This window comes from Eubalaena glacialis, chromosome 2 (genome assembly GCF_028564815.1).
Source record: "Eubalaena glacialis isolate mEubGla1 chromosome 2, mEubGla1.1.hap2.+ XY, whole genome shotgun sequence".
NCBI lineage: Eukaryota > Metazoa > Chordata > Mammalia > Artiodactyla > Balaenidae > Eubalaena > Eubalaena glacialis.
This window is the reverse complement of record NC_083717.1, coordinates 48,399,203-48,471,291: the sequence shown is the minus strand read 5'-3', so window position 1 is coordinate 48,471,291 and position 72,089 is coordinate 48,399,203.

Here is a 72,089-nt window from a genome sequence, read left to right as displayed (position 1 = left end):
GCATTAGTACTTCATAGGCCATTGTCCTTATGCCAATCCAACAGTCCAGTTCTAGTCATTGGAAACACCATATGGACTTCTTTCTCTCTGTTTTGGCCAATTATTTCCCAACCACCAGTACAGAGAGGATAATGAGGACCCACTGGATGGACAGAGATTGGAAGGAAGAAGAATGAGAGCAGTAGCAGAGGATATAGCTGGTGTATGAAATGCTGGCTATAGCTTTGAATAATGTCTCAGAGGCACCTGCTCTGTCAGGCATGACTTCTTTAGTTTTAGGTCATGGAGAGTTCTGGTGTTCCTAGTGGGGGGACCAGGGTTGCAGGGGCAAGAGAAATCATTTATTCAAGGAGTAGGTGTATTATACTGACAAACAAAATTTAAAACAATTACAAAAACAAAAATAGAGTCACAGGGCTTCCCTGGTGGCACAGTGGTTAAGAATCCGCCTGCCAATACAGGGGACATGGGTTCGAGCCCTGGTCCGGGAAGATCTCACATGCCGTGGAGCATCTAAGCCCATGTGCCACAACTACTGAAGCCCAAGCACCTAGAGCCCATGATCCACAACAAGAGAAGCCACCACAATGAGAAGCCCATGCACCGCAACGAAGAGTAGCCCCGGCTCACCACAACTAGAGAAAACCTAAGTGCAGCAACAAAGACCCAATGCAACCAAAAATAAATAAAAATAAAATAAATTAAAAAAAAATAGAGTCACAGATGTAGAAAACAAACTTATGGTTACCAAGGGGGAAAGGGGCAGGAGGGATAAATTAGGAGATTGGTATTGACATATGCATACTACTATATATAAAATAGATAACTAATAAGAACCTACTCTAGAGCACAGTGAACTCTACTCAATACTCTGTAATGACCTATATAGGAAAAGAATCTAAAAAAGAGTAGATATATGTATATGTATAACTGATTCACTTTTTGCTGTGCAGCAGAAACTAACACAGCATTGTAAATCAACTATACTCCAATAAAAATTAATTTAAATAAACAAATAAATAAGTAAATAAAACAATATTTTAACAACCAGTGCAGCTGTACTGGTGGCTAACTGTTAAATAACATCCTGGTTTTCTCTCCTTTTGGGGCTCCTTTATCCTCCTGCCATTCTTCAGAATATATTAGATGAATACGTGAATAGAAGTAGCAAGCTAGCAAGCTAGTTACAGGATAATGAAGTCAAACAGGTAGAAAATAGAAAAAACAATAATATTGATGTCAATTGTCAGTCATTGCCTCAACCCACACTATCTTCTCAGAGAATATACCCTATGAACTAGCATTTCCTCCCAGGACCCCAGCTGTCCAAAGAGCCACCTCCCAGGCCAGGTTGAGTCAATCATATATTCCCAGTCAAGAACTGGAGCTAAGAGGAGCCCTCCATTCGTGCAAAGATGGGTGGCTCACCTGTCATTAAACATTTCTTAAACTGAAAAAAAAAAAAAAATTACAGCTAGGAGATACAGAAACTACATGAGCTGAGTAAAAGTGGAAACTTGCCTCTGACAGCCAACCTCTGAAGAGCACTTTCTACATGCCAGGTCTTTGCAGAAATTATTTCATTTAGTCTTAAGAAAGTAGTACTATTTATACCCGTTTTACAAGTTAGCAAAGTGAGGCTTCTAGAATTTAAATGACTTTGCCCAAGGTCACAAATCTATTAAGCGACAGAAGCAAGATCAGAACTCAAACAGGTTGCCTCAAGAACCTGTGTTCTTTTTTTTTCATTTTTATTTTTTTACCTATCAATAATTACTTTCTTTTTTTTAATTGAAGTATATAGTTGCTATACAATATTATATGTTACAAGTGTACAATATAGTGATTCACAATTTTTAAAGTTTATACTGCATTTATAGTTACTATAAAATATTGGCAATATTCCCTGTGCTGGACAATATATCCTTGTAGTTTATTTTATACCTAATAGTTTGTACCTCTTACTCCCCTACCCCTGTATTGCCCCTCCCCCTTCCCTCTCCCCTCTGGTAACCACTAGTTTGTTTTCTATGTCTGTGAGTCTGCATCTTTTTTGTTTTAGTCACTAATTTGTTGTATTTTTAAAATTCCACAAGTAAATGATATCATGCAGTATTTGCCTTTCTCTGTCTGACTTATTTCACCTTGCATAATGCCCTCCAGGTCCATCCAAGTTGCTGCAAATGAAAAGCCTGTGTTCTTAACGATTAAGTCGGACCACAATGAGGAGGCACTTGATTTGCGAAGGTAGGTGTGGTCAACCAAAGCTTCATGCAGAGCACTGTTAGGAGGAACAGAGGAGCCAGTCGATAAAGGGAAGCAAGAGAATGGAGCAGATGCTGGGGAATACAGAACCAAGAGATTCTGCAGCTTCGCAGGAGAGCAAGGCAGGGCCCAGGGCTCCACACTCCAGCCCTCATGAAGCCAACATAGAATTAGAGTCTATTCAGAGATTGGGGAAATCGTGCCCTCTACTTAAGCCAGCAGGATTGGTTATATTTTCAAAGATGATGCTAGCTCCAGGAGCGACAAACCTCAGAAAATGAATTTGAACCCAGATCTGCAGATACTGCCTAAGATGGGTTTTGACAGAAGCCCCATCTCAGCTTTGAGTCTTCTCAGGAAATCTTAAAGAACTTAAGATGCTCCCTGAATGCTGTCAGAGTGCCATCTTTCACAGATGGCTTGAAATAACATGAAAGAGAAGAAGTAAGGAGAGAGGCAGGAGAGAGGGAGAAGGGAGGGGGGAAATGGAGGAGGAAGAAAAAGAAAAAAGAAGGAAGGAAGGAGGGAGGGAGGGAGGGAAGAAAGGAAGGAAGGAAAGGAAGGCACCAGAAATGTTTTATCGACCCTGAATGCCGAATATAAACTGAAAGCAAAAACCATTGTACCAGACGCACATTGCCAGCTTCTGGAGCCTTGTGCGTCTAGTTCCTAGGGAAGCAGAAGGCTGCTGCTGCTTTACAGTGGTGTCCCCTGCTTAATTAGCATTTTTGGATCCACCTCAATTCAGCTGGATGGGCATTCTCTTACAATAGGTAGTCGCCTGGAAGTGGCTTTCACAGCTGGGCCACAGATCCCTCGCCCAGGGAGCCTGGAATGGGGCTGCTCGGCAGCCTTGTTCAGCCATAATGAATTTTTCTGGAACTGCCACTTGGAACCCCTGTCACTGTGCTGCACCAGTGGTGAGCGGGCCGGAAGAGGATTTATTGTTAGAAGGTGAGTGACCCTGCTGTGCAGACCCCAGGCCTGGGTGATAAGAAAGCTCAGAGGCAGTAACCCACCACCACCTATAACGGGAGAGTGATGGAGAGAAGGGAAAGCACAGAAAGGAGAGGTGGGTGTACATAGTCATGCTTTAACTCCTGGCTCTGACAATCCTGGTCTCAGGCTGCTGTGGGCATAAAAATAAGATGGCCACTGGCACTTCCGGCTGAGCTTCCCCTTCCCTCCCCGGCCATATGCACATGCTAAGCACCAGACTTTCCTCTTGTGGGCTGGAGCTCCCAAAGAGAAAATGGAATACTGTACAACGAGAAGGACCTGGCAAAGATTTTGTTCAACACCTTAGACTTACAGAGGAAGAGAACAAGGTCCAGAGACACTCCATGGCTAGAGTTCAGGACAGTGGGTGGTCACACAGACAGAATGGAAGGAGGAGGGTCTCTTAATTTGTAGTTCATCACCTGTTCTTTCACCACAGAAGGCTTAGAATGGGCAAGGAGATGGATGTATATGACAGCTTCTCAGGGACACAGGCCTGGATTGAAATGCCCTCTGTAGCATCTAGGGGTTGTGAAGTCTTTGGAGGAGGAAACCTAATCTCTGTGCATCATTTTTCTCAAGGAGAAACACACACACACACACACACACACATATACACACACACACACCCATATACACACACCCCCCCCCCCAATATGCTCATAATTGGGAGCTGTCATAATTCTTTGCTGGTATTTTATGTGGGTCATTATTGTTACCTCCAATGATTATGAGCTGCATGAACTCAGATGAATTATGGAATCTCTTTGAGTTTCAGTCCCACAATGATAAAACAAATACAAGAGAGTCACCATACTCCCAAAGTTATGGTGAAGTGTGTATAGCATAATATGCTCATAATATGCAAAACCTTATAGCAGTGCCTGAAACAGAGTAAGATTTCAATAAATGTCTTCTGCTTTGTTATCCATATTAATATCATTTCCAAAGCAGAGTTTCCTATAATAAAGCTTTAACTTATGACTTACCTTCAGGTTCAAGTCTAAATTCCTTAAGTAGGCATCTATGGTTCCTCCTGACCTGGCTCTCATGTCCGTTTGCAGTCTTGTATTTTGGCAAGCCTTTGAGGAACTCTCACCCGCTGATTCACCTCCTGCCCTCTTGCCAGTTTCTCTTTCCCTCAGTGCTTTCACATGCAGGGCCCTCTTTCTGAAATTCCTTTCCTCTCTTTTTTTTTCCTCAGTGACCACATAGTTGCCTATTAAAGCTCAGCATGATTGTCACTGACTTCCCCATTGTAGATGTCCCCATGCCCCTCCTAGGCTGTGCCCCAGGATATGACCCTGTCACAGCACTTACAAGCTGATGAGAACCCTGGCTTACCTGCTGATCACCTGCCTAAACTAGGGCCCTTTCAGGACAGGAATGCAACATTTATCTCGGTCTCCCTGGTCCCTTGCACAGCTTAGTGCTCCATAAATATCTGCAGACTGAATAACTCAAATCTCATAATAAGAATACAGCCTAGACACTGAGTACAAAGCCTTGCACATTTTAAAGACTTGACAAACATATATTAAATGAGTAAGTGAATATAAATGAGTGGATAACAAGAGTATATTTCATCTCTATAGAAATGCAACATTTTCATCCCCTACAAGCCAGCATTTCAAATAAAAAAAAAAAAAACCTGCTTAATTAGAGAAGTGGTCAACATTTAAAAATCTTCAACTTTTAGCTCAACAATGTTACAGAGAAAAGTTTGGTGAATCCCTGAGCTACCAAACGATGGTTGACTTAGTTTAGGGAGGGCACTGAATGGTTTGGTACCTCCTAAAAAGGAAATAATATGGAATTTTTACTTTTTTGACTACTTTTGCTAGCAAGTATATTCAATTTATGGCAAAGCAGAGGTTTGGTTAATCCTATGTATGGCAACGACTGACTACAAAGCCTATTTCCCCTTCCTGGGCACAAGTTAACCTACATTTTCCAGACTTCCTTGGGTTAGGTTGAGACCATGTGACAGAGTTCTGGCCAATGAAATGAGACCAGAAGTGATGTTCACCACTTCCAGGTCTGATGTCAACCCACCTGAGATTCTCCATGATAAATTTTTCTCTTCCATGGGTACTTGGAAGCCATGATTTGACAATGGCAAAGTTATAAAATGGAAGGAGGTTTGGGTCTCTGAAAAATTTCATGGAGAAATCGCCCCTTAACCAACCACACTGGACTGACATGAGAAAGCAATCAAAATTTAGTGCTTTAAAATCTATTGAGCCTTCAGGGTTTTTTTGTTTTTGTTTTTGCTTTCTTTTGTTTGTTTTGTTTTGTTTTTTTGGCTTAGTCTATTCTAATATGGAATATGGCACTTTGAACTACAGAACTGCCATATAAAATCTTCAAATTTTATCACCTTGGCTTAGTAGGAAGTTGGTGAAGAAAGGGATATAACTGGATGGGTAGCTGGGATTCCATGTTAGGTAGTGGCAAAATATTTTGTAAAACCCTAGATGCTATAACTTGGAAGGCAGACCGTGCGCTTACTGAGCTTGTGACTCTGATGGAAGAAATTGGAAAACAGGACATCACTGCTCTTTGTTGTTTGTTACTGGCTGCATTTGGCAAGGTATTTGATAAAAGAACTCTACAAAGTATTGACTACTTTGCAAGCAAAAGTGAAAAGGAATAGAGAAAATCCAAATATAGGGAGACTTTCAGGGTGAGAAAGGCCAACAGTTTCTAGACCCTGAAGAGTAGGTTCTGGGATTGAGAAAGACTTACTTACAGGGACAAAGACCTAGTAAGATTTCCCAGGTGACAGTGAGTCAATCTTGGAGGTTAGATCAGATGAAGGATGTGGTCTTCCTAATGAAAGCAGCCATCAGTAAATTCAGAGATACATTTGAGAGCTTACACAAAGAAATAAGACATACATGAGGCACAGTCTAGAAGGAACATTGGGTGTGGTTATTGATGAAAAATAAATACATCAGAACATACTAAGTTTCTGAAGAAACTGTGTTGTCAGAAATCCCCACATGTTTGGTCTAAAAAGACTGGACTTGTTTAACAGAGCTTTCTAACAACTCTTGGACAAAATGTGGTCTACAAAACCATTTTATGGTGCCTAGTACTGACAGATGTCATATCCCTGTATTAAACAGATGAATCCATAAAAATTTTAAAAAAAATGTATGTAGCCTCAAAAGGTGAAATTCCTCAAGGTCCATTTCAGACATGGCCTAGGAGGAAAATAGACAGGGAAAAGTTTTCATAGGACAGAGCAGAAACCACAGAGAATGATGGAAAAAGGAATTCCTCACAGGCAGCAGAGTCAGCCCTGGTCAAGGAAGCCCTTTGCTTCAGGGTAGGGGGTTCTCACAAGGTCTGCCCAGTGGGATTTCAGAGGTGCTCTAGACTAGTGACTGCTTGTTATCTTTTCTCTGCTCTGTATTTTGTAATGTGTGTACAGTTTAAGGGATCAGGTCACTCTTCTTTTTAATTCATGTGTCACTAGACCACCAGAGATATTTCTAGACCTAATGGAGAGGGACTATGCATCACAGGGACATCTTGGTCTTTGAGCAGGAAGCAGAAGTGGGTGAGACTTGGGTTGTATCTCTTGACGTAAGAGTGAGCACAATCTATTTGGGAGGGGACAGTAAAATTTGGTGAACGGAGGATGAATTATGATGGAGATGGGCTAGATGCTTACCAAAAAAATGGTGAGAGAAAGATGTCAAGTCTTCTAGGGTTAACATCCCATCCTTAAGGGTGTTTGGGATTTCTCAGTGATCCACAGGTTAGGATGGTCAGATTGAGGAGCATGAATGTAATCTTCGTGGTCCATCAGAGAGCTGTTTGAGGATGCCATGAAAGTCCACCAGAGATACCCGAGCTAGAACGATTCTCATAAATTACCTAACGTAATTATTTCACTTCATACTCCTTCACTTATTTGTTTGATAAAGATTTATTGAGCATTTCTTGTCAAAGGAGCCAGAGGTACCTATTGGTATACAAGGAACAGTAAAGCCCAATCACTGCTGCCCACACCAATCAGTGCACCAAAGGAATAGGAGCTGCAGTAACCGTCTCCATACACTGTGAAGTCACAAAGAAAAGAACAAATTGTCTCCTTCCTTCCAAGTGTCCCAGAAAGGCTCACAGAGGTCAATTGCATTATCCAATTCCTAGAAGTAGCAGAGGTCAAATCTGAGATATTAGTAGAAAATTATTGATTCATATGACATTTAAGTAATAAAATTAATTATCATAGCATTTTCATACTTCTATGAATATTTTTCCTCATTGTATCTATAATAGTATGACCTGCATGAACTCGCAGAATAAGCTGCAGCCAAACACACAGGTGTAGGTTTTGCTTCATTCATATTTATTTAACACCTACTCGTTTTACTAGGTATACAGAAAAGCAAATGCCATAATCCCTAAATTCTAGATTGCCACAAGTTAATGCCACTCTCCTTTAGAGGTAGCTCTTTGTAACTCAGTTTCTCCTATGGAAAACTAAGAGTAACCATTCATGGAATTTAACGTGAAAGAAATCAGCAATACATGTTCTTTAAAATCATTGGAATGCCCTGTCCCTCTATCCCTCTCGTTTCTTCAACTCATTAACCTCTGTTTAGCTTCTCTTCCTTCCAAGCCCAGCTGGGAACCCATGGCCATCTAAATTATTCATCTGCCAGCCCTTTTTATGGTCTGGCATTTCCAACCTTCAAGCCAACTGCCATCCTAGGGCCATGTTACATTCTGCTCCCATTGCTCCTATAGCCATGTCTGAGCTCCGTGGACAACCATTCAGCCAGTCTCTCAACACTTCCCACCAATTCTTGAACTTCTTTTGGAACCCCTTCTCCATATTGACCAGTACAAACCTTCCCTAGTATCTTCAGTTCCCCTGACCTCACAATGGACAATCATACCTCTTTCATCAGCCATCTCCAATCTTCTGTGCTGCCTACAAACAAACCTATAACCACATCCATCTCTGCCTCCTTTTGCTCTGTCTCAGAGACGGTGACAGCAAACCTCCAATCTGTGCCCTTGACGTCAACCTTTTTTCTCTCTTCCAGGGGCTAAGTCATTTAGAAATTACCTCCTGGCTCCTACTCTTTATCCTAAAGATTTTCTTAAACCTCTGCCTTATTAAAAAATAAATGCATTTGAAAAAAAATCTCCCTGTGCCCTCTGCCCCTTTCCAGCTGCTATTGATTTATTTTACCCCCTTCTCAAATGAACTTCTTTTAAGCTCTCCATTTGCCTACCTCCAGTTACTCATTAATGCCCTGTGACCTGCCTTCCAATACTTAATGACCTCTTTCTTGCCAAAGCCAGTAGACCCACTCTGGTTGTCATCTGACCAGACCTCTGCTGTTCGTCCAGCCATGTCTTGAATCTGGAGCCTCTTTCCAAATCCTTATCATTCCTCACCTAGACTGCTGCCAGAGGTTTTATGGGTCTCCTTCCAGCCTGTACACCTCAAATTCATCCTCCATATACCCCCACCAGAGAGATAGATCTTAAATACAAGTCTCACCACCTCTCTCCATTTATAATCTGGCAGTAATTTATTTTGGGATACAGGATGAAGGGATAAATCCTTTACATGGTATTCAGAGCTCCCCAAAAGGAAACTCTGAGCTGGAGCTAATTCCCCAGCTCTGTTTTCTGTCATTTTCTTCAGCTTATTCTGAAATGTTTGCAATCTCTTCACACTCCATGCTGCTTCTCTACCTGAATGTCTCTGCCTAAACTGTGCCTCAACCTGGGGTAGTTCTCCTCCCCCAACAATCCCCACCCATCTTCCAACTCCCTCCCCAGGTATACAAGGTAATGTACAAGGCATTCTTACAATGGATACTTCTTGCTTAGTCGTACCCTCCACAAGAAAATCCCTGACTTTCTCCAGCTTCTTGCCCTCCACCTCCAGAAGGGTTTTTAAAATTTTTCTGGTCCCATAACACCTTGTGCATTTGTTTGTCATTTTAAGTACCACATGACACTTTCTTTCTCTCTCACCCTCTTTCTTCCCCCACTCTCTTTTCTCTCAATTGGATTGTAGTTCCTTGAGAACAGGGACTGTTCTTTTATCTCTGTACACCTGCCACATAGCAGAGCATCTGCTTAATAAATGTCAGGAGAATGAAATGTTCCCATATTTTTGGATGACAATAAAAAGTGATGTAAAATTGTTTACATAATCTATGCGGTCTCCTCAGTAAAGAGTGTCTCTATGATAGAGTCATTTTTGGGGTTTTAAATTGAATCAACATCCTTCATTCTCTATAACATCACATCTCAGTTTGAATCTGCCACATCTCAGGTGTTCAGTAGCCTTGTGTGTCTAGTGGCTGCTATATTGGACAACACAGCTCCAAATCACAGGGATTATAATACTTACGGCTGTTATCAAAATTATGTGGAACAACGGTATATAGGAAATACTTAGCACAGACACTGTCATATAAAGATGTACTAAACTTTTGCTTATTTCTCACTATCTATGATACTAATATTAAAATGTAATATTCCCCCATGACATTATTTTCCTCTTGGGAAAAATCTATGGAAGAGGAAGATATTTACAGAATTTTTTAAACTGGAGAAAGAGAAAATGTAGAGTTAAGATGTCTATCTGTATGACACTTGTCACCTCTATGAATTAAACCGGTAAGAACAGAATAAAAAGAAATGCAGATAACCAGTATCCCCCCTAAATTCCTGGCGTTGGTTGAGAAGAATAGCTTGTTGAGGATAGAAACAGTATTCTGAACACCTGGGGAGCATCCAGCCTTCAGACCTGATGTGTCTGGCTTCATGGGTGTCTTGCAAACCCACTTCCTTTCATGCTAAACGCATAAGGAAGGTAAAAGTCTCTAAGTAAAATTTAAGCCACATAACAAACGTTTTCTTCCCACAAATCTTGTTTTCCTTGTAGTGAGGAAACAAGGGCTTTAACTTGAACCACAAATGGTAACCCAAGGTGGGGAAAACGTCCATGAAGAAAAGCGGAAGATCTCAAATAGGTTGGAACAAAGAGGGGCCGGCCGGGGATGGGTGGGTGGAGATTAATCTTATTAGGATCCTATATCATGAGGGTGTCAGGTGTGAAAGCAGACGAATGGCCTGTGTTTATCTGAGCTAAACCGTGTGGTTCACCCAAACATTCACTTCCCAGAGCGTTTTTTTTTTTACCCGTAATAAATTGGCCAAGTCTTCTTAGGGCGTTGATAATAAAGTATGTATAGGTGCGGTTAGAGATTTCTTGCCGGGTTTTCGATGTAACCACCCTCTCCCACTCTCTTGCTCTCTCCTTCTCCCTCTCCCTCTCTTTTTTATCACAGCTGATTCGCAAAGCCCTTTGGAAAGATGAAGTAGGTAGAAATCAAAATAAATGGATTCTATTAAAACCGGCAATGCATCAACTGCTTGATAAAGTGATTAATAAACAGCTTAGGATGGTGATTGATTAAACTCTTTAATCAAAGTGCTAAACTGACTTAATATGGAGAGTTTCAACATGTTCAAAGTGTACATTTTCCCTGCCTAAGGTTCACAGTTGTTTATGTAACTTTTCTGAAGTGTATCCCTTAGGTCTAACCTTCCGAGAGCCGGGGCTCTGGAATGTGTAAGGATTATAAAGTATCGCAAACTGCATTAGCTGCTAAAATGTGCTCATGAATTATAGGACCTTTCCACTAGGCAACAAGTCATTTTTCAGAATTTTGGACTCCTTCATCAAGCAGCTTCTTTGCCTGCATCACTTCATAATTCTTTAAACCGTAATGTATAAAGCGAGACAGTGCGCGTTTAAAAAGTCCCTATCGTTCACATTTTATTCTCTCCTTTAAACACTGATTGCTTTATTGAATAAGGTCAAGATTTTGATGGTGAGAGAAGAGGCTTATTTTTACCCTGAGAGTAGTTTTGTGTTCATTAGAAATGCATATATTTCATCCAATATGTGTAATTCTCAGTATCAGTCATCATTTTTGACACAGTCATCTGCTCACCAATTTAATAAGCCATTTGACTCCTAAAAGTTTGTGACACCAAAATAGACTTTTTCAAAACATTTTAAAAGTTTTGAATAAAAACATTTTAAGAGTTGAGCTTGGGGAGAAGTGGAGGGGAGGGAAATATGACCATACGTTAATGAGACAGCATTCATGACCCATGCTGCATCTATGTGATGGAGTCAAGTAAAGGAATTTATTTAATACAAGACACAGTTCTCTGTGTAATGCACTGTACTGGGCTCTGTGTGGCTGGCAAAACCAAAAGTAGCACTGCTCCAGTTCGAGGATCTTATTTTACAAGGAAAGGGATTATACAAGTTGGGGAAATTGTGTATCTGTTTATTTGAATAATTTAGAAAGACAATTATTGCTATGAAGTCTTGACTAAGGCAAAGAAGCTTGTGAAAGATTGGGGGAAAGCATCAACAACGCTACCATTGCAGCTGATTTGGCTTTGAAAGATGAATAGAATTAAGATATGAAGATAGGTACCTAGTAGTGGGGCTCATAGGAGGTGTAAAAATCATTACTCAGAAACAGTAAAGCATTTTTAGGGGCCACTAATTTTCCCAGTTTGTCTAGGGTGCAAGGTTCACTTAAAGGAACAGTAAGACACGAGGTGGGAAGGGTGAGTTAACATCAACTTATAAAGGTTCTTAAAGTATCTACTTATTTGGTGGCGAGAAGGGAGCTACTGAAGGAATTTGAATGAAGAATAGACAGTTGCCAGAACAGAGAGACAGGCTGCTTCATGGTTAGAGCATGATGTGAGAACAAGAATTCTTAGGCTTGGATCCTAGCTCTGTCACTTAGAAGCTGTATGACCTTGAACAAGTACTGAAGCTATACATGCCTCATTTTTAATTGTGGATAACAATATGTGCTTCATGGGGTTGTTGTGTGGTTAGATGATTTAAATCATGTTAAGCTCTTTGATTAGTGCTTAATATCAATAGTAAGAACTCATTATTGTTAGCAAGGACACACATTGCTATTTCCAATGAAAGTCTTCCTAGAATTAGAAGTGCACTTTAGGAAACTTAAAATTAGATTTTTGAAGACTATTTGCGGAGAGTAGATACAGGAAGTAGGCACATCTGTTTGGAAACTACCTCAGGAGCCTCAGAGACATATGAAAAAGACTTTTCTTTAGATGGCAGCAGGAACTGGCAAGAGAGAAACAGATGTGAAAGAAGTTAGGAAACATTGGCAAAGAAGGAAAAGATGAGTCACAGATGACCCCCAAGTTGTTGTTACTGTGTTTTGTATTTGGGGATGTGTTGCTGGAAGGAGAAGCCTCTGGATACATTGAATTCTCCATCACCCAGAGCATCCAGCGGAAGCATTCTGGGCCTCAGTAGACAGACTCGCTACACAAGTTTGGTGGCCACCTGCCTATTTAGCACTAGTGTTCCAAAGCCTGAGGGGAGGAGAAAAGAGAGATCTGAGGAGAAACCCCTGGGGAATGCCCATTCTTAGAATGAAGGAAGAGGATGGAGATGGAGATTCAGCAGTCAGAGAGGAAGTAGAACTCTGAAGGACAGGAAATTTTTGAGACTCAGGAGCAAAGGACAAACAAACATCGAATACCAAACGGAGTTCTAAAAGGGATCATTCTTTGGCCCTCATTCATTCACTTTTCTGTGAAAAGTAACCAAATTCTACGTCTAGTCAGGATGGGTCTAATAAGGTGATTTGATTCTTCCAAAGGCCCACCAAATTCAAGCTTCATGTCTACGACCACTGGGGTAGATGTGGTGGGTAACACAAGAGGTCCTTTCTTTTGATAAATCAAAAATGTGGTCAGATAAAAGAGAAAATAATATAGTCTGCTACCATGTGCTGGTGCCAGGAGTGCTATGAGAATCCAACAATGTATTCATTGAGTGATTCATTCATTCAATAAACAAGTATGCATTAAGTATTGCCGAGCGCCTGCTATGTACCAGATTCTGTGGAAGGCTGTGAGAATACAATGGTGAAGATGGATGTGGTCTCTGCACTCAGGAAACTTGGAGTGCACTAGAAAAGACAGACGTTTTATCCTATTAATTACAATTCTGATGCATTCCATGAAGAAGAAATGCTGGGTGCTCTGAGTGTATGGGGGGGGTGGTGTCTGGAGTCTGTCTGGAGGGTCCAGGACATTCTTCTGAGAAAGAGACATTCAAGCTGAGATTTGAATGATGCAGTGGAGCAACACAAGAAGAACAAGTCAAGGGATAAGAGTCTTGAGACAAAAAGGTCTCTTTCTCCTTTAAAAAATAGAAACAAGGTCAATGCAGCTGAAGCACAGAAAAACAGAGGAAACAGAAAGAGTTGAAGATAGAGGCAAAGCCCAAGGCAGTTTGAGTTTTTATGCCCTTATAAGGATGCAAATATCCCTCTAATAGCAGTGGGGAAACATTGAGAGATTTTAAACATAAATAACTTTTTACTACAGGGTGAATAGTGAATTAGAAAGTTATTAAAATTAGGCTATTGTAATAGTCCAGGCAAGAGATGATGGTTGCTGGAAATATACAAATGTGAGAGATATTTAGGGAGTCAAATCAACAGGAACTGTGATTGGGTAAGGGGATGGGAAAGTGAAGACAGTGACAATGATTCAGATTTCTGGTTTAAAAAGTCAAGTTTCTCCCCTTCTCCGCCTCCCCTTAAATGCCTGCCATCATGCTGGTAATAAAAGCTCAATGCTTTAATGTGGGCCTTCCACTCGCTCTCTCTGCTGGCTCCTGACTCCCTCTACAACTTGAATTTCTATTCTTCTTGTCTACTCTGCACACCCACTACTGTGGCCTCCTTGCTATTCCTGAAGCACATGAGATAAGTTCCCGTCTCTGGGTTTTTGCCCCATTCCTGACTGGTTTCCAGCAACATCTTCTCCTTATACAACCTCTGCCCCCCCACCCTTTCCAACCCCAAACACGAATCTGATCATACATTTGCCTATAGTCAACAGTAATGTTTTGTACACTTAGAAATATTTAAGAGGGTAGATCTCATGTCATTTTGTTACCACAATAAAATGAAAAATTTTAAAAAGAATGAAAAAATATATAGTTAGAAACCATTTGTCAATAACTAACATAGAAACATGGATGAAAATAAAGATATTAAAACTCTTTTTAAAGATCCATCATTGGTGACAAATTGACATAGGATAAAATTTAAGTCCCATAGTAGTGTTTCTCAAATCTGTCCACTAATAAAACCTAGTAGTAGACAGAATTACATGAGTACCTCTAGGGGTTTTGAGAACACACAGAGAGATGCTTGGTACAAATTTCTTCATATTTTCAAGTTTTGTGTTAAAAATTCAACCAAAGTTGGCATTTTATTGTGTAATGTGTCCATATTTATTTAAATATGTAGACTTTAAAAAAAATTTAATAATGGAAAAAAACACATAATGTACCATCTTAACCATCCTTAAGCAGACAGTTCAACAGGGTTAAGTACATTTATACTATCATGCATCCCATCTCCATAACTCTTTCCATCTTGCAAAACTGAAACTCTGTACCTATTTAACAATAACTTCTCACTTCCTGCTTCCCACTCTGCTCTGGCAACCACCAGTCTTCTTTCTGTCTCTATGGATTTGACTATTCTAAGTACCTCATATATATATGGAATCACAAGATAATTGTTTTTTTGTGAGTGGCTTATTTCACTGAGCATAATGTCCTCAAGACTCATCCATGTTGTAGCCTGTGTCAGAATTTTCTTTTTTTTTTAAGACTGAATACATTCCATTTTTGTATAGATCACATTTTGTTTATCTTTTCTTCCATCCATGAATACTTGGGTTGCTTTTATCTTTTGGTCATTGTGAACATTGCTGCTATCAACATGGGTGTATAAATATCTGTTAAAGTCACGGTTTTTAAATCTTTTGAGTATGTACCCAGAAGTGGAATTGCTGGATCATGTGGGAGTTCTATTTTTAATTTTTTGAGAAACTACCATATTGCTTTCCATAGTGGCTGCACAATTTTACAATCTTACCAACAGTGCACAAAGGTTCCAATTTCAGCACATCCTCACCAACTCTTGACTTATTATTTTCTATGACTTTTGTTTGTTTGTTATAGTAACCATCCTAATGGATGTGAGGTGACATCTCATTGTGCCTTCGATTTTCATTTCCCTAATGATAAGTGATGTTGGCCATTTTTTCATGTATGGGGACACTTTTATATTGTCCATCAAATTGACAAGTTAAGAATCACCAGCACACCTCCATTTGCCCAAGCTTGAGAAGTATGATCTAGGCCGGCCTTCAAACTCACCAGCTTTGAAGGCTAACCAACGTGTTTACTTTTGTTGCAGTCTGCTCCCTCACTGGCACCATATTCCCTGGAGCTATCAGGTGGTGTCCTTTCCTTTCTGCATACTCTAAACTCCATCACCTTCTGATTTTTGTACATAGTTTTCTCTGACTTGAATGCCTTTCTCCTCCTTTTCCACTTGCCTAAATCTTACTCTATCTTCAGTGCCAATGACATATCCTCTCCACCCTTATGTTGCTTCCAGTTCAACTTCTTTAGAGAGATAAATCACCCTCACTTCTATTTCCTAGAGCATTTTTATTCTATTCTACTGATGTCAGTGTTGAGTCATTTTCCTCTTGAGACTGTGAGCTCTTTGAAGACTGGCTTCATCATCTTTGCAACCTCAGCAGTGAGTCTTGTGCCTGACGCAGGTTTAGACCTCCAGGAAATGTCTGCTTCATGGATAGAGGGAGAAGTCTTTGCAGACAGGAAGGACATGAGCCAAGGTATGGGGTGAAGAGGAAGACGCAATGTCAGCAAAGTTAACGCCTGTAGAATTTACATTTTCACAAAGTAATGGGGTTTTGTAAAAGTTTAAGAAGCTGCACATAGCTGGGCATTCAAATTCTTCAGAGGCTAGAAATCTCACTAATGGGACCAGGCTTCACATAAGAAATTTTCAATAGCTCGATCAAAGCCAAGAAGTGAAGAGCAGAGGGACGAATGGCTTACAAAAAGAGCTTACAGCTTGCCTAGCAGTGTCTTAGGAGAGTCGATAAAACTTTAAAATCAATATGCTGATGAAGTGCCAGCTAGAAAACATCACAGAATTAGCTGATGCTGTCATAGTGATCTAAGAATACCTGCCCATCACTGTTCCTGTCGTATCACTCATCACAATCCCCAGGTATCTGAATGGCATAAAACCTTTGAAAACTCAGCAGTTCCTTTTGCAAAAGGTAACCAAAATTCTACTTTTACAGATATTATTTAAAGGTGATGGGATAATTATGGGGAAAATTTAGAAAACACATAAAAAGCCTTAGAAATATCAGAAACTACCTAGAGGTTAACACAATGAACAATTAAGTGCCATCCGATTATTTTTCTGCCTATGTGTTTTGGCATAACTGAGACAATTGTCCATATATATTTTGGTATATTTCTTTATTAAGGAAACAACGGTATTGTCTCATGTTGATGAAAATCTCTGTAAAAGTCATTTTGAAAGCTGCATAAGTTCCCTTATAACATAGTTTATTAAACATTCCTCCTATTGCTAGACACTTAAATTGTCTCCAATATTGAACTGAACATCTATGTACATGAAAGTTTTAGAAATGTTTTGTGTTATCACCTTATATACTGTGAAATGAAGGTAATTAATGCCCACCTGTTTTAAGAATTATGAGCTATATGTGAAAAGTACCTACTGTGCCAATTTTAGGCATCCTGAAATCTGAGGATAAGTAATGTAATTTTGTTTTACTACAGACATAAAAAAAAGAATAAAAAAAGGTTACTAATGACAGGATTGAAATCAGGGGACCAAAGTCTAACCAGTATGCATGACTAAATTTTCATGTAACTTGCTTCAGTGAAGTACATTTTTTTCCACAAACATTTTTTTATTCCCTTCTCTTTCTGGAATACTGTAAGGATATTGTAATTCATGAATTATATGCATATGTGTAGATACACATGCACACATCTGTTTTGCTAACTACACAAAACTATACTACCAATATTTCAATTTAAATATCGTTACACCATTCTATAAACCTCAAAATAACATTTTATTAATCATCTGAAAGAACAAACCCAACAAACCCAAATGACAAACAGCTAAGGTTTGTCCAAACACAGAAAAAAACTTAATAATTCAAATACATCTCTTTAGTTAAATTAAAAATGAGTTACCAAAACTGCTTAGATAACTCAATTTAATACATTTAATAAATTTTCCTTAAACCATTAATTTTTACAAGTAATTTTATTATTTTATAAAATCACCTAATTCAAACCTCTCTCTCTCAATTTGGATGTGTCTTCCTGCCAGTGTCTGCAAATAGGGTGTTTTTTGATGATATTTTAACCTTTTATTCATGGTTTGGAGAGCCTACTACATTTTTAACTTTCTTAATTCTTTTTTTTTTTAACATTTTTATTGGAGTATAATTGCTTTACAATGGTGTGCTAGTTTCTGCTTTATAACAAAATGAATCAGTTATACACATACATATATCCCCATATCTCTTCCTTCTTGCATCTCCCTCCCTCCCACCCTCCCTATCCCACCCTTCTGGCTGGTCACAAAGAACCGAGCTGATCTCCCTATGCTATGTAACTGCTTCTCACTAGCTATCTATTTTACATTTGGTAGTGTATACATGTACATGCCGCTCTCTCACTTTGTTGCAGCTTACGCTTCCCCCTCCCCGTATGCTCAAGGCCATTCTTTAGTAGGTCTGCGTCTTTATTCCCATCTTGTCCCTAGATTTTTCATGACCATTTTTTGTTTGATTTTTAGATTCCATATATATGTGTTAGCATATGGTATTTGTTTTTCTCTTTCTGACTTACTTCACTGAGTAAGTAATATTCCATTGTATATATGTGCCACATCTTCTTTATCCATTCATCTGTTGATGGACATTTAGGTTACTTCTATGTCCTGGCTATTGTAAATAGAGCTGCAATGAACATTGTGATACATGACTCTTTTTGAATTATGGTTTTCTGAGGGTATATGCCCAGTACTGGGATTGCTGGGTTGTATGGTAGTTCTATTTTTAGTTTTTTAAGGAACCTCCATACTGTTCTCCATAGTGGCTGTATCAATTTAAATTCCCACCAACAGTGCAAGAGGATTATGTTTTCTCCACACCCTCTCCAGCATTTATTGTTTGTAGATTTTTTGATGATGGCCATTCTGACCAGTGTGAGGTGATACCTCATTGTAGTTTTCATTTGCATTTCTCTAATGAGTAATGATGTTGAGCATTCTTTCAGGTGTTTCTTGGCAATCTGTATTTCTTTAGAGAAATGTCTATTTAGGTCTTCTGCCCATTTTTGGATTGGGTTGTTTGTTTTCGTGTTATTGAGCTGAATGAGCTGCTTGTAAATTTTGGAGATTAATCCTTTGTCAGTTGCTTCATTTGCAAATATTTTCTCCCATTCTGAGAGTTGTCTTTTCATCTTGTTTATGGTTTCCTTTGCTGTGCAAAAGCTTTTAAGTTTCATTAGGTCCCATTTGTTTATTTTTGTTTTTATTTCCATTTCTCTAGGAGGTGGGTCAAAAAGGATCTTGCTGTGATTTATGTCATAGAGTGTTCTGCCTATGTTTTCCTCTAAGAGTTTGAGAGTGTCTGGCCTTACATTTCGGTCTTTAATCCATTTTGAGTTTATTTTTGTGTATGGTGTTAGGGAGTGTTCTAATTTCATTCTTTTACATGTAGCTGTCCAGTTTTCCCAGCACCACTTATTGAAGAGGCTGTCTTTTCTCCATTGTATATTCTTGCCTCTTTTATCAAAGATAAGGTGACCATATGTGCGTGGGTTTATCTCTGGGCTTTCTATCCTGTTCCACTGATCTATATTTCTGTTTTTGTGCCAGTACCATACTGTATTGATTACTGTAGCTTTGTAGTATAGTCTGAATTCAGGTAGCCTGATTCCTCCAGCTCCGTTTTTCTTTCTCAAGATTGCTTTGGCTATTCGGGGCCTTTTGTGTTTCCATACAAATTGTGAAATTTTTTGTTCTAGTTCTGTGAAAAATGCTAGTGGTAGTTTGATAGGGATTGCATTGAATCTGTAGATTGCTTTGGGTAGTAGAGTCCTTTTCACAATGTTGATGCTTCCAATCCAAGAACATGGTATATCTCTCCATCTATTTGTGTCATGTTTAATTTCTTCCATCAGTGTCTTATAATTTTCTGCATACAGGTCTTTTGTCTCCTTAGGTAGGTTTATTCCTAGGTATTTCATTCTTTTTGTTGCAATGGTAAATGGGAGGGTTTTCTTAATTTCACTTTCAGATTTTTCACCATTAATGTATAGGAATGCGAGATATTTCTGTGCATTAATTTTGTATCCTGCTACTTTACCAAATTCATTGATTAGCTCTAGTAGTTTTCTGGTAGCACCTTTAGGATTCTCTATGTATAGTATCATGTCATCTGCAAATAGTGACAGTTTTACTTCTTCTTTTCCGATTTGGATTCCTTTTATTTCTTTTTCTTCTCTGATTTCTGTGGCTAAAACTTCCAAAACTATGTTGAATAATAGTGCTGAGAGTGGGCAACCTTGTCTTGTTCCTGATCTTAGAGGAAATGGTTTCAGTTTTTCACCATTGAGGACGATGTTGACTGTGGGTTTGTCATATATGGCCTTTATTATTTTGAGGTAAGTTCCTTCTATGCCTACTTTCTGGAGGGTTTTTATCATAAATGGTGTTGAATTTTGTTGAAAGCTTTCTCTGCATCTATTGAGATGATCATATGGTTTTTATCCTTCAGTTTGTTAATATGGTGTATCACATTGATTGATTTGCATATACTGAAGAATCCTTGCATTCCTGGGCTAAACCCCACTTGATCATGGTGTATGATCTGTTTAATGTGCTGTTGGATTCTGTTTGCTAGTATTTTGTTGAGGATTTTTGCATCTATGTTCATCAGTGATATTGGTCTGTAGTTTTCTTTTTTTGTGACATCTTTTTCTGGTTTTGGTATCAGGATGATGGCCTCGTAGAATGAGTTTGGGAGTGTTCCTCCCTCTGCTATATTTTGGAAGAGTCTGAGAAGGATAGGTGTTAGCTCTTCTCTAAATGTTTGATAGAATTCGCCTGTGAAGCCATCTGGTCCTGGGGTTTTTTTTGTTGGAAATCACCTAATTCAAACCTTTCTCTCTCAATTTGGATGTGTCTTCCTGCCAGTGTCTGCAAATAGGGTGTTTTCTGATAATATTTTAAACCTTTTATTCATGGTTTGGAGAGCCTACTACATTTTTAACTTTCTTAATTCTTGAGTATATTAATCCATCAGTGTTTTCCTTTGTAGTGCACTGTGGATGGAGCATGGAAATCATCTATTAGGCTGTTATCCCAACAGTGATAGAAATTTTCTAGTAGAAAAGAATATTGTCTGTTTAATAAAATTTAACAGTAACTAAAAACGCAACATCCAAGAGGACCCTTAAAATTCACTGATGATCCCTAAAACTCAGAGGTGAGGGGCAGTTCTGAAAATAAAGAGCTATTCAGAAATTGTTCAGCAGAAGAAAGTGCTTTAAGAGGTTTCTGCTTTTAGACTGAGGTTATCAAAATGGGAATTACCTTTACTGGAAATAAATCATATTGTTTTCTTCACAGGTGGCTCAATTTAGCTGTTTAATCTGAGAGAAATGACAGATTTAAGAGCAAAAATTCTTGGTTCATCAAGTTTGGAAGACATTTTATCTCTGTTTCAATGTTTCCATCTGATAATCAGTTGTGTAAACTGTAATTTCAGAGTAATTTGAAGCATAGGAAATAGAAAGTCTTACAAATCGGTGTGTCTTGGAGTGGCATATAGATGGTAGTGGGCTAAGGTATTTGTTTAGAAAGAATGTGTTTTTTTTTACTGTCAGGTTTAATAACTTGCCCAAAATATATGTGTATATATTTTCTCAGACAGTTTTCCAAAGGAAAAGGTCATGCAGTTTTGATGACTGGCCACATAACATACTCTATTTGGTCAAGATAGAAAACTAGCTGAGGCAGTGAAAAAAACAGTTTAGAAAACCATGCATGCTTTCAACTAAGAATACCTGAAGGTAATACAAATATAAATCTTTATTTTGCTGAACTCTATTACAATTCTATAAACTGTAAATGTAAATAGGACATACACAATTCAAAAAGAAATGTAAGAACTGAAATATATTGAATTTAGTACAGAAAGAGCCACAACGCTTAACAGAGAACAGTGAATCTGCACCCATGATTAGAAAATCTACTAACACATGCTAAAAATATATAATACAAAAAAATTATTATAACCCCCCCCCAGAGTGATATGTTTCAGATGCAGTACTATGATTTGAACTAGCAAAACACCAAAAAGTATGTTGTTTTAACTGGTGTCTATAATTCTGTGGCATAAAGTCTAGGTATTGACATACAGGAAAAGCCTAGTAGCGAAAAATGCACAATGTGAAGAGACTGAACAGCTGGGAAATATCCTGAGAAAACACTACATCCAGGAAACAAAATTACAAAAATAAAAATAAAAGACAAAAGAATAGTAAAAATAAAAAGACTATCTATTAACAATGTTTTTAATCTATGTCATTAAGATAAATCAGCCTTGTATGGATATGAATTAGAACTTCAGGCTGAATGTTCTCAATAGTTCTTTTCCCTATATATTCTGTTTCCACTAATCATATTTAATGGGGCCTGGGGGAAATGATGACCATATTTAGGCCCTCAAACATTCCCAGTGCCTGCCCACCAGTTTCTATACTCTCAGAAAGAGGAGACTATGCTCAGTGTGTATATCTGCTTTCCTCCTCCACTCTCTGTATAAAATAAGCATTCAACAGGCATTCATGCAAGGTGTCCTTGATTTTTGATGGAGGCAGTTCAGGAGGGCTACCAACACCTCCCCGTGGGATCTGGGATAGACTGGGGATGTCTAATACTTTCTGTGCTCCCTGAGGTAGATCTGAGGGAGGCGGGCTGGGATGATAAGCATCCAGCAGAAGAGCAAGGCAGCCTAAAGGGAAAGTATCAACTCCTCCTCTCTTCCACACTCCTCATTCAGGTGTCAACATTTGGAAAAGGGCTGTGCTGACTCCAACACTGTTCCAGGTACTTGGGGATACAGCATAAAACAAAACTTACCAAAAACAAGTGCAGAGGTGGGGGGCTCGTATAAACTTTTAACCCAGTGGAGGGACATTAAACCCAATAAATAAGTAAGTTATGCATATATTTAAAGGGGTTAAGTGCTTTGAAAGTAAGAGGGTTGGGGCTGTATTGATCAACTTGTAACTGAGATATTAGGTGTAAGAAGGTCCAGGTAGAGAGGTATGTTCATGGAATAAGTAGACTGATTTTTCCCTTTACTTACTCAGGTTAAAGGAAAGTGTATTAGTCCTTTGTGGGTTTCTGGTTGTCTCTTTAGCAAAGCAAGCCCTATTGATGTATTTGCTAAAACATATCTAAGTTATTCCTATTCCTTCAAATGAGAATCAAGAAGTGCCCATAATCTGTCCTACACAGATGATGCTGAAATAAAAAAGGAGGCAGGACTCTGCAAGCTGATGGTGCAACAGCCCTACCTGTGGGGATTTTCCATGAAAGAGACTGAAAGCCTGAACAAACCATAAAGGTTAACACTAAAATGGAAGGTTGCAGAGGAACTGTCCTAAAAGAATAGTGGAAGAAAGGTTAAAGCAAAAATATATACTGAGATGCAGAAGGTGAAGTTTATATACATTAGAAAATTTTGCATTTGGTAAAGGCAAATGACATTGTAAGCATTCTGTGGATGACCTTCTTTTCTCTGAACATGGCTTTTATTTTTAATTGTCCCATTTTATGGAAAAATGAAACCAAGGAAAGAATTGAAAAATGGGATGCACTGCTTTATAGGCAGAAGGCATACTTCCCATCCAGTTCTTGTTTTGATCACTTCCCACCCCTTCCTTCAAATATAGATGCATTTTCCCTTTCTAACAGCATTGAGAAAGTAGTGAAAGTGTCAAAAATCCAGAGAAGATGAGACAATCCAAGGATGCTTCTCTGAGGAACATCTCTGCAAGCTGCCATCTTGATCAGGACATGGTGGAATCATTAGAATGCCTCTTCTAAATGATGGAGAACTTGCTGGCTTGCTGACTAGAAGGCATAAAAGCAAGTGACAACATTTCACCAAGTTAATGGATAATAGAATAAAATGGCTTAAGGTGAATTCGTTATTTCAAGGCAGACAAGCATTACAGAAACAAACAAAAAAATAAGACAAAGTCCTTGGCAAGTAATAGAGTTCTGTATTATTCAATGCAATGTTTTTGAAAGTGTTAATAAGTGTTTAATCCATGCCTTTTCATACATGGATGCAGGTTTATGTAAATATATAGCATTCACTAGGCAAGATCATGTTTAGTATGATCCTCCTTTTTCTTCTGCAATAGCAGATAAAATGAGATCTTTTTAAAGAGAGATATTAGCACTCATATAAAATATGGGTACAGAAATGTAGATAATGCATGGGATCGGACTTTGTAAACCTTAAAGCAGTACAGGTTTGAGTTGAGATGATAGGATAGTGCACTGCCCTGGAACATCAACCCCTTGACCCACAAGAAAGCTGATTCAGAAAGTTTCTGAATCTTGTTGAACCAGGTGAGTAAACTCAGGGATACCTATAAGGCCCTCTGTCCTGGATCCCTCAGCAAGTCAGAAGGTCTCCCTAATCTCCAGGGCAATGGACCACACACTATATATCAAAAAAAAGTTAATGTAATTTCTTGACCACCGAAAGGTTTACTCACCTGAATAAAATTATTGGCAGTGATTTTTTTCTCTTTTGTTTTTCCTTCTCCTACCTTCCTCCTTTCCTCCCATTATTCTCTCCTGCTTCCTTCCTTCTTTCCCCTCCCTCCTACTCCTCCTCCTTCTGCAATAGTGGAAAAAAATTAGACCTTTTCCAAGAAAGGTATTAGCACTCACCTAAAATATGTGTACAGAAAAACTCAAACAACCCAACAGAAAAAAATGGGCAAAAAAACTGAACTGAGACTTCACAAAAGCATCTATCCAAATGACCAATACGCTAGATTGGCTCATTGTTAAAAAATATCTATGTCCTTCCCCCACCCCACCTACATGGAGAAGTTTAATCCCCCTTTATTTGAGGTTAGGCTTGGCTATGTGGCTTACTGGCAGGTGGAGAGGGCACTTTCACATCCCTTGCATTTTGACTTGGCCGTGTCACGTGTGTTGGCCGAGAGCTGACTGAGCAGCAGAAAACTGAAGTGTTTCTGGGCAGTTGGACTTGTTGTCTTATGCCTCTGCCACCACCCTGAGGAAAGCATCTGGATGAGCCCTCTTCTCCCAGGAGGAGAGTGAGACCAGGGAATTAAGCTGAACAAAATTCCAAAGAATAGCATATATTAATAAAATGTAGTGCTGCTGCAAAATGTACATATATGTGTGAAGAGAAATGCACAAAAATAGTCATTGTGTTTATTTTGGGATGCTAGGATTCTGTATCAGGTAAAATGTTCATGTGTACTTTTAAATTTTCTGAAAGAAACATTAACACTAATAAAATAAGGTACAATGTAGGATTTCTAAAAAATGTAGTGTAGAACTTGGTTATAAAGTTTCTACATATCCCATACATGACTTTTTTGTTTGTTTGTTTATCTGCAGTTTCTTATTTTTCTGAAGGAATGCGTATTACTTATATGAAAAAATACAAGGAACACAAATTACTCCTTTTTTACTTTGGTACTTTCCTATAAATTTGCACAGTAATCCCAGAAGTGAATCAAGAATTTCTGTTTCATTTTTTCCTGAAATCCATGGAAAAATAGACCTTGCCTTTCCTAAAATGTGGATGTTTTCATAGACTCTCACATTTAGTGTTCCCCCAAATCTTTGATATTGCCAGCGTTTATTACAACAGAGGGAAACATAAGATAAGAGCAATGATGTACTTTTTTTCAGCTAGAGTTTTGGCATTGGCCAATCCAACAAGCTAATTTTTTGTATGTCCATATTCAAATGTCAAAGAGATCCATCCACCAAAATTTGGAGGCATTCTTGTTCCTGAGCTCAAACTCTAAGGTTTGACAAAATTCAAAGACATTAGAAACTCATTTATTTCACCTGAGAATGAATTTGTATGCCTGCAGATACATTAGCTTGCCCAACTCCTGAATCACTAGACTAAATGCACAATTTCCTCTCTAACCAGATCAAAAGGTGATTCAGAGGACATATTAGGTGACCGGTGAAGGTGAATGCTTTTCGACTCACTGTGGTTGATTGGCCCAGTCCAATATAACCACTGCCCTGGTCAACATCATAACCCGAATTCCAGAACAGTCCTCAGTCTTTCCTTAACATTCTTCGAGAAAGAGAAAAGAAACTCTTAGCAACATACAACTTCAGGGAAGATGAAGCAGAATCAACTGTGAATTGAATGATTGCTATGGATAGCTTTTTTTCATTTCAGGTATCTAACAGGGCTTTTACAAATGAAAATGATTAAGGTTCATGATCATGTTATTATCATGTTTAGATTATTAAGAATCATGACAATGGCTTAAGCAAATGCCTTGAAGACAACTCAAAATTATATTTAAACCACCTTATAAAAGGGACGGCTATGCATGAGGATTTTAAAAATACCATCTTTTCTGGGCTAGGTTCTCAAATAATGATTGTAACAATAATAATAAACTTGCATATACTTTAAAGTCTGCAAAGTTCTTTCACAAATGACTTCTCATTGCTAAGCATTTGTTAGAAATTATTGAAAACTGAAAAAATGAATTGAAGATGTAAAAACAGTATATATTTTCACCATGGAAAGTGAAACCAAGGTTTTAAAAAGCTGAAAATTTTGGAAGAATAAATGACAGTAATGGATCAATAGTTTCAGCCTTAGTTTTTCTATTCATCTGCTTTGCTTGGGCTTTAAAGATGAAGTCTTATTGTGTTGTAAATTATTTAATAAGAGAAAATAAAATAACTTTTACAAACCTGAAAGAGTACCAATAACAAGAAAATGGTAGGGAATTTTTTTTCAATTAATAACCCACATTTAAGAGTGCCTTCCATGTACCAGTCACAATACTAAGCACTTTATTCTCATTTATGTTATTTAATCATTACATCAAGCATGCAAGGTAAAATTTTATTCATTGCATATGAGAGGAAACTAAAAATCATTGAGGCTAAACAATTTGCTTAAGATCGGAGACCAGCAAGAGAGAAGATAAGTGAATGCATCTCTGAGCCTATACCCTTAACACTTCTCACACAGCCTCCCCACAATATCTACTATTAACTTTGTAAGTGACCCAGACCCCAGAGACGACAAAATGAAAGATATCCCTATGGACCAATCATTTATGTATTAGCTCCTTCTATGGTTTGCTCTGTGATGCTGAGGTTGGGACTTTGCAAACTACGTTTCCCAGATTCCTTTTCTTGCTGGCTCCTTGATGGATTCTCTTAATCAGGAGCACTATGGAAAATTGGAATGAGGAGGAGAGCGGAGGGACTTTGACATCTGGTAACTGCAGTGCCAGTTGGGCTTAGTAGCAGCAGTTATTCCCAGCCTCCAGCTTCTCAGAACCAGCCTTGTCAAACTTTCCCCAAGGTACAAACAGCAATCAGTCAGATGCTCAGTGGTGCCTCCATCCATGCTCCTGTGTTCCTGAAGTTCCACTATTTTCTTTGTTTCCCCAAACCTAGAAGTGATTGCTGCTTCCATCAGTTATCTTGGTTGCTTCCACATCTCCCTCCCTTCCTTCCTTCCTTCCTCCCTCCCTCCACTCCTCCCTCCTTCCTTCCTTCCTTCCTTCCTTCCTTTTCTTTTTTGCCTCTAACTATCTCAACACCTGTAGAGACAATTTAAATCAGATTTATTGAATATCTGGTATGGTTTCTTTTTTTCCTTACAAGACCCTGTCTAACACAGTGCTTGGTACTATAAATTAGACTCTCAGAGGAAGTATTCAAGGATCGATTTGGTTACATCTTTAGCTGTGAGCACACTATTGAGCTGGTTGCCAGTGAAAAATGAGATACCAAATCCATGCCATGCCGTGGCATCATAATGAATTAAATCATAATCTTTGGTTGTTTGGAATGAAGTACCTGTCAAAGCAGGTGCTTTGGAAGACTAAGCAGCTGATACACTTACTCTTACTGTATTAATATTGGCCACAAGGATTATGTGGTAGGTTGGCTGCTTTCAAATGCATGGAAGAGTTAACAGAAAGAAAATTAGAGTGTTGTGTTATAAACTATAGGCTCAAATAAGAAACAGACATTAAGCTGGTTATTGTAGTAAAAATAACCAAGATAAATCCCTTGGAATCTTTTTCTCCATCAGAATGGTAAAGCAAAATAATTACCACCAAAGGAATTATAGGAGTCAGTGTCTTTACCAAAGACTTGAAAGATGCAGGTAAAATCCTACTATATCTCTATTTAACTCTGCCATTGGGCTCTTGAAAAGGCACTGGATCTTGGAGAATGACTATAGATTTTCATAAACGTTATAAGGTGATCTAATTACAGCAGCTGTTCCAGATATGAATTAGTTACTGGAGCAAGTCAGCATATCTCCTAGTACCTGACACACAGCTATTTATCTCACACTTTTTTTTTCTCTATACTGATTTGCAAGGACACTAGAAGTTTTTTTCTCTGTCTGTCAGGAACGACAGCACATCTTGACTGTCTTGCCTGAGGGCTATGTCAGGTCTGGTGCTCTCTGACATAACCTAGTTCACAGAGGTCTTGCTGGTAAACATATCCCACAAAATGTCATATGGCTCCTCCTCACTGACATCAACATTGCCGATTGGACCTGATGAGCAGGAAGTAGCTAGCACCCTAAATAACATATTAAGACACATACATGGCAGAGAGTAAGAAAGACATATGAAAACTCACAAGCCTGCCACCTTGGTGAAGTTTCTGGATACCCAATGATTTGGAATACAACGGAATATCCCTCTAAGTAAAAAAACAGTTGCTGCATCTCACACTGCATAGCAGATGTCTTTGGATTTTAAAGGCAATGAAGGCCACAATGTGTGTGCTAATATAACCCATTAATTAAGTAACCTATAAGGTGGCCAGTTTTTAAAGAAAAACCTATAAAGTGGCCAGTAATCTATAAAGGTTAGAGTAACCTATAAACTGGCCAGTTGTTAGGGAAAAATAAAGCTCTTCATCATCCATTCTATAATGCAGACTACTCAGTTAATTCATCCCTGTGACTCAGAAGAGCCACCAGCACACTATGAATCTGAGGCAAGTTGGCATGTTGTATAGAACATCTTATAAACCACATTAGAGGAATCACAGTGCAGTCCCACAGAGGTTTGCTTAGAAAAAAAAAAAAGAAAAGAAAGAATTTAAAAAGCCATGATTTTTGGCAGATAAATCTTCTGAGAAAACACTTTTTTTGTTCCTGAGAGCTGATAGGGTCTGAAAGCCTAATCATGAGACTTCAGGTGACTTTGCAACATTAGTCTTCTGTCGTACACTGGGGTTGTATGGTCCACTAGACCATGAAGTTGGATGTTCACAGCAGCAACTCCACCATCAACTGAGATGGTGTGTAAGTGATCAACTTTGAGCAGATCCTGAAGTCACATGTATCTCATTCTCACTGATCACCTACACCTGTTGGTCTCCTCTTTCTCAACCCACATCTATGACCTCATGAGAAATTCATCATTAGTGAGGAGAAAAAACTTGGACCTTGGTTGCAGATGTTCCTGTGCAATATGTTGGTACCAACTGGAAGTGCTTTTAGTATTACAGGCACAAACAGGAAAGTTCCTGAAAGAAAGTAGTGAAGGAAAATCTGCACAGTGGAGAGAAGTTTAAACAATGTGTTTGGTTGTCCACGTTATCTGGACTGAAAAAAATGATCAAGGATATTGATTCACGGGTGTCAGAGAAACTAAATGGTTAGAGACTTTGAAGGAAAAAGATTGATGATAAGGAGGCCTGGGAAGAGATTTATAGATGAAACTCTCTTCAAACAAACACAGAAGTTGGAGATATTTTTGTCTCATGTGAATGCTTGCCAAATGGCATTCATTGCAGGGTAGGCTGTCACTCATCAAATAGAAAAGATTACAAATTCTATAGATGAGAGCCAGCCCTTTACAGCAGGAATGCCTTATTAGCTGTCACAGTATCCCACCTAACATTGCTTCTGAGGGGCAATATGTTCTTCTGACAAGAAACACATTTGTCAACAACAACAACAGCAAAAATAGCTGTTGTGAGCTCATAAATAATTAACTAATCTTCCCATGTAACCCATTACTCAGAAGCAGCAGGCCTGATAAAATGGCAAAGTAACCTATTGAAATCTCAATTGGGAGACCACAACCTGAAAGATTGGGAATCTCATTGGAGGGTCCTTATATTTTTGAGCAGTATAACATGTGGTTTCCCCCATAGCCTGAATTCAGAATTTGCAAAATCAAGGGGTGGAAATGGGAATGATTTCTCCCTCTAGAAGCCCTAAATAATCCACTCACAGAAATTTTGCTTCCTTTTGAACTTTGCTGGCTTAGAGGTATTCATTCTCCAAAGAGGTATGCTTTTAGTAAGGGATACAGCATAGTTTCATTGAATTGGAATGAGACTGCCACCTGGTCAATTTGGGTTTCTCACATCACTGAACCAAATAAGAGCATGATTCTGCTGGCTGAGGTGATTGCCCTGATTGTCAGGGCAAAATTAGATTATTGCAGCGCAATGGAGGAGGCAGGATATTGTCTGAACCTAGGAAATCCTGTGGCCTGCCTCTTGGTACTTCCAAGTCCAGCAGTAAATGTTAATTATAACCATAGCAACCAATTAAATTCAGTATCATGAAGATTCAGTGTTGACTGAGGAAAAAGGGGGTAAGAAATGGGTAGTGCAAGAAGATGTTACAAATACCAACCACAGCTTTGTGACCAATTACAGCAGCAATTACTATAGCAGGTTGTTCCTTGCATAATTTTATATATATTTTTTCTCTTCCAGTTTTACTAAGATGTAATTCACATACAGTACTGTACAGGTTTATAGTATACAGCATAATGATTTGACTTATATACATCATGAAATGATTATCACAATAAGTTTAGTAAATATCCATCATATTTCATATAAATATAAAATTAAAGAAATAGAAAAAATTTTTTTCTTGTGGTAAGAACTTTTAGGATTTAGTCTCTTAACTTTTGTATATAACCTACCACAGTGTTAATTATATTTATCATGTATCAGTACATCCCTGGTACTTATTTATCTTATAACTGGACATTTGTACCTTTTGACAGCCTTTAGCCAATCCCCTCTCTCCCCTTCCCTATTCTCTCTTTCTATGAGTTTGTTTGTTTATTTGTTTTGAAATATAATTGGTCTTCAACACTATGTTAGTTCCTGTTACACAATATAGTGATTTGGTGTTTCTATGTATTTCAAAATGATCACCGTATTAAGTCTAGTTACAATATGTCACCATAAAAAGATATTACATAGTTGTTGACTGTATTACTCACACTTTATTTCATACCTGTGACTCATTTCTTTTGCAACTGGAAATTTGTACCTCTTAGTCTCCTTCACCTATTTCTCCCCCCACCCCCTCCTATATTATATATATGGCATTCATATGGATAAACTAATTTTACCTTCCTCCTATTCTCTTACAATTGTGTATGAATTTTGTATCCAAATTTATATTTATGTTACAAATTATTCAGTCGGAAGGTTGAGACTGCACTGCAGGAGAAATATATTTCCTGGTGATGTTTTCCATGAGGTAGGTACCATGACTATTGAGATTTTGAGTCTCTCCTTTTAGGAGAGAGGATGGAAGCACCTTTGTTTGTATGAGGGACTGTCTTCCTCTTAGACCAAAACACAAAGTTGTTGTTGCATGGTAATTCAAACACATGTAGAAGGGTGAGTATGGATTCTGAGTATCCAAAGGGGTGAACATGCCAGTTATTTGTCTATTGTCACTCAACTACAAATTGCTTTTCTATATTCCACTCTGTGATACCAGGGCTGAGAAAATGGCATTTTGCAGACTTCTTTGAAACTGATTTCCTCTTAGATTCAGACAACAGGAAATGTTAGAAGAAGAACAGAAAGTGGGAGAAGAAGAAAAGGGACTAAAAACACTTTTAAAAAACTTTTCTTCTCTCTTTTTGGCCACTTCCCATCATCATCCAGCTTCCTTTCCCCTCAACACACATTTTTCTAAGGAAGTAGCAGCAGAAGCAGGTCATATAAACTCTTCAGAGTTTTGAGTGCCATATTCCTGGGACATCTTAAGTTCTCTGGCTCTGCAGTTGTAATTTCGGATATACTAAAACATTATTTTTTGCTCTTTCAACCCTCAAATACTTCCTGATATTAAAATCACTTCACTGTATTAAATTATATCTGTTAAAACATGTAGGGTGGTTTCTCTCTTTCTTATTTGATCTTGACTCATAAAATAACAAATAAAACATGTTATTATTTGGCTTTGGGGATTATTTATAAAAGTATTCAGTGGTATTTTAAAATTGCCTTTACAAGATCCTTTCTTTGTCTACTAAACCACTCATAATAATGTTTAAAGTTGAAGTCATAGATCCAAATTAGATAAGTGACGAAATTTAGAGCACTTGAACTAAGAAGATTTTCTTCCAATAGGAAAGGCTGTGTAGACACAAATGCAGCATTGTGCTACATGTGATTGGAGATCAACGGTTTCCAAGGTGTGGTCTGTGAACTCCTGATAGTCCCTGAGACATTATCAGGGGGTTCTTGAGTTTAAAACTATTTTCTTAATAATATTGAGACATTGTTTGCTGTTTTCACAATGTTTACATTTGTACTGATGGTGCAAAAGAAATGGGGGGAAAATGTGCTGGTGCCATTGCTTGAGTCAAGGTAAATGACACCAAACTGTACTATACTGTATTCTTCACCACTACACACTCCCTGTTTTAAGAAAGAAAAAAAAGTGTCAATTGCACTTGAGAGTGTCCTTGATAAAGCAGTAAAGATGATAAACTTTATTAAACCCTGACCCTTGAGTACAGGTCTTTATGTTGTTTTTGTTTTTTGTTTTAAATATTCTGTTTGACAAAATGGTAAATATGTATAAAGCACTTCTTACGCATATCAAATGGTGGTCCCTAGGAAAAGCACTAGAGGTTGAATTGTGAGTGTGATTATTTTTTGTCATGGAACATTATTTTAAATTAAAAGAATGACAGGTAAAATATAGTTATTTAGTTTTAAGTATTTGGCAGACAGTTTTTCAAAATTTAACTGTGTGAACTTATCCCTCCAGGAAAAGTCATTGACCCATTTTGTTGACAAAGACGAAACTTGAGCTCTTAAGCAAATACAACGGTTCTGGAGAATTTGTATTCACCTTCACAAGTGTGATGTCTTCCCAAAATTTGAAGGCATTTCTTATATCAATGGTAATGTTAATGAACATGCAGTTTTTTTATATTGTATGATAAATTATGTCAACATTTGTAATATCTACATAATTTAGTGAGCTAATATCTTACCAATAACCAAAACATGATGGTATAAAATCATGTGTGACTAAAACATCCATTCAAAGTGCAAGACACAACAAAAATTTTAATGTAACTGAGTTTATTAATATGATTTAAGATTCTACTTTCAATTAACCTTTTAAAAACTAGCATTTTTCAAATTGTGGTGTCATATCAAAGAAGAATATTTACAATTATTGAAAAGGGCTGTTGAAACACTTCTTCCTCTTCCAATTCAATGTCAGTTTAAAGCTAGGCATTCTTCATATACTTCAACCAAAAGAACATATCACAACAGATTGTTTTCAGAAGCAGATATGAAATCCCAGCCCTTTTCTGTTAAGCCGAACATTGAAAAGATTTACAAAAATAAAAATCAGTGCTACCTTTTCACTTTTTATTTTTCCATTAAAAATGTTATCTATGTATGTTAGCATGAAATGGATTTATTATTGTTTTTTAAATATTTAATAAATGTTTAAAAATGATTATCAGTTTTAATTTCTAATATGGTAAGCATTCATTGATACAACCCTCACAACCAAAAGGCCTTTGGAATCATCAATCAATATTAAGTGTAAAAATGGGCATGGAGACCGAAAGTTTGAGATTTACAGAGATATGTGATTATTCCTCCATGAAATTATAAATACTAATTTAAATTGGGCAGGGGTACTATCAATCAATCAATAGGAGTCACATTTTCATTTATCTTTGTGTCAACTTTAGAAGTTAATATTCAACTTGTAGATGGAATGGTATAAGACTCAAACTAACTTTATGAATTGTGGGGATCTTGAAGTTTTCTGATATTTCATTGTTCACGGATAGCAATTTTAAGTGCATATGGTTTTCTTTATAGGCTTTTGTTTTATTACCCAGCTTTTGGGCTCACATATGCATATGCTTTCATCTGTATATGACTGCCACAAATGAGAAGTTCACACACAGCAGCACTGACTCCACACTCCTTGATTTGTCTTTTGAGTTATTTAAAAATCAGGCTGATTGCATTATAAGCTTATTACAATTCACCATTTAAAAGATATCAATGCAAAGGGAAATTTCCTTTCCAGGATCACAAAGTCACCCTCCAGCCTAGAGTTCAAATAAGTACTACGTCTATCTTTAAAGAAATTCTACTAATTATTACCATCCAACCAAACTGTGAATTCACCTCTAAAAACAGTCTTTTTGGTGGCTGTATTAGTTAAGATAAAACAATCCCTGCACATGTATATGTTCAAGGCTAACGAGAAGTGCCATCTGTAGAACAGGGATATTTTCACACTCCTCTCTATTATACAAAACAATAAACCCTCTCCAGCTGATTTCTCTCATAGTGAAATGCAAATTGCCTATAAAAGTCCTCAGGGTGTGAGAAGACACTTATCAAACAGACATTACACATGCATTCATAGAAACTATGCAGCCTCAGACTCTATTTAAGAAGCATTAAGGACCAAAAACATAGGTGTGAACCTGTTCTGTGCAGCTATAACAATTATGGCCTGAAGTAGCTATATTGGTTAAGATATGTAGATTACTTAACTGTTCCCACCAACTTTTGATCTACTACACACCTGTTTCCTACCAAGAGAAGTAAAATGTTCAGAACAATAATCAAAACAACACACATTATGTGTGAGGTTTAAAAGACTGTTCTAAATGATTAATCTAGCTTTTACCAGTCAGCTACATTTTACATGTGACGTACTCAATATTATACATTCTTTGCTTATTTCTCCGTGGAGATTTGCACATTCTCCTATGTGATAAATTGACTGTTGGTGACAGGTAATGCAAGTTCCATGGGGTTAATGAACTTGAAGAATCCACATAAACTTTCATCCAGAAATTCATTGCTGCCCATGGTGCATAAATAGTCAAACAAGGAAAAAAAAGAAAAGAAAAATGGTTCACAGAAAAGTGCTCAGGCCTCAATTTGTATTGGAAGAGAAGAAAATCTGCAAAGGCATTAGAATAAAATTTAAATTGAAAACACAAGGAGGGTATTAAAGTTTTGAAATAAAATTAACTGAAGATGTTCTAAAAGAAGAAATCTTGGAGACCAGTAACTTAACATGTGACATATTTCCCATGATGCTTAGGTCTTATATATTATAGGCAACAAAAATATATACTTTGGTATATTTTTAGTAAATAAATGTAAGACTATCTTAAAATAAATAAAATAAATATCTAAAAAAACAAAATCAAGATGCTTTATAAGCATAAACTGAAAAAAGTTCCAATTTAGGTAAAATATTTAAATTCTGCTTTCTGAGGGAAATATTATGCATAATTATATCTCATCATGAGATTTCATTTGTTTGCAAAGGCCCATTTCTAAAATTTAAATTTGCATACCAGCAAGCTAAATTTTTTACAAACCTTACACTGAAATTCAAGTCCCTGTTCTACCAGAGAAGCAATTAACAACCAATCATTTTTAATGCATCATAAATTATCTTCAGACTTGCTGTTAAGTTAATTAATATAATCAGTAAAGCCAAATGCATCAAAATGAAGCTTATTTTGCAAACATGCAAAATGTTCTGCCTCATTGCCCCACCACCAAGATTAAATGACATTTTACTAACAACTTCTTCAAAGCTGAGTCCAAATTTCGTCTTTTAAAAAGGATCACCAGAAGTAACACAATGATGTCAATGGATATTCAAAATGGTTAGCCATTGGAAGTGGTGGTGGTGTGTCTAATTACCTAGATAACACTCAAATACACTAGTACTAACCCAAAGTTAGAGGACTTGGTCTTAAAAATACAGTATATAAAAAAAAATATATATATATATAGTATAAACAATAACATAAGGCATTATAATGCATGTTCATTTACACTTTACCTCTGCCAGTAAAGATTTAAGACAGACAGTTCACAAACACTCATCTAGCAAGATAAATATAAGTAACTTACAAAATCAGAAAAAGTCCCACTGCAGCCTTATTAAACTTCTACAAACCAAACTGATACATTAGAATTTTAGACTTTATGACAGTGTCTCCCAATCTGGTAGCATTTGCACCAATTAGTCTTCCTAATAGTTATGTCCTCCACACTAATTCACATTTTAGTGTTTTCTACCCAGGAGTCCTTTCACAGGAAAGGGACAACCTGAAGCATAGGTCTCATAAAGCATCCCATCCTGTCCCTTAAAGTGCCTGCCCCTCATCATCCTCAGGTCTTTTTTTTTTTTAATTGAAGTATAGTTGCTTTACAATGTTGTGTTAGTTTCTGCTGTACAGCAAAGCAATTCAGTTATACATACTTTTTAATATTATTTTCCATTATGCTTTACCACAGGATATTGAATATAGTTCCCTCTGCTATACAATAGGACCTCATTATTTTTCCTTCTATATATAACAGTTTGCATCTGCTAAACCCAAAGTCCCACTCCTTCTCTCCCCCACCAGCCCTCCCCCTTGGCAACCACAAGTCTGTTCTCTATGTCTGTGAGTCTGTTTCTGTTTCGTAGATGTGTTCACTTGTATCATATTTTAGATTCCACATATAAGTGATATCATATGGTATTTGTGTTTCTCTTTCTGACTTCACTTAGTATGATAATCTCTTAGGTCCATCCATGTTGCTGCAAATGGCATTACTTCATTTTTTTTATGGCTGAGTAGTGTTCCATTGTATATATACCACATCTTCCTTATCCACTCATCTGTCGATGGATATTTAGGTTGTTTCCATGTCTTGGCTATTGTGAATAGTGCTGCTATGAACATAGGGGTGCATTTATCTTTTTGAGTTACAGTTTTTCGAGGTCTCTTTTTGGTGTTCCAAACCTGCATGATGGCCCCAACTCACATCAATCCCACTCTCATTCTTTGTAAAGCATTATGATTTCTTTGGTGTTGAGTCTTTTCCCAGGATATTGCCTATTCAGATAAGTTGTCCAGAGAAGCCAATACATTACTGTAAAGCTGTTGAGCTAGTCCGTACATCATTCTTCAGTTTTAGCTATTCATTTGTGTGATATCTACAAATTAGTAACCAAAGAACCATTTTACAGTAATCACAAATGGTTCCATTTTCTCTAACTCTGAGACATTGAAACAAGTCCTCCAACAAGATAAATTTCCTTTTCATAGAGTAAATGCAGAGACACAATTTCTGAGCACAAACAGCAACATGAAGAAAAAGAGACTGCCTTTTTCTCTTCCTAAGACCTGAATAATAATAATAACAATAATAATAATAATAACACTTACCAGAAGCAAACAAACCAGGAAAAGGACATGTATTTATAGTAAAAACTCAAAAGGTGAAGTGATGAGAAGAAGCAGAATATTCTAGTGCAACTTGAGAAAGGTAGGTGTGGTGTTTACCTCCAACCCATCTCCCAGAAATGCTACCAAAATATACAGTATTGTTGACTTTTGCAATTTTGGACTTATGCTAAAAATTGAACAAACTGTGGGCTGTGGGCATACCCTTCCCCATCTATTCCATTTTCCTGAAAAGGGGAAGCAGTTTCTTGGAAGGGATGAGTGAAATAGAGCAAATGAACAATTGGAACTGACTCTGACAAGTCAGTAGATGCAGGATCCACACCGTCCTGGGAGAGGGACCTGAATATTGAGTATAGCCCTGCCCACCTTGCTAGGTAACCCTGGTACAGGAAAGTCAAGAAATTTCAAAAGCGAGTTCAGAGCCTCATTCCAAAACAAAGCCAGTACTTGGCTTTAGTTAAAGGATGTGGCTTCTGCTTCTCCCTAAACCTATCCTCCATGAGTCCATGGAAAATTAGTTCACAGAAAATAAACATGACTCAGAGAAAGATGTGAGTCAAGGAGAAATCACTCACACTAGATCAGTGCAAGCAGTAATCCAGACAGAGACTCATCCTACAGACATGAAAAAAGAAATACCATGGAAAATATGCAAGCATTCTATTAAAAAAAGGGACAACTAGGGCACCTACCAGGCACCAGAGGGGATAGGAAGAACTCCCAGTGACTGGGTAGGATGTGGGGTGTGGAGGGAATGAAGGGGGAGGAGAAGTGGAATCCGGATGGGGCTGGCACCCCTGAGGGGTGGCTGGGGGAGGGGAAAAGGGGGAAACTGGGGAACCATTGGGAGGGCAGAGGATCAAAATGGAGCGTGGTCAGGTTTCCCCTGCCCACTTGGGCCCACAGGAGCCTGCTGAGATCCTGGGCCTGATCTTCTGCCCACCGAGATCCCCTCCAGCTGTGCAGGTCCTGTGGGAGTGGGAGGGAGGGAAGGGGGAGCAAAAGTAAAAGCCGGACCTCCGGGACAGGCACCCCTGAGATGTGGCTGGGGGAGGGGAGGAGTTCCTACACCTAGTGGGACCCACCCATGGTTAGGGGTCCAGCGGTGATGGGGGAGACCCTTGGGGAGATGGTGGGGGGGGGCGCGGAGGAACAGAAGGGAACATGGCAAGTGCTTTCCCTGTCCACTTAGGCACCAGGGAGCCAGTTGGGCTCCCGGGACTAGTCCTCTGCCCTCGGAGCCTCCCTCCTGCCAGGCAGAGCCCAAGCCCTGCCCCTAGACCCCCACCCAGGGCCCTACCTCTACACTCAGAGACCCCCTCCAATGTGCTGGGCCTAAATACCACCCACACACCCTCACTCAGGGACCTGCCTCCAAACTCTGGAACTCCACACTCTGGAGGCCCTCCTTTGGAGGTGCTGCCTCTTCCCCTCCTCAGGTCCTAAGCAGAGGGCCCGCCCCATGCTTAAACTTTGCCCTGCCTAGGCTCTGCACACAAGGCCTTTTCCGGCTACGTGGGTCCTGAGCCTAGGCCCTGCCCCATGCTCAAACGTCACCCCCGCACCAACTAGGTCCTGCCCCACCTAAACTCCACCACCATAAACAAAGCTTTTTTTTTTCTTTTTTCCTCTTTTAGATTGGGGTTCTGTTTTACCTTGTTGATTCATTGTTGTTGATTCTTTTATATTTTTATTTTTTCTAATCTTTTATTTTTCTAGTTTTATTTTATTCTTTATACTTTATTATTGTTCTCTCCTTTTGGCTTGTTCCCCCCAATTTTTTTTTTTTTTTTTTTTTTACTTTTTTCTGTTGTGGTTTTATTTTACCTTGTTGTAGTTGTTCCAATTATAGTTTTATTTTTCCTAATATAATTTTTATCTTTCTAATTCTATTTTGTTTTTTATTCTTTGATATTGTACTGCTCCTTTTTTTCTTTCTTTCTTCCTTTTTTAATTTTTTTTTTAAACCACACCACGAAGCTTGCAGGATCTTGGTTCCCAGGCCAGAGGTCAGGCCCAAGCTCCTGTGGTGGGAGCTCCAAGTCCAAACCACTGGAGTAACAGAGAACCTCAGACCTCAGGGACTATCAATAGGACGGAGGCCTCCCAGAGGTCCTCATCTCAGCACCAAGACCCAGTTATATCCAAGTACCTGCAAATGTCAGTACTGGACATCTCAGGCCAAACAACCACTAAGACAGGAATACAGAAAAACCCATTAAAAAAAAAAAATATGTTACAGATGAAGGAGCAAGGTAAAAACCTACAAGACCAAATAAATGAAGACCAAATAGGCAAACTACCTGAAAAAGAATTCAGAGTAATGATAGTAAAGATGATCCAAAATCCTGGAAATAGAATGGAGAAAATATAAGAAACATTTAACAAGGATCTACAAGAATTAAAGAGCAAACAAACAATGATGAACAACACAATAAATGAAATTTAAAATACTCTAGAGAAATCAATAACAGAATAACTGAGGAAGAAGAACGGATAACTGACCTGGAAGATAAAATGGTGGAAATAACTGCCAGGGAGCAGAATAAAGAAAAAAGAATGAAAAGAATTGAGGACAGTCTCAGAGACCTCTGGGACAACATTAAACACAACAACTTCTAATGATACAGGTCCCAGAAAAAGAAGAGAAAAAGAAAGGGTCTAAGAAAATATTTGAAGAGATTATAGTCAAAAACTTTGCTAACATGGGAAAGGAAATAGTCAATCAAGTCCAGGAAGCAAAGAGAGTCCCATACAGGATAAACCCAAAGAGAAAAACGCTGAGACACATATTAATCAAACTATCAAAAATTAAATACAAAGAAAAAATATTAAAAGCAGCAAGGGAAAAACAACAAATAACATACAGGGAATCCCCATAAGGTTAACAGCTGATTTATCAGCAGAAACTCTGCAAGCCAGAAGGGAATGGCAAGATATATTTAAAGTGAAGAAAGGGGAAAACCTACAACCAAGATTACTCTACCCAGCAAGGATCTCATTCAGATTTGATGCGGAAATTAAAGCCTCTACAGAGAAGCAAAAGTTAAGAGAATTAAGCACCACCAAACCAGCTCTACAACAAATGCTAAAGGAAGTTCTCTAAGCAGGAAACAAAAAAGAAGGAAAAGACATACAAAAACAAACCCAAAACAATTAAGAAAATGGTAATAGGAACATACATATCGATAATTACCTTAAATGTAAATGGATTCAATGCTCCAACCAAAAGATATAGACTGGCTGAATGGATACAAAAACAAGACCTGTATATATGCTGTCTACAAGACACCCACTTCAGACCTAGGGACACATAGAGACTGAAACTGAGGGGATTGAAAAAGATATTTCATGCAAATAAAAATCAAAAGAGCACTGGAGTAGCAATTCTCATATCAGAAAAAATAGACTTTAAAATAAAGACTATTACAAGAGACAAAGAAGGACACTACATAATAATAAAGGGATCAATGCAAGAAGAAGATATAACAATTGTAAATATTTATGCACCCAACATAGGAGCACCTCAATACATAAGGCAAATGCTAACACCATAAAAGGGGATATTGACAGTAACACAATCATAATAGGGGACTTTAACACCTCACTTTCACCAATGGACAGATCATCCAAAATGAAAATAAATAAGGAAACACAAGCTATAAATGACACATTAAAGAGGATGGACTTGACTGATACTTATAGGACATTCCATCTAAAAACAACAGAATACACTTTCTTCTCAAGCACTCATGGAACATTCTCCAGGATAGACCATACCATGGGTCACAAATCAAGCCTTGGTAAATTTAAGAAAATTGAAATCATATCAGGTATCTCTTCTGATCACAACGCTATGAGACTAGATATCAATTACAGGAAAAAAACTGTAAAAAATACAAACACATGGAGACTAAACAATACACTACAAAATAACCAAGAGTCACTGAAGAAATCAAAGAGGAAATCAAAAAATACCTAGAAACAAATGACAATGAAAACACGATGACCCAAAACCTATGGGATGCTGCAAAATCAGTTTGAAGAGGGAAGATTTTAGCAATACGATCCTACCTCAAGAAACAAGAAACATCTCAAATAAACAACCTAAACTTACACCTAAAGCAATTAGAGAAAGAAGAGCAAAAAACCCCCAAAGTTAGCAGAAGGAAAGAAATCATAAAGATCAGATCAGAAATAAATAAAAAAGAAATGAAAGAAACAATAACAAAGATCAATAAAACTAAAAGCTGGTTCTTTAAGAAGATAAACAAAATTGATAAACCATTAGCCAGACTCATCAAGAAAAAAAGGGAGAAGACTCAAATCAATAGAAATGGAAATGAAAAAGGAGAAGTAGCAACTGACACTGCAGAAATACAAAGGATCATGAGAGATTACTACAAGCAACTATATGTCAATAAAATGGACAATATGGAAGAAATGGACAAATTCTTAGAAAAGCACAATCTTCTGAGACTGAACCAGGAAGAAATAGAATATATAAACAGACCAATCACAAACACTGAAATAGAAACTGTGATTAAAAATCTTCCAACAAACAAAAATCCAGGACCAGATGGCTTCACAGACGAATTCTATCAAACATTTAGAGAAGAGCTAACACCTATCCTTCTCAAACTCTTCCAAAATATAGCAGAGGGAGGAACACTCCCAAACTCATTCTACGAGGCCACCATCACCCTGATACCAAAACCAGAAAAAGATGTCACAAAAAAAGAAAACTGCAGACCAATATCACTGATGAACATAGATGCAAAAATCCTCAACAAAATACTAGCAAACAGAATCCAACAGCACATTAAAAAGATCATACACCATGATCAAGTGGGGTTTATCCCAGGAATGCAAGGATTATTCAATATATGCAAATCAATCAACGTGATACACCATATTAACAAATTGAAGGATAAAAACCATATGATCATCTCAATAGATGCAGAGAAAGCTTTCGACAAAATTCAACACCGATTTATGAAAAAAACCCTCCAGAAAGTAGGCATAGAAGGAACTTACCTCAACATAATAAAGGCCATATATGACAAACCCACAGTCAACATCGTCCTCAATGGTGAAAAATTGAAACCATTTCCTCTAAGATCAGGAACAAAACAAGGTGGCCCACTCTCACCGCTATTATTCAACATAGTTTTGGAAGTTTTAGCCACAGAAATCAGAGAAGAAAAAGAAATAAAAGGAATCCAAATCGGAAAAGAAGAAGTAAAACTGTCACTGTTTGCAGATGACATGATACTATACATAGAGAATCCTAAAGGTGCTACCAGAAAACTACTAGAGCTAATCAATGAATTTGGTAGAGTAGCAGGATACAAAATTAATGCACAGAAATCTCTCGCATTCCTATACACTAATGGTGAAAAATCTGAAAGTGAAATTAAGAAAACCCTCCCATTTACCATTGCAACAAAAAGAATGAAATACTTAGGAATAAACCTACCTAAGGAGACAAAAGACCTGCATGCAGAAAATTATAAGACACTGATGGAAGAAATTAAACATGACACAAATAGATGGAGAGATATACCATGTTCTTGGATTGGAAGCATCAACATTGTGAAAATGACTCTACTACCCAAAGCAATCTACAGATTCAATGCAATCCCTATCAAACGATCACTGGCATTTTTCACAGAACTAGAACAAAAAATTTCACAATTTGTATGGAAACACAAAAGACCCTGAATAGCCAAATCAATCTTGAGAAAGAAAAATGGAGCTGGAGGAATCAGGCTACCTGAATTCAGACTATACTACAAAGCTACAGTAATCAATACAGTATGGTACTGGCACAAAAACAGAAATATAGGTCAGTGGAACAGGATAGAAAGCCGAGAGATAAACGCACGCACATATGGTCACCTTATCTTTGTTAAAAGAGGCAAGAATATACAATGGAGAAAAGACAGACTCTTCAATAAGTGGTGCTGGGAAAACTGGACAGCTACATGTAAAAGAATGAAATTAGAACACTCCCTAACACCATACACAAAAATAAACTCAAAATGGATTAAAGACCTAAAAGTAAGGCCAGACACTCTCAAACTCTTAGAGGAAAACATAGGCAGAACACTCTATGACATAAATCACAGCAAGATCCTTTTTGACCCACCTCCTAGAGAAATGGAAATAAAAACAAAAATAAACAAATGGGGCCTAATGAAACTTAAAAGCTTTTTCACAGCAAAGGTAACCATAAACAAGATGAAAAGACAGCCATCAGAATGGGAGAAAATATTTGCAAACAAAGCAACTGGCAAAGGATTAATCTCCAAAATATACAAGCAGCTCATGCAGCTCAATAACAAAAAAACAAACAACCCAATCCAAAAATGTGCAGAAGACCTAAATAGACATTTCTCCAAAGAAGATAAACAGATTGCCAACAAACACATGAAAGAATGCTCAACACCACTAATCATTAGAGAAATGCAAATGAAAACTACAATGAGGTATCACCTCACACTGGTCAAAATGGCCATCATAAAAAAAATCTACAAACAATAAATGTTGGACAGGGTGTGGAGAAAAGGGAACCCTCTTGCGCTGTTGGTGGAAATGTAGATTGATACAGCCAGTATGGAGAACAGTATGGAGGTTCCTTAAAAAACTAAAAATAGAACTACCTTATGACCCAGCAATCCCCCTGCTGGGCATATACCCTGAGAAAGCCATAATTCAAAAAGGGGCATGTAGCACAATGTTCATTGCAGCTCTATTTACAATAGCCAGGACATGGAAGCAACCTAAGTGTCCATCAACAGATGAATGGATAAAGAAGATGTGGCACATATAGACAATGGAATATTACTCAGCCATAAAAAGAAATGAAATAGTTATTTGTAGTGAGGTGGATGTACCTAGAGTCTGTCATACAAAATGCAGTAAGTCAGAAAGAGAAAATCCAATACTGTATGTTAATACATATATATGGAATCTAAAAAAAAAAAAAAAAAAAAAATTGTTCTGATGACCGTAAGGGCAGGACAGGAATAAAGACACAGATGTAGAGCATGGACTTGAGGACATGGGGAGGGGGAAGTGTAAGCTGGGACAAAGTGAGAGAGTAGCACTGACATATATACACTACCAAATGTGAAAAAGATAGCTAGTGGGAAGCAGCTGCATAGCACAGGGAGATCAACACAGTGCTTTGTGACCACCTAGAGGGCTGGGATAAGGAGGGTGGGAGGGAGACACAAGAGGGAGGGGATATGGGGATATACGTATGCATAGAGCTGATTCACTTTGTTATACAGCAGAAACTAACACAACACTGTAAAGCAATTAGACTCCAATAAAAACGTTTAAAAATTAATTTTTTAAAAAAGGAAAGAAAAACATTAAACTTAAAAGACAAATGAAGAACCCAGTCTATTAAAAAGTTGGCAAAAGGTACAGTAGACAATTTTTCATTACTGCTTAAAGCAATAGAAAAACAACAATTATAAAAATTCAATACAATTAAAACTCAAATCTTAAATAATAAAAATCTTAAATAATAAAAACTTAGTAAACAAAACTAACAGAAGACTAAAGTCACACCATTAATGAACTAATAAATAAATCTGAGACATTAAGGCAAACACCAGACAATGCTGAATGACTGGCATAAAGGAAAGTTTGCGGAAACCAAAATGAAGGCGTAAGATACTAAGATCTCGGCAATAAGAAAGAAGATAATAATCATGGAAGACTGCAAAATTACAGCCTAACAGAGGTTGATCATAGTCACTAACTTAGGGGAAAAAAAATTTTAATGGAACAGAAAAATTACACAAAGTCATAGGCCAAGGATCACAAACTGGGAAGATGTATTTGTTTCCCTTGTGCATTCTCTCTTTTAAAAATTGTTTCTCAGTGTTTTAATGTTGAGCATCCATTATCTGGTTCACCAGGGGCCCCATCACTCCCTCTAAATTAACCCAACATACTTTATATACTCCTGTTATGCACCAGCCCTGTGTAAGTCTTTAAGTGTATGACTTTTGACATAAAATAAGATTTCCTTGGACCTAAGGAAAAAATTAGTTGTCTATTTGAATGGTACATTAACTCCCAGATAAAATATGATTAGCTTAGAAAAAGAACCTGGTTAAATATTGAACTTGAAGGGTAAAGAAAGGAATATTCAAACATCCAGGCAAAGAAAACAAATCACTTATAAAAGGGAAAAAAAGATCAGAATGGCTTTATACATTTTATACATATACATACACAGGTATATGTATATATACATGTAAATGTATTTTTATGCATGTATGATATATGTACACATATATGCACATGTGAATACACACATATATACTCAACACAAGCCTGTAATGGAGCAGTGTCTACAAAGTCTTCAGAGAGACAAAGTTTGGACCCAAATTTTATGCCCAAGAAATAATTTGCCTTCCAAATATAAAATATAAATTTAATTGTCCTTCAAGTGTGAAAGCATCAATCATGTGAACTAGCTACAGAAATATCACACCATTAAATCTTTAAAAAAATTTACTAGACATTGAAAAGCATTGGAAGATGTGATAAGAGGACTGACGCAATTCTCAGGCCAAGAGATATTGGAACAATGCCTAAAATAACCCTGATGGAAGGAAACTGACCTTTAAAAAGTATATCCAGATAAATAGACCTCGAGTAAAAGAACATTTGCAATTTGCAAAAGCTCAGGTAAGCAGCCCCAGTGAGACTTCAGCCAGCACAAAACCAAACCTACCTGGTGATGAAACTCAGATTAGCAGGCTATAGAACAGAATCTCAATGTTATACATCCAGAAATAGAAAAATAATTCTATAACTAATAAAAGTGGGAGATGAGGGAAGATACTTTGTTTTAAATGTTACGGTAGAATTTTTCCTTCTTTCAGAGCAGAGGATCAATTGTCGTCATCTGAAATTGAAACAGGTTATAGAAAGAAGGATTCAAACTCTTTATGTTTTCTCTTTATGCTTCTTTTCCCTCCTTAGAGATGTTAGGAAGTAATGAATAATATAAAATATATATACACATATATGTATATATGTGTATATATATATTCCAGCAATTTCTTTTGTTTCTTCTTATTTGTTAAATTCAATAAAAACAAAGCTTAATAATTTTTATTATACTGTACTGGTAGTGTGAAATCATTTTTACAAATTATTTCTGTCTGTATACTATTATATCTGAGCACTGACATATAAATATATATTAATAATATTCATCTAATTATGGCAATTTCTGAAAGATGAACTTTGGATTGATTTTCTTTCCTTTTTCTTTTCACTTTTTGGGTGTTTTGAAATATGAGTTCAATCATTAAAATGAACTTGAGGTGCTTTTTAAAAAAAACAATGAAATAACTTTAAAAAATAAGAATTAAGGCAAAAGCTTTGGGCTTTTGCATAATGCTTTTATGCTGTTGGTATTTGGAGTTATTTTTTAAAAACCTGAATTTCAGATAAGGTATGTCCATATCTCCAACACTTCAGGCAGCCTCAAAGTGTTAAAATTTGGTAGAGAAAGCTTTCAAGGCGTAACCGCTGTTTTCTCAAACAAACATGATGACGCATACAAAAAGGGCAGATTTTAGTTGTCAAAAGAAACTTGTGCAATTAGTTTCTCATGTTCCGATTCATTCTTGTATTACAATCCCCACCATCTCTTTGCTTTCTGGCATCTTAATATCAACTGGTAATTTCCATCTTCTCACCCATTATTCTGTCCTCTAACACCCTTAGTTCCCCCATGACCTCCACACCTAGTGATTTCTTACCTTGACCCCCTTCTTGGCTGGGTATCTCACAACAGTTACCCTCACCAACTAAGGGCTGCTTTTTGTTCCAAGTATTGGTTCTTCCTAAATCCTTTTGTTGCGAACACTAGGGTACAAAGCATACGAATGCTGTCTGCCAGGCATCCTACCCATTATGGTGCTGGGTAAGTTAACCCATGTGCAGCAAGTTATGAGACCTCTGGAAAGAAGATAAGTACAAAGTGAACACACATTTCTCAGATACATGCATCTAACTTATTAGTCATTGAAAATAATATGTATTCTAAGCAGAACTGTTTTATATATAACAAAAAAAACATTGGGGAGCCATTGTGGTCTTAAAGAGACACATTTGGTTTTTAATTATCCAAGTGATCATCATAGGACAATAATTTGATGTTAAGATATTTGAAATGGTATAACAAATAAATTAGGAGAGGTATGGCACACAGTGGAATATCAGATTGACCTGGGGCTTTGTCACCTACTAACTTGGAATCTTGGAGGAATTATTTTAATGACTCTGAGCCTCAGTTTCCCCATCCGTAAAGTGGAGACTATAATACCCATCTGGGAGAAATACTTGGGTTTCCAGTATCTGCTTCTTCTCTCATTTCTGGACTCATCCTACACACTTTCCTTCCTCATAGTAAGATGGGCCATGTGACTGGTTCTGGCTCACAGGCATATGTCACTCCTGCACTGAGGCAGAGGAAAGCCCTTTTGCAACTTTCTCTCTGTCTTTTGTGTAAAGAATTGAGACCCTTACTAATGGGGCAAGACAGAAGATTGAAGAAGCCGGTGTCTCAGTTTTACAACATGGATATTTGCCTAATCTGCAGTGACTATGTGTGAGTGACAAATAAATTTCATTCTTAAGCCTCTGAAGGCATGAAATTGTTGGTCATAAAAGACAAGCCTAGCATGACCCAATATAGGGTGAGGAAATTATGTCAGTTGCTGGAATGTGAGGATGGTGGGGAAAGGGATGTGAAGTGAATATCCATGTTCGCCAGGAGCAAAATACATGCTAAACCTGTGGACACTGGGGAAGCAGACTACTTGCTTCAAGAACTTGTAGCTCCAGGGGAAAGGATTGAAAGACACAGCTTAGTTGTTGGTGCTAGTGGTTAATAGCTACATTTGGCAAGGTATTACAAGAAAGACATGAGTTTAGAAAAAAAATTGGCAAATATTCAAACAGTACTAAGAATAGAGAGGCCCAAGAAATTTAGGGCATTTCAGTTTTGACACCAAACAATAAGAGATAAAATTTTAAAAGATTTTGAGGGACAAAGGCAGATTTTTAAAAAATCTACATGATGTCAAAACGCCTCAGTTGACTAAAATAGCTGAGGATAGAGATAAGATCATGGATGTGGCTTTCCCACAAAAGCCTGACTGCCTTAAGGAGATAGCCCCCGCATAACATGGAAGCAGGAGGTAATGGGATGTAGCAAACCTAAGGGTTTTGTGATGGCACCAGTCTCCCCCTGTCCATAAGGTGGTACGTTATCAAAAGAGAATTTTAAAACAGTTATAAAACTAATCAACGATCAGCTTGACTTTATCATCTCCATATGCCAACAATCCTATGCCATGTCAGTGATATAATTCTCATCCAACCTGAGACCAACCATTCTTGCCTCCCTTTTTATACCATTAGTATTGGGGTAAGAATGAGAAAGCAAATCAATATTTCAGGCTGGAGAACCCTGTCTGTAATCAAATAGACAAGAGTTACTAAGCTTTTGAGTTACACAGGTTGAGAATCTATAGACCTGGGATAAAAGAGCCTATGACTGAAACAATCCTCAGTCCTCTAATATTCAATAGTCAGGAATTGGACTTAGAAATGTTCTCAGTCCCTGAGAAGGATGTATTTCCTAATATCCACTTTAGATGTGACCAAGAGTAGTAATAGACAAGGAAGAACCTCCCTGAGGGCAAAAAATCTGCTACGTAAAGAGAGGTATACCTGTATTACCAAAAAGAGAAATACAAGGTCATATAATGTGTTCTGTACACTTGCAAATGATGAGACTTAGGTTTACTGTTCTATATGGCTGCTGTATACAATGATTATGCTTATATAAAATATATAATAGATGTATGTATGTTATATTAATACAGGCATATGTGGTTTTATTGCACTTTGCTTTATTGCACCTCACAGGCACTGCATTTTTACAAATTGAGGGTTTATGGCTACCCTATGTCAAGCAAATCTATTGGTCCCATATATCTGAGAGCATTATTTTTTAATTAAGGTTTCTACATTTTTTAGACATAATGTTATTGCACAATTAATAGACTCCAGTATAATGTAAACATAACTTTTAGGTGCACTGGGAAACAAAAAATATTCATGCACCTTACTTTGTTGTGGTATTTGTTTTATTGCAGTGGTCTAGAACCAAACTTGCAGTATCTCCAAGATATGCCTATACATAATAAATATGTAAATTGGTCGTATTTATTAATTGTGTACTTTAGATGTTCTATGGCTTCACTAATTTTTTATCTACTTGTTCTATTAGATACTGAGGTGTGTTAAACTCTACTGTTATCATGGATTTTTTTACTTCTCATAATCCTGTCAATTTTGCTTAATGTATTTTGAGGCTATGTTACTGTATATACACATATTAAAAATTATTATATTTTCTTGACTCCATTTTTATTATAAAAATTTTCCTCTTTGTTTCTAGTAATGTTTCCTGCCCTAGAGTCTACTTGGTCTGGTAGTATATCTATCTTTCAATTAAGGTACATATGGTATATTTTTTCCTTTCCTTTCCTTTAAACCTTTCTGTGTCCTTATATTTAAGGTGTTTCTCTTAGAAGTTGCATATATGTGGCCTTTGGTTTTTATCTCTCAGTTGGAGTATGTAATCCATTTGCCTTTAAAGTAATTACTGTTATATTTGAATGTATATCTATCATCTTTCTACTTCTTTGCTATTTTACTTAGTTATTTTCTTTACTCTCCCCTTTCTTTCTTTCTTTGGGATTAATCATTTCATTATTATTATTATTATTCTATTCATTCTCCTCTCTTAGCTTCTTACTTATATATCATTTTATTCCTCTTTCGGGGGTTCCCCAGATATTACCAAATAAATCTTTGACTTACTTTATGAAATAGAAATTATTACTTTTATCACCTCTCTTGCAATTCTAGAACCTTAGAACACTTTAACTGGGAACCTACGAATAAACTGGAAGACTTATTGGGATCGGCTCAAGAACCTTGTTAGACAGAAACTGACCATTCCAACACAGCTGAGAAGAGATGAAAACGAAGAAATGCATTTCCTTCTCCTACCAGGTCATGCTGATGCATCCTGTCCTCAGAGTAACGATGACGTGTGTATGACCCCTCGCAGGCCATCTTTTTGCCTCATTATACACAGGGGCCTCCAAGCACCACTCTCTGGGCAGCATGCAGCACTTAGCCCACTGCAGAGCTGCCACAGCAGACAGGAAAAGTAATTGAGACCTATTAGCAGAAATTTTCTTAACAACTTTGGCGATATAAGCCCATTGTTTTCATGCATTAGTATCTGTGTGATTAGTGCAATACTAAGCTTTCTAGATGAAAGATCATTGTTGCCTGGGTATAACAACAACCAAATAAATTGCAAGGAAAAACAACAAATTAAAGTAAAAGGTTTCAAATAGTGTTTTCAAAATTATACTCTTAGTGTAAATTATCTTTGAGAAAAACTACATCAAAATAGATCAGATTTTTCAGTGTGTATTACTTTAGTGCATCTCAATTAAAAACTGTTTAAGATAATTTAAAAGTCACAATTCAGTTTCAAATAGATATCAGAGATATTCTTTAAAAATGGAAGTGGTGGGGGGCAAAATTCAATGCCTTACAATGCTTTATCCTGATATGAACAGGCATATTAGCTGTCTCCCCTTTCAATCTAGAAAAGCAATACTGACGGTGGAAAATAATTCTATTCCCTCAGTTACTTACCTCATTGCTGGTTAAAGCCTTTGAAAAACTATAATGTAGCATTTGTAAGTATGGTCAGTGAAATTAGAGCAAGACTGTTTACTAAATTCTGAGAACATAGCAGTGACTTTCTACAATAGAACAATGTAATACCACTAAAGACCTTAGCATTTATCTGTCTAGAACTCTGCAAACTTTTTTTGTAATGGGTCAAATAATAAATATTTTAGGCTTTGTGGTCTCTGTCATAAACACTAAAGCCTACTGTCATTGGACAAAAGCTGCCATAGACAATACATAAATGAATGGGCTTGGTTATGATCCAATAAAACTTTATTAACAAAAGCAAACATTGGGCAACATATGAGATGTTTTTCCTTGTCTGACAACCTCTGATCTGGTTCAGAATCCTCACTGAACATATGACAAACTAAGCAACAAAGCCATCATGATCTGTACAAGAATATCCAGTCACCAGTCAAGTTGCCTTAATAGTCCACTCTTCACTAGAGGAACTCTCCCATATTTAGAAAAAAATAGAATTAATTTCAGTAAAGCTCTCTCATTCTCAGGTTCCTTATTGAAAAAAATGAGAGTAATGATACTGATAGAACATACCTTGCGTTTCATAAAATGTTTGGCACAGTGGAAATTCTCAATGACTGTGTAGCAGGTGCTCTTGGCACAGAATACTGATATAACACTTGTGTAGGGACAAACCAGGCACACTCATAATGATGCTGCACAAACAGAGGCGTGAGTGTATATATGTGAGATGACTGCTTATGGAAATCTGGGTCAGTGGTACTCGGACACACAGTGCCTTAGTGCAAAGGGCAAAGAGATCTTGGAATGCTATTTTTATATTTTGTTGACAGCTACTCACTGTCTTGCTTTTCATATTTTGGCCAGAAAATATCAAGCTGAAGTTTTATTAGAATAAAAAGAATAAAACTCAAGAGATCATTCAATAGACAAATCTAAAATGTCCAAGTTTCCTAGACAGGTTTGTTGATGAACCTGACAGCTCCGAGATGGAGACCCCTTGCCTGGTGTCTCCATCCACGATGGCCAAGGTTTCTGGAGCCCTGTGTGTCAAGCACTGGTGCAAGAACTTCATGTACACGAGCTCACTTAATGCTCACACCACACCAGGAGGTCTTCCTTCAGGCATTAAACCCTCTTCTAGGCGCTGAGACATGGCAGGAAACCACACTGAGAAGTTACCATTCTTGTGTGTTACTTTCTTGTATAACTACGTATATAATTCTGGGTGCTGATAAGTGTTATTAAGAAAAGTAAAGCAAATTGAATTGCATACTTTAAATGGTGAATGGTATGGTATGTAAATTTTATCTCAATAAAGCTGTTATAAAAGAGGGGAGAGGGCTTCCCTGGAGGCGCAGTGGTTGAGAATCTGCCTGCCAATGCAGGGGACACGGGTTCGAGCCCTGGTCTGGAAAGATCCCACATGCCACGGAGCAGCTGGGCCCGTGAGCCACAATTGCTGAGCCTGCGCGTCTGGAGCCTGTGCTCCGCAACAAGAAAGGCCGCGATAGTGAGAGGCCCGCGCACCGCGATGAAGAGTGGCCCCCACTTGCCAAAACTAGAGAAAGCCCTCGCACAGAAATGAAGACCCAACACAGCCATAAATTAATTAATTAATTAATTAATTTTAAAAAAAAAGAGGGCAGGGCAGCCTGATGCACACCAGCTCAAGTTTAGAAGGTGCCACCAAATCCCCTGCTCCAGCCAAGAATCAATTATAAATAACCCCAACCTACATAAATAACCTGCAACCGTGGCCAGTATGAAATGGTATTTTTTAATTTGGGGTCTAGTAAAATCACTGTAACGTAGAAAAGTATCAAAATAAATATTGCTTCTATGAATAAGTATGGAAGTAATGAAAAAGAAAAATAAAAAAGTAAAGCAAGGTAAGGAGACACAGTGACGGGAGAGCTCTTTGAAAGGATGACCAGGGAAGTCATCTCCTTTAAAGCAGAAGCCTGAATAACGTGGGTGGGCAAGCTAGGAGCACTCCTGGAGCAGCACTTTCCAGGCAGCGGGAGGAGTATGTGCCAAGATCATAGGTTGGGGGGTGCTTGGCATGTGTGAGGAACAGCAGGGATGTCCAGGACTCTTGAGACCAGTGAGCAAAAGTGATGCTCAGGCCTGCACCCACATTGGGAAGCTGGAGTGTCCCCTCTCTGAGCTGCCCTTGGGATGGCCTCCCCAACTCCTGCAGCAGGCTTCCAGGCCCGAGTCTCTCTCCACACTGGTTGTTCTCTCTGCTGGTGGCTCATTTGCACATCAGGGGTTCCCCCAAATGGTACAGCCTTCCAGGGTTCTCATGGAGCACCACTCCCCCTGGCTCTCAGGACTTCCTCCTCTGGATATTCATCCACAGGGACATTTTCCCTGGCATCAGAGAGGGATTGGCTTACTGGGCAGCCATAAAAAAATAGCACAGGTTGGCTAGCTTAAACAACAGACACTTATTTCCTCATAGTCCTGGAGGCTGGAAGTCCAAAATCAAGGTGTTGGCAGGGTTGATTTCCCCTGAGGTCTCTCTTCTTGGCTTGTAAATGACTGCCTTCACCCCCTGTGTCTTCAAGTGGTCTTTCCTCTGTTTGCACATCCCTGGTGTCCCTCTGTGTGTCCAAATTTCCTCTTCTTATAAGAACATCAGTCAAATTGAATTAAGGCCCACTCTAACAGCCTTGCTTTAATTAATCACCTCTATAATGGCCTGATTTCCAAATATAGTCCCATTCTGAGGCACTGAAGATTAGGATCTCAACACATGAATTTTGAAGGTGGTCAGTTAAGCCCATAACAGAGGCTTCTGTTCGTGAGGTTTGGTTCATGACCCAAACTTTCTGGGTAGAGTTTGGATGTTCTTTTCTGATGATTGGACACAGTGGGTAGAGGATGACCAGACTCCCTGATTTCCCACACACTTGGCACAGAGTGCCCATCCTCAGCGTGTGTTCCAAGGGATAGCCAGCGCCCTTCCAAGAACAATCCATCAGCCTCCACTTTTCCCAAAGGAAAGGACTTAGGAGATCTGCTGAGTATTTTACTGGACACTATGCTCCAGAGTATTTTACTGGACACTATGCTCCAGGAGGAGCTTGTGTTCTCCCGCCAGCCCTATACCCCGTATTACCTGACTTCTAGCAGGTCCTCAATCCATCTGTATTGAATGAACAGAAGCCTTCAACTCTACTTGGGGATGAAACTAGGAAAGTCACGGCTCATAATTTCTGTTTCAGCAACATGGAAGAACATGCCCAAATGTCAACACAGTGAAATTTTAAAGGTGATCAGAAAAGCTTCAACAAATCCCATTTTGATGAGAGAATTGCCAAATAACATGACTTTTGTACTTGAGGACATGCTCAGTCTGTAGAAATTTTTGCTAGTGGGTTAACTGATGAATTCACTCCGTGGTGGCTCCAGCATCCACAAGGCATTTTGTTGTGATTTTAGAATTAAACTATGTGACCCATGTGTATACATTTGCAGTCGTGGTTAAAGTTGGATCAGTGAACGTGCTTTGACCTCCAATGTCACCTGACACATTTTTATGACTCACTTGCCTCAATTAAAAATGCGGTAATAATGGCTTGCTAGATTGAAAGAGGAAGGTGGAGCAGATTCTGTTTTGGAGCATAGTCTTTTTCAGTGTCAGTTCTGAGATGTATGATTTAAACAGAAACTGTGGTGTGTCCTTTCAAAAAAAAACAATCTGACCCCAGTTGACACTCTGATGGTACTCTTATTCCTCATAAGGAAAGCCATGATTATTTGAGCAGGAAATAACAACACAAAGGAAAAAAATTAATGTTTTAGAGAGAATTTTTTAATGAAGGCATAACATCCATTTTACAGAATTTAATTCAAATAGCAGGCAATGCGTCTCCCAACTGGAACATTAGTTCTGTTTCCCAGCTGCCTCATCATTATGTCTTTATTACATCTTATCTTAAAGTTGCTTCCACCACATCAGAAATAATTTACCCCTAGCCAGGTTTTAAATCAAGGGTATCCATCAACACACACTGGTTTGAAGTGATGATGTTATTTTAAATACAGGGGACCAAAAATAAATGAGTTGAAAATATTAAATGCAGTTCAGGTTCTTGTCACACTATAAGGAAAACATATTTCAAGCCAAATTAATTTAGGAAGTAAGACATTCCAAAGCATCCTCCAATCAACTACAGTTTGATGTATTGTGATTGTCTTGAATAATGCAGCAGGACGTGAATTTCTCCAATGTACTCACCAATGAAGAGAAAAAAGAGAAGATAAAGTTCCCAACTTGTAGCTCTTCAGACTTTTCCGAAAGGAACACTATTTGCAACAAGATTTCAAAGAACAGCGGGTCTCTGAGCTGGGCACGGCCAGACTAGCTTGCTGGTCAATTCATGTGTAATGTAGGTTTGACTTCACTTGTGCTGGAATCTGGAGCCCAAAGCCCACCCCCTGACTGAAATTCTTCTGTACTTCAGTTTTCCTTTTGTTCCAATGGCACTTCTCCCAACAGTGCTTGACAATGAGTGATGCTCTAAAACCCTGCTCCTTCACACCCGGTGGGTGACCTATAACTTTTCATGGGTAACCTTTGACCTGGGAGCTGACAGTTTGATTAATTGTCCAGTGTTATGATTTATGAGTATCTTCTCAGAATAATTAACAGACAACAGGTGGCGGCATAATAATTTTGATTACCCAGCGGTTCATGAAACCACGACAAAGGTGACTTCATTTTCTGAATAAGAGAAGGACAACAATTAGAAATTAAACAAAGCAATGCTTTTATGCCACAGTTTTTAGTCTTTTGTCCATCACACAGAAGACTTATTTAAGAGGCCTGCATTCCTCTTAGACACCAGGAAAAAATAAGGAACTTCTACTCTGTGAACATCAGAAGACACTTTTCATCACCGTATGGGTAGAATTATTTTCCTTTCTTTGGTGAAGTCTTGATTAATTGAGTTATGTCAAACCTGTCATGCAGATCATCTTTTAGCTTCCCGTTTTTGACAATGGCCATTGCCCAGGGAAGAACTGATGGTCAAAGGAAGTTTGGGAAAGCATTTAATTTTCTATAAGGCATTCTAACATAATTCAACCAACTATTCTTCTAAATATTTCTGCCTAAGTATGCAAACAAAAACCAAAAATACTCCCCTGCACAGAGCTTATTTTTATTTCAAAGTCTACAAATAGGAATCTACGTGTTTTTTTAAGTACTATATTACTATGGTCTCTGTTAGTTTTAACTTCCTTGTCCATTTTCAGTTTTTGTGATATTTTTCTCCAAGAGACACCACATCACTTTTATTCAAGTCAAGGGTAGCATCCTCACAGAGATTTTATTATAGGCACCTCACTCTTCTAGGGATTGACATTTATTTCCAAATGAATCCTCAGTGCATTTAGGTAAGCACCTACCTTTAAGAATGTCTAATGCCGTTTTTGTAATACTAAATAAAAATCAAGTCAGGTAAGATTTATCCCCCATAGCTCTCCATTTAATCTCTGCCGAAAATGGACCTAAGTGTTACTAATGAAATTGAAGTACACAGGCCTCTGAATATGTAACAGTCCTGCCTGTCACCCATATGCTAGGTGGCTGAGGACCTCCCGTGCATATGAAATGCTGTTTTGTGCGAATCCACCGCAGTGATATTACAGGCTTATCATTTTAATTGACTTCCTGACATATAAAAATATTCCTACAATCCTGCTTTACATTATAGTTTAATAACAGCTTAACACACATCTATGAAATATTCATTCCTGCTACATTCAAAATTTAAAATATCTGATGGAGAGCCTGGTTAATAGATAAAGGAGAGTTCCTGGAATATTAAAGACACTTCGGTGCAGGTAGGGTCCTCCACTGGAAAGGAAAGCACAATTACTGTGTGGACTGCAGATTTTTATTTATTTTTTTAATTCAGAAAGATCCTCTTGAACCAAACTCTGGTGAATATAAGGGCAATTTTGTGGCGGGTTTTTTTTTTTTCTCTGACTGCAGCTGCAAGCTTCCTGTTTCTGCTCCATCGGCCTCACTGAACACAATCATATTTCTGTAGAAAATAGCAGAAATACCAGATTTATACATTTATGTTTAAAGCATTCTAGGGATAAAACCTGCATATTCAGCAAAGACCTCAGCAAACCCAGCACCACATAAATTCACCCGTTTGGTTAAACACGTTTCTCGGATCTCCACCCACCCCTCAGCTTTGGAGAGCGAGTTGGGGAGAGAGTTTACTTTGCACTCATGATACATGTGCGAATCATGAGGTAATTTTGGTACTTTGTTCCCCATCAATTTTTAAATTAATTATCTGGAAGCAAGCAGTGGTTAATTTTGGCCATAGACTTTTTGATTAGAAGCTTTGACCCCTTTTGCCTTTTGGCATCTCCTATACAATCCCAATGACATGCAGGGTAACCCTTGACACCTGGTTCAACACAAAGTTACACCCTGGCCGGGTGATCTTCGATATTCAGCAATCCTTTTGCTGCCATGGGACATTCGCCCACTTCCATCCTCCTCTAAGAAATGCTGCAATCATCTTCCCCTTAAGCCACCGCCTCTGCATAAAACTTATTTCCCAGGGAAAAGAACACCCCCCCGACTCCCGCCCCGACTTTGTGCCATTACTTCTGCTTTACAAACTTTTCACTACGGCATCATCCCATATGTTTGTGCAGCGCACAAGAAGCCTTCTTTAGAAAGCGCTGATGCTAATTATAAATTTAATTTGCATTTTAATTAGAATGGTAGCAAATTAAAAGCGTGGCAGCTGGAGAATTTTGAACGCTTTGCAGAGATTTGGTGTCAGTATCTCCCCGTTTTTGACTTTGCAGCCTTTTCTTTTCTCTCCCTCACTATCTTTCATTCACACAAGCTTATTGGCAATTTTTCTCCCCTCATCCCTCGGTCTCTCTCTCTCTCTCTCTCATTCCTCTCATTTATATATTTTTCTATTCCTCCATTCTCCCCCTCCCCTAAGGATCAAGTTATGAATTCTTTCTTTCTTGTGCTGATAAATGGCAGGTGCCTGCCTGATGCCAGCATACGGTGTGCAGCGGTGATAGAGTGGGTATTTAGAGAGCTTTTTAAAGCCCCTTCTGGTGTTACTCAGTTTTGCTCTCCACGTCTGTCATACAGGTAGGAATCTAATATTTCCTCTCCTGGAAGAAGAGGGCTGTTTGTACTCTTTTGGCCTCGATTTACCACAAATTTTGGTCTGGATAATAGTGTCTTTAAATGACTCGAAATCTTGGCCACAGGTCTTGGGCACATTAATAAAATATTCATCAGGCACTCGGCTGTCCCCTCCATGTCTAAGCAGAGGCATTGTTCAGGGTATACCTTTGGGCAAAATCCCTGTGCTGTCAGCCTGGAACCTTTGGAGCAGCGCAGACTCCAGTGGCTGTGTTTCTCAGAGCTGTCTCTCACTTGGGATGTGAGCATGTCTGTTTTTAGTGCTCACGTGAGCACGTTGAGTCAGTTCTGTCGTTTTCCCTATGTTGTGTCTCCATGGTCATTTTCCTTCCTTCTGTTCGCTTCCCCCACAGTGTCCTTGCTCAATAATTTTCATTAATTGATTGACAGCTCTGATAGACCCAACTAACCTCTATCTCACTCTCATGTCTGTTTTTAAATAAGTACTTGTACGTCCAATGACCTTGTCGCCTCATCAGCTATCAGAAAATGAGTATGCAGATATGGAAGGAGCTGATTAGCAAAATAAGCAATAGATCTCATTGCTGGCTGAAGTCCACCATGAGTAATGACAGCGAAACTTTGCCATTTTACATTTCTGAGAGCATTGAAAAATAAAGGGTAAGCAATAAACAGGCGATGCTGAATCTCACTGGCATCTGTTCAAATGTATTAGGAACAAGTCCCTGCCCATCATTTCATCACCCTGAAGGAAGAGGAAGAGGAAGGTGTAGGGTATGTCCCTCAACAACTCAGGAAAGGAAGACACCCAGCACCCACATCACTGGCCTCCTTAAACCTTGAGAGCAAACATTTCCATTTGGGAGAATTATTCATCCTAATAGGAAGACATGAGCAGCTTATTTCTACAGAATTCTGTGTGTGTGTGTGTGCGTGTTCTACCATTTTTCCCCCTGTGTATTCTTGATTTGGGGTATGGTAGATAGATCTGCCTTTAAGAGCTATGGTTTGTAATGAGCTCTACAACTCTCATCCACATAATAATCAGGAAAATGTACTTCTACATCATCAAACTCCCAACACTTTATTAAATACTAAGACAAGATAAAGAAAGGTAATCCATATCTGATATCAGTGAAAATTTGTTATAGCCTGTTTTAAATATGCTGATTTTTACCTAAGTCAATAGTCATATCCTATGAATGAGGCTGAATTGGAAAGTTTATAATTACTCAATAATAAGAAATCACATTTTTCAAACTACTAAAGAAAAAAAAAAACTCATACAAATAATGAAATTTACATTTTAATTCCAAATAATTTTTAGTGGATACTACCACTCATTTTACTTAACTTCACAAATATTTATTTTATATCTTTCATTTCAAGGGCCTTGAACATGATTTAAAAACCACTTAATCAGGGGTGCTGATAAAGGTGGAATTTCCTGAAGGAGGAATTATTATACAAATACCATCTATAATTTACACCAAGTTTTGGAAGTTAGAGAGAGCTAAGTCATCAAATAAAGGATTTTATTCTTTTATAGGGTTGATTAAGGTCATTTCACAAGTAAGAAAAGCCTGCCACAAAATTAAGTACTTTAAAATGTGGATCCAGGAGAGTTAGAAAAGAGACAGTATTAGCCCCTTCTTTAAGTCCAGGGGCGAATTGATAAGACATGCCAAAGGTAACATTGTAATGATAGCAAAAGTATCTGAGAGTCTCACAGTCTGGTTTTCTGATACTTTAAACTTCATGTATAGAATGTATTATATCGCTAAGTTAAACAGATTTTAGCTTTATTAAACATAAATTTGCTTCTTTAATTTGTAATTCTCATATGTCTGAGAATTCTACCTCAAACTTTCAAAAACAGGAGTATCTGTGTGATACTGGAATTTTAAAAATATTAATAAGCATATTGCCATCAAAGAGTAATTGTTTAAAATAGTGGATAATGGTATGCAAAACGTTGGCCATGACTTACCCTAATTAAGTAACACAATTACAAGACAAAATAGTGAAAATAAAAGTTCTCATTTCTGTGCCACTGTGGCATCCACCACTTGCCTTATTCTAAGCCAAAATGTACCCACTGTAGTTTAAAACTATACATGTCAATTCCCTGGCTTTAAAAGGAAACACATTTTCGGTGGCATTTTGAAATGGACAATGCAGTTTTCTGAGAGAAATCTTTTTCATTGCCACTTTGGAAAGGTTTAGTTTTTCTTCATGTAATTTTTTGCAGCTGTACAAAACACTTTCATTAACCCAAGAATGGATTATTTGGAGTGCTAATTAATTGATTCTTCAAAATGCCAATTGACACACTCCCAGGGAAAACCTGATCTAAGCAACTATGTTAATCAAGCTATTGTACTTGTGGTTCTGTCTGAATATCAGACCATCTGAAATGAGGAGAACTTTGCCATTACTCGCCTGGCCCTCTCGTGGGCAGCTAATTAATATGAGCTGAATATGACAGTTGTACTTGTACGTTCGCCGTACTGCCTGACAATAACTCTATAAAATTACATTTCAGCTAAAGAATGGAAACAGTGTTAAATACCATTATTTGCCTTCCTTTGATGTCTCAGAGTCATTATGAAAGCAATTACAGCAGTTTCTCTGTCTGTATGTCTACGGGGTATTTATTATCTGTATCTGTCTGAATCCTTTGCCAGGTGGAGAATATATGGCATATTAAAGACAAGGGAATTCAGCCACAATTATCAGGATGGGAACAGAGAAAGAAACAAAATCAGAGTTTTGCAGATGATCCTGCCAGAAAACAGTAATTTAATATTGAAGCCTGGTGATCTGGGGAAAACTTACAGGCTCTTTTTATTTATTTAAATTAAAAAAAAAAAATTCTCCAGGTTCACAAAGCTCAGGAATCTAGGGCAAAATTAATGAAAACCAATAGGGAAATGGAAAACACAAAAATAAAAGGGGAAAAAAAAAAACCTCAGGGCCGCAACAGAAAACATATTTTGCTTCTTAATTATAAATGAATATTCTCCCTTTCCACTACCCCTTTCCTAACCAACGCGTGCAATCCACGAGACGGATTTTTGTTTTCCCAGATAAAATTACTCGTGGTCTTTTTCACACATGGAGTGACAGACACCAAGGATTCAGTTTTCAGGTCACCTCCAGGACGTTCCCCATGCTCTTGGAATCTGGCATGATTCCCACACATCCCTGTGTGTCAGCTGAGTTCTAACTCCTCTCTATGAAAGATGTCTCTGCACTTCAAAGGACACTTCTGATTGACAAGAAAGGTATGGCTGCTGACTGCCCCACGGTGGAGTTTTTCTCTAGGGCAGTGTCTGAGGACTGGCCTCTGTATGATTCAATTCAGAGAATATTGATTGTGTGCTTCCTGTGCATTCAGCATTCTGTGAATGCTGTGGAGAAGGAGAGATGAAAAAGGCGGAGGGTTGTGGTCTCTCCCTTTGAGGGACTGAGGAAGGAGAGAGACAGAGTCCGACCGTTTTGGAGCCAGGTGTTGGGCAAAGTCCTTGATGTGTTTTATCTTGTTTCATCTGTATAATAACCATACAAGGTGGCTTCTATTATCTCCATTTATGGATGAACAAACCACAGTGCCCAAGGGTTAGGCAATTTGTCCAAAGTCACATGATAGAGTGGCAGAACTGGGCTTCAAACTCACTTTCTCTCTGGTTCCAAAGCCTTTCTCTCTCCGCCAGCTCACACTCTTCCAAATGTCTGAGCTCACACTGGGGACAACAACAGGTGAAGAGGGTACCACGTGCTGCCAGGTAGGGGGAGAGAGAAGATAATCTAGAGGGAGAAGCTGGAGAGAAGATTCTCGAAGGAGTTTTGACTTGCACTAGCTCCTGCCGAGGGGAAAGCACTCTTAAGGAGGAAGGGTGTTCCCAGCTTTCCTCTTCTCCAGGATTCCTAACTAAGACACAAAAATGATCACCTACGTGATGAAGTTAAAAAAATGTGATTTGGAAAATACTACACAGAGATGTGTTTATTAATGTTACTGATCTGAGACAGATTGAGATAGGATTAATCGAGATATATTTGAAGGACATTGAACAGATTGGCTGGTTAGAATGAAGGGTCGGTATTCTGATGTGCTGTGTCCGTAAAGATTTGAATGGCGCTGTCATGTGTATCCAGAGGGCAGGACACCTCTGGGTGGAGATGAACGGACACGGAGATGCTAGACAAAGAGAACTTAAAATAGTCCACGTACTACAACCGAGAGTTGGACAATCTCAGCTATGATAACAGTTCTCCTTTTTCCTCCTCCATCTGCCTCTTCTTCTTTTTGGACAAGTGCATTGGAAAAGTTAAACCACTGTCCAGAGCAGGAAGGATGCTGTAACAGGCCGCAATCAGTAGCACAGTCCAAATGGTATCTCTGCTTGCAAGTATAAAATTGTTTCGACTACTGCAAAAATAGAATCAGCTGCTGAGACATTTAACAAAAGGCTTAACTGGACAAAGGGCTGAATGTAAACTCGTGATGCTAACACCCGGAGTCAGGGAAAATACAGATATTTATTGAACAAGAAGTCCCTTGGAAACATTTTATTTTTTGGCCCATGTAATTTTAGTCTCAGCAGAGTTCATGGTGTTGGCAATTCCAATACTTACAAAGACTGGATCTGAATTGAACCATGTTTCTCTTTTGTCTCCAGAACAAAATGTTTATATTTTTCAAGTATGTGAGTAATAAACTATCTTATATATTTGTATTAATAAACAGTCGAAGTAGTAAACCACTTGTGAGGAGGGAAAATGACAAGGGCAGTAAAATAAGGCCAACCTGGTGTCAAAGTCAAATCTCTCCATCTCGGCACATCTTAGGATATTTTTTTCCTTAAATAGAAACGTCATTTGCCTTTCATGGTTACTATGACGCCTTAAGTAAAATAAAAGATATAAATTATCTAGCAATGTATTTGGCACATAGCATAGCAGGCACACAATACATGTTATCACTCTCTTTCACTTTTTAATTTGGCATACGAAATTTTATTTTGAGTAGAAAAGGAGATTGGCATAAAAGTTTCTAATAACAATTAGGGCTGGGAACCACTTAAATAATTTCAGCTTTTAAAGATACCTTGTATGTTTCTTTCATCAGAAATTCACTTCGTCCTGTAATCAATGATGGTTTTTACTTTGAAGGTTTATAATTATCATTAAATGTTCATTAGGGGAAAAAAATCCTTCAAAATGTCTGTGTCAGTCAGGATGGGCGAGGTTATGCTATAGTAACAAAGCGTTACTGAAAACAATTACTCAAAAAACTCAGGGTCTCAAAGCAACACAAGGTGGTTTCCCATGTCTGCTTCATGTCACTCTCTGCAGGAGCTGCTCTATGCTGTCCCCAGTTGGGGACTTGGAATGTTTCTTGTCCCTGTGGCAGAGGGGAAGGAAGCTGGAGGGTCCCACACAATTAGATGCTCCAGTCTGGAACTTACGCAGGTCACCTCTTCTCACAATTAAAGGACCAGAAGGAGAACTGGGAAAATGTGGGGAACTACACTCCTGGTTGCTACAGTGGTCTTAGAGAACCATTTTTACACATTTCCAATATGTTCTTATAAACATCGTTTGTTGAACTTAAAATTTAATAGAAGAGCAGAGTGACTGCAAAATCAAACCACTCTTTTATGACTATAAACATGTCTCGCAATACTCTTTTTGAGTTCATTAACTACCAGGGTGTTTTGATTTTTTCCTTTTGGATCAGGTTTGTCACAAGCATTGAGACCCATGAGACTATTTGAAGCTGAGCAGACCTCTTGGATATTGGTTGCAAGCTCAGGTGAAATCATCTCTCCTGGCCATCTCTAGCACTCCCTTTTGCTGCCCTGATCAATAACTCTAGCTACAAAAAGCATCAAACATCTCAAAGACATCCCAAAGGCACAGGTCGCCGAAGAGAATAAAAAGAAAACAGCACATATATTAATGCTCTCCTTAGGCTGCGCAGACATCCTTGTAGGCCTAAGGCCTACAAGAGGCCAGTGGTGATTGGGATGCTTAAAATTAGAGACCTTGAACAGCATTTCTTTATGAAATAGCTTTTGAGCCTCTAGAGAAAGGAATTGTCGTTCAAAGATTGACAGTTTCGAGTTCCACAACCTGCATTTTCTCACCAAGTAGGTGAGAAAGGACAAAAAAAGGAAAGCAAAAAAAAAAAGGAGAATGATGCCAGGGATACTGATAAATATGTAATAATAACAATAACATCTTATTAAGATTGAAAATAATGTAAATACCTGGTGTTGACAAGGGAGTGGGGCGAGCCAGCAATCTCATCCATCGCTGGTGATAGCGTAAATTGAAAAAATATTTCTTGAGGGCAGTTTGGGCAACTTGAGGGCAAAATCCTAAAAAAAAAAAAAATAATGATAATAATAATCAAAGCTGTGTTTAAAGGCATATTTACACAAATTATCACATTACTGTAACAGTGAAATAATAGAAATAAGCTGAATATACAATAGGGATTCAATTACGTATATTTGATATGTGAACTACTGATAAGCCATTGAAACTCACTCATGTGGGTGTATTTCTATATGAGCAGAGAAAAAAGACTAGAGCAAAACAACGAATTCTAAAGATATTCAATGCAAGACAAAAGATTAGGATATGACAAATTTGTTCTTTTTGCTTATTTTTCCTTTTTTTTGGCCCATGTACATTATTTGAAAAAAGATACAAATAAATAAAAATAAACTTTTAGCATGACCCCTTAGAGTTACTTAGTAAGTTATGAAAGTAACCCAAAATACTTGTGTTTTCTCATCTGCTGTGTCTAAAAACATATGTGAGGTAGACAAGGAAGTACAATATTCCCATTTTCCAGAAGAAAAATATGAGGTCTAGAGATTTTAAACTATATCTTAAACTGGTTTTGTAACCACAGTGGGCCTGTGGAAATATCTTCAATTAGAATTAGTATCTAATGATACAATCTAGGTAAACCAATAGTTCATAAATTAATGAGAATTTACATTGAAAAGTGAACAGAAGCAGTAAGATACTTAAACATCTTTTGTATTAGGTTATATATACTTTAATTTTAAATCATCAAATTTTAGTTAGCATAAGTCATGTTAAGATGTAAAATATGTCTTTTTTTCTCTAAGGGTTAAGATGTTGTTAGACTCAAGAGATAGGAACAAATTGTTAATATATCACTTTTTTGAAACACATTCTGACATTGTTAATTAAACTTTTCTTAAGGTTTAATGCATTGTCAAGATAAGACATATTTTTAGGAAAGCCTTGTGATCTTCCCAAGATTTAAAATAATACAAAAGCCAGTTTTGACATTCTACCTAATGTAGATAAAAGAGTATTTTAAGCTCATGCAAATCTAAAGAAACAGGGAAATTTGATTAATCCCATTAATTAGTAGGTAACAACATAACGAGGGAGAAACATTGCTTATGTTTTTCTGAAAGGATGATTAATGCAGATTTAAACACCTTTTTTGGTTTTACAAAGTTAACACTGTTTAATTACATGAGATTAAAGTTATACCATACCATACAGTTTATTTGGTATAGGCGGGGTCAAAAGTTACAATGTTTAGCCAAGATCACCTTTTGCATTTTTCCAATATTGAATAAACATGGCAATTTTAAATTATAAATGCTGACAATATTTAAGAGGTTTCTCATGTCTTTTGATTTTAGCTTAATAATCTTCTCCCTGGAGATCACTCATTTTCTTGGGTCATAATTCCGCACAATGAAATAAACCGAGATGAAAGTGAGGATAAAACCCAAACGCTGGATGTTATCGGATTACAGTCAAGGTGTTATCTGAACAAAAGCTTCCTACAGTATGTGTAAATGTAATTAATGTGAGTGGCTTTGTGGGGAAGTAGATAAAATGCTATTTGCTCAGCCTTACAAAGAGTCTGGGAAACCTACGCCTCTGGTCACTTTCCGGAAGGCAGCCAGGCAGAGTGGGAGGAACATGGATCCCAGCCCCACCTTCTTAGCCATGCGACCTTCAGCTGGTGTCACAATCGCCAAGTCTCACTTTCTTCATGTGCTAAACAGGCAATACACAAGGCTGCACCAGGTCTGGCAATGAGTAAAATGTGATGATGTATGTAAAGGGGACGGCATATTAAAGGTGTTTCATGAATATTAGTTTCTTTGCCTCTCCCCCATCCCCTTAACAAAATATTAGATGAACAGGATTGTAACATCAGACACAGGGGATCTATCTATCTGAAGATGAAGTGCATCTGTAAATTGGTTAAAGTGGAATGACATGTCGGTCTGAACTGATAATCATAAATATATTGGGCAAATACTATAAAATATCTAGACATTTTATGTAATGATGGATTTTTTACAGGAAAGAATGGAAATGGGGGGAGGGGAGAATTAATAATAAGTAGTATCTACTTAAATCATTAATTAGAGATCTGATTTAGGTTTGCTTCTTTCCAAAAGTGACAGAAATAAAACATGCTTTATTAATTCTCATTCCACCACAAAAGCAAAAAACTTAGAAAAAGAAGTACTGACCTCCAGATTTGAAATAAAATGAAAATACCCAATTGGAATCTTGGTTTTGGACAGAGTAAATGAGACACAACACCATTCCCGTAACTGACAGAAGTGAGTTCCCATCCTGGAGTCTGTTATGGGGAATTGTCTTGCTGTCATATTCATTGAGTTCCAGCCATCCAGTCACAACACTGAAGTCTGTCCAGACTACAGGCACTCCGCTGAACACCAAAGATGTGCAAGCAAGAATAAACCTTGAACCTTGACTGCAACTGTCTACATTAAAATTAGAATAGTAACTGCACTTACTTCACAGTTTCTAAAGCACTTTCGTGTGTCTTTTGGTTGTTAACAACCCTGTACGGCAGTTATTATTGTCATTAGTTCCCACTTTCAGAAATGTGGGACGAAGGCTCAAAGAACTAAGGCCATTTCTAGAAGAACTACTTACTCACTGACAGAAATTCAGGACATATGCAACCTATGATCCTTGATTGAAATCTGGATAAAAAACAAACCAACAAACCACAAAACAAAGCAAACATACTGAGAAGAAAGTGAGAGCAGAGAGAGTTTTGTGGATGTTGGATTGTGAATCCCAGAAGGCGGAGGGGAAGGGTTTAGGCAGCTGGGAAGGGCAGGAGGAGAGGCAGAGGAAGCAATGTGCAGGGATTCATGGTGATCAGAGTGTGAGAAACGAGTGGGGGACCCGCAAGCCCGGGGCTTCCAGGGTTGACAGCAGCACTGAGGCTAAAGGGCAGAGTGAGAGTGGTCTGAGTGAACTCAAGGCAGATGTAGTGGAGAGACTGCAAAAACAAAATAAAGACATTATTGAGCTGTTTGAGGACATGAGAATATGGACCATATAGTAGATTTTATGGAGAAAGAAATAGCAAGCACACGCAAATGAAATAAAATGTAAAGAATCCATAAATCTTAGTGAAGCTTATCTAGGTATTCATTGTTCTATTCTCGTAACTTTTAAGAAGGCTTTAAATGTTTTTAAAATTAAAATTTAGGGCACAAAGAAAGAAGTTCTTACTGAGCTAAGAGCTGGTTTAGGTGTAAGGCAGAGCCTGTATTCAACCCCAGATCTGATCAGCAGTCAACCTCTTCCAAGCTCCTTTACTTCCCCAAGATGACTCTTTCTTCCACAGGAAGCAGTAAAAGGAAGGCAGAGTCTTGCCTGCAGGGTGGGCTGCTCTGAGTCCGGCCCTCCTGCTAACTGTCCTCTCTGAGAGAGAGGTCTGTGGGGCTTGCTGCCCTCGGTCTAAGCCTATAACGGTTCTCAACACCCATGTGCCTTGCCCCTTTGACATCTGGTGAAGTCTGTGCACCTTTCTCTGCATGATGTTTCCAAGTACAAAAGTAACATACATGGGATTATAGAGAAAACCAACCATTCACAAATACCTTTTTTAAAATATAATTTGAAAGTATAATAGAGCAAGATATGTGCTGTTATATTCATACGCTAATTAACAAATAGTGAGTCTGGTACCTACCATGCTTTGAAATAGTGATGAGCATAAACCATGTTTTGAGATATCTGCAACTGTAAAGTGATATAAAAATATCTATGATTTCTACAGGTGACAAAATACACCTAGTGCTAATACTATCATGATTTATTGCCATCATTCATTATTGAAAGAAATGTTGCATTTCAGTTAGTTGTTAGCAACTGTCGAAATTGATGGACAGAACTCAAGCTACGAATCCTGGTAAGGACATACACAGGTGCCAAGCTCTGTGCTGGAGGATTTTCCAGGACCTCCTATAATTATCCTCTGCAACTCTGAGAACTCTGTTAGCGGTAAACCAAAAATTAAGGGGTTGTTATGGTCCCTTTATACCTTGGGCTCCCTGCTGAAGGCTCTGTTGAATAATGTCAGGGTGTATCATCATGACTCTCTCCAAAAGTCATAAGAGTTGGGCTGTACAACTACCCATCTTTGGATCACCTACTGTGTGGCCCTTAATATAGTGTTTGTAAGTTTTCTTAAAGTAAATGTTATATTTTTCAAATCTTCTCTGTACTTCATGTCGAAATTAAGATCCCAGTTATTACCTACTCTCCAAAACCCAGTTTCAACTAAACCAGCTTAAAAAATCAGTTTTAACCTAGAATTCACTTTGATGAATATTTTTCAAAATATTATAAACTAATTTTTAACAGTCTTTCTACTGAACCTTCTCACTTACAAAAAGAATAAAATACAGAACATTTAGATATCTTATTCAACGGAGAGAAAGAAGTCCTGGAATTCAATTCTATCATGTATTGACCATGCTGAACCTTGAGGATAAAGGCCACCTAACCTCTGCCTTATTTATTTAAATCGCACCTTATTTAGGTGGCTTCCAGTAAGAATATATGTAATAACATAGATAGAAAACACAAATGAAAATAAAACATGTAAGAAAAAAAAAAGTCCAGGTCAGGAAACAAATAGGAAGTAGAAATTAAAAGAGATAGTTATCATAAGTAAGCCTCTAGAAGATCAATGTGAAAAAGAATTGATGGTCATTAATTTTGTAAGAAAAGGTAAAACTTCCGGTTTACAGGAAAGTCTAGTCTTTCCTAGAAATAAATTTCAAAGCAGTTTCTCCAAGGAATCTTATGTAGCAACACTGACCGGTGACAAGGACAATACTTTCTTTTCTTTTTATTTTTTAATAAAGTTATTTATTTACTTATTTATTTTTGGCTGCATTGGGTCTTCGTTGCTGCGCGCAGGCTTTCTCTAGTTGCGGTGAGCGGGGGCTACTCTTCACTGTCATGTGCTGGCTTCTCATTGTGGTGGCTTCTCTTGTTGCAGAGCACGGGCTTTAGGCATGCGGGCTTCAGTAGTTGTGGCACGCGGGCTCAGTATTGTGGCGCACAGGCTTAGTTACTCCGTGTGAGGCATGTGGGATCTTCCTGGACCAGGGATTGAACCAGTGTCCCCTGCATTGGTAGGCAGATTCTACCACTGCGCCACCAGGGAAGTCTCAAGCACAATACTTTTAGTAACATTCTCGCAGCAGAAAATGGTAATGGGTTACATATAGCTGATCTTGTCATAGCCTTTTAACTTGACTGTGATTAGAGTGTGAGTTAACGTGGACTGTTTTTGACCACGTGTGAATTTAAAATCAATCTCTTGGGCACTGTGGCTGGTAGGCTCTTAGGTGGCCCCAGTGAATCACCCCCTGGCATTCATACCCTTGTATGATTCCTGCCCCCCTGAGTGTGGATGGGACCTGCGGCTTGTTTCTAAGCAATAGAATGCAGTGCAGGTGATGGGACATCAATTCCCTGACAGTGTAACATAAGATTGGGACTTGCATTTTGCTAGCAGGCTCTGTTGACTCTCCCCCTTTCTGACTCTGATGGAGTAAGCCTTCTTATGGGGAGGCCTATGTGGCAAGGAACTGAGGGCATCCTCCAGCCAACAGCCCTGAGCGAAGGACAGAATCTTTCTCATACCTCATGAGCTTGGAGGTAAGTCCTTTCCCAGTCGAAACTCAACAGTTATTCCCACCCAGATCATCACCTTTGCTGTAACTCTGCGAGACCTGGAGCCAGAGGGCTGGCTAAGTCATGCCCAAATTCCTAACCCACAGAAACTGTAAGATAATAGATGCGTGCTATCTTAAGCTGGTGATTTGGTGGTAATTTCTTATGCAGAAATAGATAAAACACAATAGATAAGATAAAACACATTTTAAAAAGTAGAGCACAGCCTGTGTTTATGCTATGCTGGGTGTGCCACTTGGATGATGCTCTGGAATATTGGGGAGTGTGATGTTTCAGCTTTTGGTCACCTTGCAAGCTTTTGATTATGATCTCTTAGTCTCTAGTTAACACAGATGCGAAATCAAAAGCAGAAAAGCTTATGGTTCATATGCGAGTAACCTTGCCATAAAACCAGAATTACGGAGATTAACTATGTGCACTCAGATAATTAGAAAGTCATAAAATCATAAAAACAAACGTTAAACATGTATATTGTTGTGCTTATGACAGGTGGCATGAGACAATTCCGCTAGCTAATTCAAGGCTCTCCATATAGTTTGTCACACAATCAAAGAAAAAACAGTGTGTTTCAGGGAAATATACATACTCACAGGTGAACAGGGGCTCTAGATGAGGATGTTTAGTACAGAGAATAATCTAATTTTTTGGAGTAAAAAATCTAGAAATTGGGAGATTGATTAAATGAATTGTTTATTTGGTCATTCATTCAGCAATTAACTTTCATCTTCCATGAGCCAGGCCCTTCCTAGATGGTAGAGATAAAGAAGGAAGAGATTTTGTCTTGCTGTCAAACTCACTGTCTAGCATGGATTAAAAACTATGACCATGTATTGAAAAAATATATTCCAGGATATGCTAAGAACTCTATACACTTTGACTCATTTATTCAGAAAACAAAAGTTTGGTACTATGCCAATTTTATTGATCAGCAAACTGAGGTTTAGAAATCACACAGCAAGCACATAGCAAAGCTGGAATTTGATCCTGAGTCTCCTGACCTTTCTTAACTGTCTTCTGGTTTAATGAGAGCCTAATGCCCAAAACTCAGCCTCTGTACAATGGTGCTGAATCGAATTTCAGAGACAGAGTTTGGGTGAAGTAGAAAAGAATAGCTTTATTGCTTTGTCAGGCAGAGGGGGACACAGCGGGCTCACACCCCTTAAAACTGTGTATACCAACCCGGGAGGATTTGGTGAGTAGTTTTATAGCAATGGTTCAAGGGTAGGTTTGCTGATAAGGATTAGAGTATGTGCACACTCCTTTAATCTGGTCTCAGGTAGTCTCCTGATGAGCTTGCCTGGTTCCTTTAATCTGGCCTCAGGTGATCTTCTCTGGAATGAAGAATGTTAACATCTTCCATTTGTTGGGGGTTTTAGATCCATAAAGAGCTCAAAAACAGTGTTATGTGTATCCCTTGAGGTGGAACCAAAACCCAGTCCCAAGGCTTTACTATTGTTTCCTGGCTGCTCCTCCCTTGTCTCTGAATCCCCTCCCTTCCCTGATTAGCAACAGGCTTCCTTGCCCAGGAACCCCACAGGGTCTGCTTGGTTTCAAGCCTCTCACTTTATAAAAATAATATATGGTTATCATAAAACATTTAGAAAATATAGGCAAATAAATGGGCAACAATTCATTTGATCCCACCACCATGTTTGTATAGCTTTTATTCTGGAAAGTTATGTTTTAGTGGACAGATGGATGGATAATCATCTATGTGAGCATAGTTTATTAAGCAATTTGTGTTTGATTTTCAAGACCGTTCGAGGTTTCTTGCTACAAAGATTTTTGTGGGGAGCTACTTAAAACCAAACAGCTCTTCTGACTTTTATAAAAGCCTAAACTTGTGGAAAAGATGATACTTCCTTGTCTCAAAGAAGGAAAGAAAGGAATGATCTT